Source organism: Coregonus clupeaformis, chromosome 15 (genome assembly GCF_020615455.1).
Source record: "Coregonus clupeaformis isolate EN_2021a chromosome 15, ASM2061545v1, whole genome shotgun sequence".
Lineage (NCBI taxonomy): Eukaryota > Metazoa > Chordata > Actinopteri > Salmoniformes > Salmonidae > Coregonus > Coregonus clupeaformis.
Genome location: NC_059206.1, coordinates 48,695,507 through 48,767,595, shown reverse-complemented (window position 1 = coordinate 48,767,595; position 72,089 = coordinate 48,695,507). Strand labels below are relative to the sequence as shown.

Genomic DNA, 72,089 nt, shown 5'->3' with positions numbered 1-72,089 from the left:
CTCAGAATGCTGTGTCTGGGAAACTGGCCCAAAATGTTTGGTGGATTTTTATAATGTCAATAGCTAGGTTTCCATCCAATTGGAGACAGATCTTCATGCAAATATTCTAAAATATCATAGAGAAAATATGCGCATTTTCCCACCAGTGGTGTTTCCACCAAACGGATTTGTGAATAAAAAAAGTTATTGATGGGTGATGACATAGTGCACACAAAAATGTACTTTTTCGCTTAAGTTTTCAGGTACCGAATAAAAATCTAAAGTTCAATGTGTTTCCATCACATTTTCAAATCTACTGATAGTTTTGTCACAAAAACTGTTGTGTTAAATAGAAAATGTGTCTACTCTGGTCTTGGCATGTGTGCTCTAGCCAACAGCTCGCAGATACAGTGCAGGTCTACATGATGAAAGTATTATGGATAAGAGCGAGAATATATGTATTTGTCAAATGGCAGTCAAGCATCAATATCAGCATAATACCGTTGATATTTATTGGAAAGGAGCATCAAGATCACCCTGCACTTTCACCACCCTGTGAAGTTCATCATCATTTATTTAATCATTGCGTGACTCCAAGTTTACTTCGATATGATGGTTATTATATCAATATTTGTGCATAAAGTCCTTTCCACTTCAATGTCTTGCATAATTAATTTTACTGACACAAAAAGATCCCACCATGTCAAACGAACACATTATATGTTGGCATTTATAAAATTGTACCGAAACTACCTGTTTCCATCACAGCTGTGCTGATTTTGTTTTATATGGTATGACTTTACTCGCAGGACATCTACAGCACCCGGTATCACAGGAAGGCCAAGAACATCATCAAAGAACTCAGCCACCCGAGCCACAACCTCTTCACCCTGCTACCATCTAGAAGGCGGAGACAGTACAGGCGCATCAAAGCTGGGACAGAGAAACTGATAAACAGCTTCCATCTCCAGGCCATAAGACTGTTAAACAGTCACTACTAGCCAGCCTCCGCCCAGTACCCTGCCCTGAACCTTAGTCACTGTTACTTGCCAGTACTCTACCCTGCACCTTAGAGACTGCTGACCTATGTACATAGAGTCATTGAACGCTGGTCACTTGAATAATGTTTACATACTGTTTTACCCACTTTACATGTATATACTGTATTCTAGTCATGGCTCATCCTATATAACTACTGCTGTACACTATTCATGTACTGTACATACTATCTATATATGCCATTTTATACAGTGCCTTCGGAAAAGTAGCGTTGAAGGTCCCCAAGAACACAGTGGCCTCCATCATTCTTAAATGGAAGAAGTTTGGAACCACCAAGACTCTTCCTAGAGCTGGCCGCCTGGCCAAACTGAGCAATCGGGGGAGAAGGGCCTTGGTCAGGGAGGTGACCAAGAACCCAATGGTCACTCTGACAGAGCTCTAGAGTTCCTCTGTGGAGATGGAAGAACCTTCCAGAAGGACAACCATCTCTGCAGAACTCCACCAATTAGGCCTTTATGGTAGAGTTGCCAGACGGAAGCCACTCCTCCGTAAAAGGCACATGACAGCCCGCTTGGAGTTTGCCAAAAGGGACCTAAAGACTCTCAGACCATGAGAAACAAGATTCTCTGGTCTGATGAAACCAAGATTGAACACTTTGACCTGAATGCCAAGAGTCACGTCCGGTGAAGCATGGTGGTGGCAGCATCATGCTGTGGGGATGTTTTTCAGCGGCAGGGACTGGGAGACTAGTCAGGATCGAGGCAAAGATGAACGGAGCAAAGTACAGTGAGATCCTTGATGAAAACCTGCTCCAGAGCGCTCAGGACCTTAGCCTGGGGGCGAAGGTTGACCTTCCAACAGGACAACGACCCTAAGCACACAGCCAAGACAATGCAGGAGTGGCTTCGGGACAAGTCTCTGAATGTCCTTGAACCCGATCGAACATCTCTGGAGAGATCTGAAAATACCTGTGCAGCTACGCTCCCCATCCAACCTGACAGAGCTTGAGAGGATCTGCAGAGAAGAATGGGAGAAACTCCCCAAATACAGGTGTGCCAATCTTGCAGCGTCATACCCAAAAATACTTGACGCTGTAATCGCTGCCAAAGGTGCTTCAACAAAGTATTGAGTAAAGGGTCTGAATACTTATGTAAATGTCATATTATTCTTTTTTTTATTTTTTTTATAAATTAGCAAACATTTCCAAAAAAACTGTTTTTGCTTTGTCATTATGGGGTATTGTGTGTAGATTGATGAGGAACAAAAACAATTTAATCAATTTTGGAATAAGGCTGTAACCTAACAAAATGTGGAAAAAGTCCCTTGGCACGCCCGCCGTGAGTGTTGCAACACATTCTTATTGTCTGTTTGAGTATGTGAATGAAACATATAAACCTAGTGATATTTGTTTGTGAGATCTGATACTGCCATCTGTTGAAGTCTGTCTAATAGAACCGTTGTACGGCGCTCCTGGAGCTGTATGGAAATAATGTAGGCCTATGGTGATTGTACCTGTCTTGTGACGCTGAAAATGAAAATAAATGGTTGTTTCATCCTGATATTGTTGTGATACTCATGCTCCACTCCTTGATGTAAAGAACCTGTTATGTTTAGCTTAGTCCCGAGGACCTCACCTCACGTATAAAAAAAGTGTAATACGGCTATAGGAATAGTATTTTATGTGTATTTTCCCCCACGTTACACACCCACTGCCATGTCTCACTTTAATGCTACACATCAAATGTTATTTGTCACATGCTTTGTAAACAACAGGTGTAGACTAACAGTGAAATGCTTACGGGCCCTTCCCAACAATGCAGAGAGATAATAGAAAAATAATAACACAAGGAAATTCACAATGAGTAATGATAACTTGGCTATATACACCGGGTACCAGTACCGGGTCGATGTGCAGGGGTAAGAGGTAATTGAGGTATATATGTACATATAGGTAGGGATAAAGTGACTAGGCAACAGGATAGATAAAACAGTAGCATCAGCGTATGTGTCAAAATAGTCAATGCAGATAGTCCGGGTAGCTATTTAACTATTAGCAGTCTTATGGCTTGGGGGTAGAAGCTGTTCAGGGTCCTGTTGGTTCTAGACTTGGTGCATCGGTACCGCTTGCCTTGCGGTAGCAGAGAGAACAGTCTATGACTTGGGTGGCTGGAGTCGTTGATAATTTTTAGGGCCTTCCTCTGACACCACCTGGTATAGAGGTCCTGGATGGCAGGGAGCTCGGCCCCAGTGATTTACTGGGCCGTACGCACTACCCTTTGTAGCGCGTTGCGGTCAGATGCTGAGCAGTTGCCATACCAAGCGGTGATGCAGCATGTCAAGATGCTCTCAATGGTTCAACTGTAGAACTTTTGGAGGATCTGAGGGCCCATGCCAAATCTTTTCAGGCTCCTGAGGGGGAAGAGGAGTTGTCGTGCCCTCTTCACGACCATGTTGGTGTGTGTGGACCATGATAATTCCTTAGTGATGTGGACACAGAGGAACGTGAAGCTCTTGACCTGCTCCACTGCAGCTCCGTCGATGTGGCTGGGGGCTTGCTTGGCCGTCTGTTTCCTGTAGTCCACTATCAGCACCTTTGTCTTGCTAATTTTGAGGGAGAGGTTGTTGTCCTGGCACCACATGGCACCACAAACTGTGATGTGCACACTTGCAAAAACATTTAAATACACTCACATAGTCAGGAATCGTGAATTTGCCCCAAGGTGTGAAAATGCTGGATACAAGGATAAAGCGAACAAATTCTATACTTTAAAAAGGTTTAATAGACAGACAGACAGACAGGTGCAACGGGAGACAGATACGATCCTCAGAGTCTTGCAGCAATCTACAAGTGAAGGACAAACCTCTCGTTATATGCTCATTCCTTATCTGTTCGTTCCCTCAGTGCCAGGCCCATACCATAACAACAGTCAGAGCTGGGTCAGAGTGAACCATAGAATAATACATCATTTGGATGGGCCTTTAGCTGAGTTACAGCCACAGGCCTAAGCCTCAGGAGAAGGTCTCTCAGGGTGCTAAGTCTTGATTTATAGTGACCCTTAACCTCAGAGGGAGGTCATCCAGAGGCCACTACACGCGCACACACACACACACACACACAAACACACACACACACACAGCTATGTTTTACTATACTTGTGAGGACTTTTTGGGGACCAACAATTGATTCCCATTAAAAATCCTATTTTCAATAACCCTAATCTTAACCCTAATCCTAAACCTAACCATAACTCCTGACCCTAAACCTAACCCTAATTTGAACGCTAATTCTAACGCTAACCCTAACCCCTAAGCCTAAAATAGCCTTTTTACAAGTGAGGGCTGGCCTCACTTGTCTGAATTTTTGTTGGTTTACTCTTCTTGTGAGGACTTCTGTTACTCACAAGTATAGTAAAACATGCACACACACACCCACACACACATACACAACACCCACCCTCCTTCCTGACTCCAATGGCTCTGTCTCCCCAGATGAGGAGAGCAAGGCATTGGTGGATAAGGTGATGACTGTAGTCAGGGGCGGAAAGTCGAATTGAATTGAACTGAACTGAATGCAACATTAAGTCAGTTTGCTCTCCTCCTGTCTGTCTCCACTGTCAGCCAGAGCCCATCCAGGCCCTGATCCCACTGAGCATGCCCGATGCCAACACCAGGAGGCTTAACGTGCAGAGAGTCACTCAGGAGTACGAGGCTGAGTACAATGTGTGCAAGTGTAAAGGGCTCTACACAGTCTACGCAAACGGAGCGGACGGAGATCCTTCGGCTTCATTTGCGTAGACCCCTTAAGCCACGCCACAACGGGAGCACCCTGGCCCTGCTGGATAGGAAGCCAGGCACAGCCACAGACATGCACATGCATTAACACGTACGCACGCACAAACAGTGTCCTATGTATATAGTTTAAACACTGTTTTCTTCTTCAGATAAGAATACTAAAAACCCTGTGGAGAGTGTTCCTCAGGAGGGGAACTGGTCATGTTGGGCAGCAGTGAAGGAAAACGTACCAGGATCTACAGCTGCAACACACAAGGCTTCACTGGCGCCACCTGCAGGGGAAACACAGTCAGTAAAGACTACTGCTGAACAGACTCATACACATACGTTTTGATGACACAGCATAACAAACTGACACCCTTATCTATATTGACAAAGTCAGAAAGGAGTTAAAATACATATTTTACACACTTGTTCGCACGCACGCACGCACAAGCACTCACACACACACATACACACACACACACACACACAAATGCCTATTTAATTTTGTGATAGGAAGAATTGTATCAACTCCCTTGAGGTAGGCCTAGTTGTGTTCTACAAATAAACATTTTCCAATAAAGTTTGACCTCTTAAGTGCATCAAAACATGATCCAATGACATTACGCATGATACATTCTTCCTAATCTCAACAATGTGTTCCCTATGGTGGACTGTGAACTGGAGTAGCCGTCTTGTGGCTAACAGTGGTTAATACTATTCATACGGTCCTTAGAGACCTTAGGTACAGTATGTTACTAATCATCATGCATATCATTCAAAACCTCATGATCTTGGGAATTTAGGAAAATGCCATATAACATCTTGAAATGCTAATGTATTTTATCCCATTCGACTTAATAAACCAAAACCTATCATTATGGTTTGGCATTCATAATATTATGATCCTAACTTTAGGAAACAAAACAGTATCTAGAACCATAATATTCTCATATTAAAATATATATAAGCAGTTGAATATATTATTGTTAGAGTTTCCATAAAGAAGTTATCCTCTTTTTTCTACTAAGGAAATTTAAATAATGGCACTGGAGGGCCATTTACAGTACATTTAGAGAGGAAAATATGCCATTAAATCTGATCAGCCCCTTGATATCACAAACAGAAAAAGATAACTAACATTTCAAACTAATTTTCCAAAACCGAGGAATCTTTCATGTAACCTACTTTCCAAGTATGCATGAAACCATACTAAACGAAGTAATCCAAAACAGCCATGTTCCTTATCTAAAACACAGTGCTGTACTGCTGTGTGTCTTTCCACTTTGGCCAACTTCAAATTGTGTTGGGTAAAGTATGTATTAATGGCGTAATAACTCATCTTTAAAAACATGGCCACATTCCAAGCAGCTACGCCAGTGGAAATGAGAAACAGATGAGCTGAAGCTTCAGAGAGAGATAGAGAGCGAAAGAGAGAAAGAGAGAGGGGGGGACAGAGAATTGAGATCTGGACAGGACATGGAGACTGATGAATGAAGGTGCTTGAGATTCAAAGATGGTTTATCTTGACATGGACAGGGGGTAAAGAAGATATCTAATGGTGTATAGAGATATCAAGACCCCATAAATTAAGTTTGCAGTAATCTTTGGCTAACATTAAGTATGCATACAAAGAGAGCATTCTTTCTATATGAACATATTTGGGTATTACCTCTCACATAGGCATGTTTCTCATTTGGCACAAGTCTGAACTGGTAACAGCAGGGCTCCTAGAACAAACTAGAACCAGACAGGCCAGGTCGAAAATATTTTCCTGATCCTGATCCTCTCCCGCTGGTCTCTGTGTCCTGCTGGATATAACCTGAATGGCGATTTATCTGTGGTTTCACAACCAAAAGGATTGAAAGTGACAGTGGATGTTGAGGAGGCAGAATGATCTCCCCGTTGTTTTTACCCTCTGGTCATCACAGTACTGATACACAGACTCATGCTGCGAATGGCCTACACACACATATGGTACACACACACGTACGCATACACACAAACACACACACACACAAACACACATCCACGCACAGACACGTTCCTTTAACAACCACAGGGTAATAACCCTGTTACTACATAGCACTTCACTGTCAAGGCCATTTTACCTTTGTTTAAGCCTCTGCTAACAACCACAAATGTCCTGCCCCATTTTGTGACTTAGTGTATCTGCTTCCATCGGAGAGCTGTGAACAAAGCTATTAGCACTGGGCTAATGTTCCTAGATCCTGCTCTCACAATGGGTAGAAGGGGCTTGAGATGAACTGTGATATTTGCCTAGCTCAGCTGGCTTTGATTTGCCTGTTTGCTCTCGGATTTAAATTGAGTCATTTACCGTCAACACTGCAGGCATGACTGAAGATCCCTGCGCCTGAGCCAAGCTTGTTAAACAAACAGTGGTGGAGTGGTGGAGAGCGGAGAGAAAGGGGGAGGAATAGAGAAAGAAGGGGGAGGGAGGGAAAGAGAGAGAGAGAGAGAGAGAGAGAGAGAGAGAGAGAGAGAGAGAGAGAGAGAGAGAGAGAGAGAGAGAGAGAGAGAGAAAATGTGGGGGTGTCAAAGTGTCATTCTGCTTACAAAAGCATGAGAGTGCTGGCTGCCACAGTTGCACAGTAATACATCAAATGAACTGCAGTGCAGCAGCATACCTTAAAAGTATGTGTTTATAACACATTTAAAACACTGGCATGAGATCTTGTAGGCGAGCTTTTCAATGTGATCACTTCTCCATTGCTGTAATGGTTAGGTATGCATGGAACAGTCTTATCACCCTCATATCCTGAGTTGCTTATCTTGTTTCAATAGACTCTCTGACTCTTCTTAAAAGCCACATACACTTTTGGCCTCAGTCTTATATCAACCTTGTCCTCTCTCTCTCTCTCTCTCTCTCTCTCTCTCTCTCTCCACCCAAACTCTATTGTTCTTTCCTCTTATAATTCCATGCCATCTATCTCTTATATCCAGTGTCTCTCCCTTCCTCTCTCTATCACTCCATCTCTTCCCCTCTCAAGGGTCTGACCTGCAGTTTGTTTTTCAAAAATAACACCATCGATCCTCCCTCGCTTTATCGCAAAATGAAAAAGCCACAGAGCATAGAGGAGGGAGAGAGAGAGAGGGAGGAATGTGTGATGGATGAATACCTAGTAGACAGCAGCTAGGGGTGGTGGCCCCTGGCCCTCAGGATGTCAGGATAATGGAGTAAAGCTTTGAGCCCCCATTCAGCCCTATTCACTGCCGACAGCACCCCAGCCTCGAGCCATTATCTTAGGTTAACAACATGGTTAGCACAAAATAATGAACCTCTCGCCATCGATAGACTCTCCCAGTTCTCTGTTTACTCATGTTTTTTTATATTGGTTAATCGTTGAGCACGCAAAAGGGAAAAACGACTTTGAAACGTTATTTGAAAGGAGAGTGTAGTTGTGGGAGTTGTTTTTCTAACGTTCTGTTTTTATGCTAAAACATGTTGGTTATGTTATAATGGGCAATCTGAAAGTGTGAGGTTGGTTTAGTGATTTAGTGACATGAGTTTGAGGGAAAGGAGAAGTTAAAAACCTTTACTACAAAACTTTTCTTGATTCCATAACGACACAAAAAACATGTATAGCAACAGCAAGTGCACAATGTGAAAACAGGTCAAATGACAAGACAAAATGTAACATCTGTATCTCAACGAATGGTAGGGTCATTTACTTCAAAATGAAATAGACAACAATCATTATTTCACAAAAATTATCACACACACAAATCCCATTTAGGTGCCTATGTATCTGCTTGGTTGAAATTATGTGGGTCCTTATAGGCTGTATAAAGCCATATTCCACATCAGAATATATTATTTTAATGTTTGTACATTTTCCAAACAACAATTTGCAACTTACAGAATGGTGACAATATCTAAAAGTAAAATAAAATAAAGGTAATCTAACTTTCCCAAAAATATTTTCCCAAGATCAAAACTCTTGCATATAGGGATATGTGTGATTGTTTCCCAGCTCATTGATCAAACAGCTATAGAACTAAGGCATGAATTCTAAGTTTGCTTTAAAAAATGACCCATTGTTGTCTCCTTGCGTCATTGGACCTAAACACACAGGCCCCCATATTATCAGACGTTCTCCTCTCAGAGAGGTAAAGGGGGGTATATATTTCTTTAAGACAAACCCCTGAATGGTGTGAAAGGGGCTCCACTCCCTGGTCCTCTCCTCTAAACGGCTGGACACAGTTGGAGTCTCCCCCCTGGGGTCAGTGAAGCCATTGATGTTTTAGAGCGCCGCCATGGCAGATTACTGCGCACAGCTGTCCCAGCACCGTGGAAATGAAGTTATGCCCTGTGTCAGCAATGTTTTGTGTTCCTTCCTCCTCCTCTATCCTCTTACTCTACCCCCAGCCCAAACTCAAAACCTACACTTCACTCCCCACTCCCTTGGTCCTTTCAAAACTTTTGCGTACCTCTATTCGTCTTCTCTGGCCCAGGACGCAGGAGGGAGCGGCAGGAACGAGAAATCAATCAGGGCGCCCCGCTGAGCGCCAACATCCAGAGATCCCTTGGTTAGGAGAAGTTATCTGCTTGGCCGGGGTGAATATCCTCCTTCTTTATCTGTGTCCAAAATGGCACCCTATTCCCTATCTAGTGCACTACTTTTGACCAGAGCCCTATCCTATTCCCTATGTAGTGAAAGTAGTGCAGTACACAGGGAATAGGGTGCCATTTGGGACACAGCCTGTGTGTCAGCATCATCATTCAGAGAGGTCTGAACTCAACAACATTCAACCTCCGCCCCCCTCTCCCTCTACACACCCCAGTCCGTCACTCCTCAAACTCCCAACCCTTCCCCCATGCACTTAACAACCATAAATCAGCCCATCCCCCACTGTAACCCCCCTCTCACCTCTCCTAAAGCTCAGGGTGAACCAGGCAGCGCCCTTCCTAACCCCCCTATAGCCTCCACAGACCTCAGTTGGCCGCTGCGGTGGGGTTTACGTACTCAGTTTGTCTGTGGGTGAGTTTGTTTATTCTCTGGTCAGTTCTGAGAGGTTTAAGTAGTCAAGACTACTGGCAGACACCCCGTCCACAAGACGTGGTGTGGTTTAATACAGTCATGACAAGCAAATATGTGTCAATGAAAGAGGAAAAGCAGTGGGAGAAAATGTACTCAATTGTTATACTTGAGTAAAAGTAAAGATACCTTAATAGAAAATTACTCACGTAAAATACCCAGTAAAATACTACTTGATTAAAAGTCTGAAAGTATTTGGTTTTAAATATACTTAAATGTAACTGCTAAAATATACTTAAGTATCAAAAGTAAAAGTATAAATCATTTAAAATTCCCTATATTAAGCAAACCACACGGCACAATTGTCTTGTTTTATTATTTACGGATAGCCAGGGCACACTCCAACACTCAGACATAATTTACAAATGAAGCATTTGTGTTTAGTGAGCCCACCAGATCAGTGGCAGTAGGGACGACCAGGGATGTTCTCTTGATAAGTGCATGAATTGGACAATTTTCCTGTCCTGCTAAGCATTCAAAATGTAATGAGTGCTTTTTGGTGTCAGGGAAAATGTATGGAGTAAAACCTTGGTTTGACTGTAGTGAAGCAAACGTAAAAGTAATCAAAAATATAAATAGTAAAGTACAGACACCAAAAAAAAACGACTTAAGTAGTTCTTTAAAGTATTTTTACACCACTGAGGAAAAGTTAGCCCTAAGTCCTAAGATCTTGCATTTAAACAAATATAATTTACTGTAGCATGTTTATACAGTATATTTAGAAAACCTTACACACTTGCTTTATACTTTAAAGTTCAATTTCAAATCAGCATGGTTTCTAAGATAGGCTGACTGTTTACACATGACTAGGAAACCAACCTTCTCTTTGAGAGCAACTTAAATCTTACCTTTCCCCCTCTTTTTTTACTTTTTCTCCCCATCTCGCTTCACATGAGGCACAAGGAAGTCTAACTGGATTAGAGACAGTTTCCCTTTTTTCAAAAGCCGGTGAACTCAGAAAGGACTTGACGTGACAGAATCAATGTGGCAGCTTGGAATTTTGAAAACTTTTTGGAAGAGTTTCACAGAGGCTTAAAAGAGAAAGAGAGTAATTTCATTACTGACCATTGTGGGCAGTTCATTGAGTAGCCTACACATGCTACGAAAACAACATGGAAAATAGTTCAGGGGCCGCAAATGTTATTCTCATATCACAACTTTATAACACAAATCTAATTTAATATGCTCCTTTTTGCGACACACACAATGCACCTTATTTATCTGATACTTATTTCCTAACTCCAGTTTACATAGATTAAATGTACAGTTTGTATATGTACAGTATGTTTGCCTCACCTACAAATGCTATGTAAACTGAGAGAAAGTTCTAGAAGACTTCACAGGGGAAAATGTGGTCATTATGCTCATGGGAATTTGTTAGTCATGATTGTTCCAAGAAGCATCTCAACCATAAGTCATCTCATCGCCTTAATTGCGTCTAGATTGGAATGTCCACTAATGTAAGACTATTAGTCTGCTTCTGCAGAACACAGAGTAACCCTGAAGGAGAGGGCTTAGTGTGTATGTGTGTGTGTGTGTATGTATGAACATCTGAGTGTATGTGTGTGTGTGTGTGTGTGTGTGTGTGTGTGTGTGTGTGTGTGTAGCGGGGGTACTAGGAGTAGTGGGCTGCAAAAGCAGCACTTTGAGTTATGATGAGGCTACTTTAATGAGGTACTGTGTCCCGCAGCGCCGTACCCCGTCCGGCTCTAGCCTCTCCTCTGTTTCAGCATGATGGGAAAAAAACTACTTGCCTATTTTCCTCTGGTGCCAAAAGTTAATTGAAAACATTTCAGGGGAAAGTATGGTTTTGGGGGCCCCATATGACTCTCATTCCTTCATTATCCCCAGCAATAATAAAGAGGCATTACAATTATTAATGGTTGGAGCCCAGGCCTGCTCTCTTAAAGCAGCAGTACCCTCTTTTGTGACGGCTAACAAAGGCCCATAAATGCATTCGCCACATCACCGTGACAGAGCTGCAGGGTTTCCACAGTTTGCATATTTTTCTTTTTTACATTCAGTGGGAAGGAAACTAATAGCAATTGAAGCACAATACATCATTGGTTCTATTTAGGACTGCAGTCTATTTGAATGTGCACTGCAGTAACAATCAAAATGTTAAGTGAATCGAAGTGTTGAGTGGTTATATAGATCAGCTAATTGTTTATGTTATCTTCAATGGCAAATGATTTTTTAGCTAGGTATCTGCTATGCAGCTTAAAAATGTGTTAGCTTTAATTGGCTATCATATCACATAATTGTAATTCTGATAGTAAACTACTATCTCAAATGTATGCTTCCTAAAACTGTATTTATAAAGAGCTAATAATAAAACATGCATCATGTGCTGTAAAACTGTTCACAGACTCCTTATAAACCAGTATGAAATAGTTTGTTAACCTGATTATATAGCAGATTTAATAATTGAATAATGTATGTTGTACCTAATACATGTCTTATCATAAAGACGTTTACTCATATACATCAGAAACATCAGGCCTTATAAATGTATTACGTTTAATAGCTGACAAACTATTTAATAATCTTCATAAACAGTTCATAAGCACACCTTCAAATAAAGCCAAGTGAGCGTCACCTAATGTTAAGCATGGAGGCATCACACAGAGAAAGAGAGATACAACTTTGACAGAAGTTTCTCAAGTCCTTCCAAGAAGCCCCTATCTGCAGTCTCTGTCTCTCCCCCAACTCCCCCAACCGCCCCTCTCTCCGAGGAGATGCTGTCAGAGAGAAAGAGAGAGAATGAAGTGCCTGCACATTGTGCCGCTCCACCATTGTGTGTTTCACATTTCCATGACAGTTGTGCCACTCGACTTCTCCTCCATTCACTGGGCTGGAGGGCCCTTGTCCTCCTCCAGAGAGAAACAACATGGCTGCCATCATTGCTCTCAAGTCCCTGTTGTGACAAGTGTTGAAGGAGAGGGTGATGTCCCCTCTCTCATTTTCTGGCTCTCAGTGGTGCCAAATGAGAAAACAAATGTGATAGCATATCTCCACACAAATAAAATGGTTTCCTTGGTGGTAGTGGGTTAGGCTACAACTTCTACAAGTAGACCTGGGTCTATAACCAGCCATTTAACTTCTGTTCAGGGTGATAAATAATAATAGTAAAGTTGACGCAAAAGTGTTTAAAAAGAAAAACACTTCTACTTTGTTACACATACATAGCAACAGCCGGTAGCTAACACACACCACACACAGCAACAGCAGTCCAATCAGAGTGCATTTGTAATGGCTACTTAAGTCTCCATTCATCCGGACACAGCTTTCCTTTCCCCGTCTCCTCTCTGTGTGAAGACTTTTAACAAACACATGGGGTGAGGATAAATAAACTAGCCAGGCCCTTCTTGGCTCCATTTGAGCAGCAATCCCCAGGAGATGGAGTCTTTCTTCCTCATGTTTAAACAGTCTTTCAGCATTAACAGTTTATGCCTTCAGCAAACATTGATGTTTACAAGGTCAAGTGTATATCGATCCGACTAAGAACTTTTCTTTTCCTCTTTATTTGCTCCTGGATTTAGGCAACATTCAGTAGCTCAGATCAACTGATGGTTCGTAATGAGGGGTTTTTGTGATGGTAGAAAGGATTGGTACAGCTGTCAAAAGACTTGAGAGACACCATACTGAAATAGCCTGCTGCCCAGTGCTCATATGGCCACTTAAGGTAGAGTTAAGAGTGAAACAATCAAGAGTCAAATAGCACTTTAAAGGGGCAATCCCCAGTTGAAACAATAACAAGCTGAAGGGATGGGGCTGGAGAAATGTAACCACTCTCAAATTGACCATCCATGATATCGAAATTATAGTTCGAACTATGTTTTGAGGCTATAGTGTTTGTTTACATTTACTTTATTTAAAACCATTGGAGTAAAAAAAGCTTATATTGTGGGTGCTGATGGGGTACGACAGTTGAACTAAGCTCATGAGGCATTTATATGCTATATTCTTCAAGAATCAAATGGGTTCATAATTTATAAGTCCAAAAATGGATGTAGCAAAACATGGTTAAAACTATTATTTTGATATCATGGATGGTCAGTCGTTGCATCCATAGCTCTGTCTATGAATTTGAGAGTCTTTACATTTCTCCAGCCCCATCCCTCTGCTTTTTACAGAAACGGGTGAGGAGAACGCGTTATTGTCTCAACAGCTGATTGCCGCTTTAAAGCAAGACTTATATTTTTATATTTCCCTATAGTACTGAAATAGCCTGCTGCCCAGTGCCATACGGCCATATAAGGAAGAGTGGAGTAAAATAATCAAGAGTCATATAGCACTTTAAGCAAGAAGACTTATATTTTCACCTCTGTGGACACAAAGGAATATACAATAGTCACAGTGAAGCATTTCACGTCATTTCTATACAGCGCAAATCTCTTCTTAGCAGTAATAAACACATATCTCTGGAAACAAAATCAATATCATACAATAAACTGTACAATTTAACTTTACAGATTTTGACATATAAAAATAATCTCCCTTAAAACTTTTTCAAAACTTTATATTGATACTGAGCTTAACGAAATGTGTGGGACATGATTAAGGCTAGTAATGTAGGCTAACCAACCAATCAAACTATTGTCAGGTGCTTGCGTCACATGCATTGCCTAGATGATTATCCACTGACTAGAATTTAAATGACATCTTAATGACATGTATGTCTATGTCTATTGTCTAGCTCATAAGAAAATAAGACAACTTGATTAGTCTCTCCACATTACAACCAAGTGACTAAGAAGAGAATGTTTTAAATACTGTTGTTTTCATTATTGTCTCGAAACAGCAGTATAGCAGCGTACTCTTCTAAGTCACTTGTCTATCCACATGAAAGAAAATGTTGTGTCAAACTTCCATAAATTGTAGGCTATTTTGTGATGATACACAAGGTAAGGCAATAGCTGATGAAATAGGCCTATAACATTCTTCAAGGTTTGGTTAAAATATTACATAGCCTAGAGGTGCACAGCTGTCTTGAAATTATTCTATAAACCTTTTAGATTCACCCCAAAAAAGTATACATTTGAAATATAAAATGTTTTTACCTAAATTACTGACCCATAGCATATCAGCACAGAGACAGAGTGAGACAGAGACCAGACGGAATGTTGGGAAGAAGCTCCATGAAGAAGACAGCAGAGCAAAGGCCATAAAATCCTTCATACACAAAAAGTATATGCTAAAGCAGGTGTGCTGGTGTTATAACTCTTTCATGAGCTATTCTGTCTGTGTCAACATTTCACAGGCCTCTCTTTCTCGAACAACTTTCCCAACAGCTGAATCAACTGGGGTAGGCTGCACTATCAGATAAGATTCATTAGAACCAAAATGGTGGCCACAGCAGCAGTCCAAACAACACCATGACAGGCGGATCTGGATGAACCACTATTGTTTTCCACATATATATAATCCTCCATATCATCATAATCATCTTCAGAGTCGTCCTCTGAATCAGAAAACCCGCTGCCCGCGTATCTGTCCATAGAGTCAAAGCAAAAGTTTTTCATACTAACTTTGACATACTCGCATATGGTCCTCTCTGTGCCATCACAAACACAAGTATCAAGTTGTTGTGCTTTGGGTATATTGCGCATGTTGGCAATCACCCTCCTGCAATCGTCCGAACATCTCTCCCCTCCGAAAAGTTTACGGCAGTGAAACAAATAGTCGCGCATTGCCGAGCTGCATTGGGAGTCTCTCTCGCATTGCCGCCGGGCTTCCGTGCAGCCCATGTTGCTTGTCCGAGGCAGGCACGGCTCTATGGCGCGTTTGGTGCTTTGGCAGACGGGGTCCGAGGCGCAGTCACAGTCCTCCAGAGACGGGCCGGTCTCGGTTAGATTCAGCTGGATAAGGGACGAGATGCAGTGGCTGGGACACTTCTTCCTATCCCTGTTGATAACAGGCGCACAGGCGTAAAGATATTGGTCATATGCGTAGTGGCATTCAGACTCTCCATGACACTTCATGATGGCTTGCCAACAGATGAGCCGACGACCATGAGTAGGGGACCCGATGCAGAGACAGGCGAACAGGACAAACGCGCAGCATAAATACAAAGTTGATCTCCCAGTCCACTTTATAAACCCGGCAAAACTTGCCATTTCGATGTAGACTGATCCAAATAAGATTTCAACATATGGATTTGTGTAGCGGTATCTACATTAAATCTGTGTCAAAAAGTAGTAATCCAAATCCATTCCCTCGCATTCAGGACGCTCCAGTGGAGAATGAACGAGGTTCAGCAAATTATTTGCAGTGATACGCCAAAGGTGTGAAAACCGCACATCGCTTGCAATTTGTTAGATTGTCACTTTTCCCCAAAGTTTGATACACTGTCACAATAAAAGTTAAAAGGCACAAATGAACTCTCCACTTGTCTTCACAACAGTAGCGGCTTCACTAGAACTCTTCAACTTCTGCGTTCCATTGCTTTGCCGCACTGACAAATGAAGAAGAAGCAGAAAGAAGAGACACGTTTTCGTCGTTTTACCTTTCAGAAATGCAAACTCCGTTCCAGGTAAAGTGTTAAGATGTATCCACTCATGTAGCATGCCATTCGGTGCCTTCTTCAGCTTTAAAAATATGTAAAGGAATGAGGAATGCGAAGTAAACGATACGCCCCATAGAATAGTTACGACTGTTGAGTGTCTTTCTCGTTCCCCCCACTGGTTCCTCCGCATCCCTTGACTAGAACCTCCGTGCCCTATTGGTCAAATTCGTTTTTGTGATTTTCTACGTGGTTCAGGGGCAGTGACGTGAAGGTTGAAACGTGACCAATGAATGAGCAGGGGAAAATGGATTATACATTTGGATACTATAGATATAACTTTTGAACTGAACTGCTATAACTTCCTATGAGTATTTTCTTTATTTCATCTCCTAATTCTACCTATTGTCAATTATTTCCCAAACATTATTCAAACTTTATATATTACATTAAAAACATAGGAAACATGAATATACTGTATAGGCTGATAAATATTGAAAGAAGACATGAGAGATAGTCCAAGAGAAGTATGCCATCCATCACATTAGGCAAGTAGCCTAACCCATAGTTCAACTACCAGTGAAACAAAACTGTGAATATTGACCTTTAATCACACAGAATAATTACCAGTCCTTCTAAAGGTGGTGAAGCACAGCGTCTTTAGAAACGCTGTGGTCGTGTTGACTAACTATGGGCCCTGGTCAGAAATAGTGCACTACATACAGAATAGGGTGCCAATTGGGACACAGCCTCTGAGGACAGCTGCTATAACACATGCTACTTCTCTTCACCCCTTCCCTTCCACCCTCAATGCAACATAAGTGAGTATTTACACAAGCCTTAAGGGCCTTCCCATGTTTCAGCACACGCGTGAATTCCACAAGGCACCACATGGACATGCCAATAAAGACATGACAGCCAGGGAGGACAGGAGGGTGAAGAAAAGAGAAGAGCTAGCGCTGTAAACAGAGCAGTGAAAAAGAGAAGTATAACCTTCTTTCACTTCATAAAACAAACACCTCAATTATCTTGCTCATATATACTCATCTGTTCACCTCCTAAAGATAGCTCTTCTTTTTGATAACATTATTTCCTAGTTGTTGATGGTTCATCAAAAGACTGTACAGGCCAGGGAGAGTGAAAATTATCAACGGGAGCACAGTATCAAAGCACATAAACAAACATGCTGCCAGTGAGTGACTGAGTGAGTGGTCAAACCCAGAGCCACTGTGTCTGAGTATGAGTGAAATGTGATAATTGAGTGATAGGCTAAATGCATCCATTGGTGTTAGTGAATCATCATAAATCACAGAGGCTGTGTCTGAAATGGCACCATTTGAACAAGTCCCCGAAGAAAAAGAAAGTGTGTGTATGGCCGTCTGTGTTTCCTCTGTCCCCTTCAGCCGTCGCTAGCCGCCTCAGTGCCCCTGTGACCTGTAGGACCCCACCCCTCCGTCCAGACCGGAGGCCAGGCCAGAAGGCCAGCAGTCAGACAGAACCAGACAGAAACCAGAGGGAACCACTCAGTCACTGTGATACCCCTGCCCCTCTGACCCCCTGTCAAATCAATCCGATCTGACCACAAAGATCTGGCAGCTGTCTGGAGACCCCAGGACCCTCTACCCCAATTACTGAGATTAGAGAGTATTCAAGCCGTGCACAGGCAGAGCAGGATAAGAAATCCCACCCCTGACTCCTCAAGTCTCTCCCCCTCTCTCAGACCCCTCAACTCTCTCTCTCCTTCCTCCTCTCTCTCAGTCTCCCTCTCTGTCTCTCTCTCCCTCTCCCTCTCTGTCTCTTTCTCCCTCTCTCTCCCTCCCTCTCTGTCTCCCCTCTCTCCCTCTCTGTCTCCCCTCTCTCCCTCTCTGTCTCCCTCTCTCCTCTCTCTCTCCCTGTCTCTCTTTCCCTTTATCTTCTATAAATTACCGCCATATCACCCTAGCAGCCCAAGCCACACCAGCTGGCATACCAGAGCAACAGGCCTGCAGGAGAGTCATCTTACAGCCACATCAAAGACGAGGTCATCTGAAAAACGTGACATCCTCCAACTGGCGAATCACTCAAGGGTGTCCACTATACCCTCCAAGAGGGTGACGTCATGCCATATTAGCAGAGAACGATTTTACTGCATGTTAGTATATTGTTGTTGTTTGTAGGAGTGAGGATGAGAGGTATGGTTTTGTACACTTCAATGAGATGATTCAATTTGTTTTCTATTTTAGAAAATAGCTACAACGACATACCATATCACTTTTTTCTCAAACCAATCATTCTCTCCTCTAATCTAAAGCTGCATGCCTTAAAACACAGCAGTCATGTTATACTCTACATATTCCCAGTTGGTGTGAAAGTGTTGTTTTGGCTGTTTGAGGTCTTGTGTGGCTTCCCCCCATCCTGCTGATCAAAGGCACAAGGCTATAGCATGCTGGGAGGGACCCCATTGTATGCTGCAGTTTAATATGAGCTGGTCTGTTCAAGCAAAACAGATGGATGGATCCAAATGAATGCACATGTTTATACACACTTCAATATGAGTGTTATACATGTTTCACACCACCTCTGAATCAATCACTTTCTTCTACGTGGCCTCTGGTTAAATGTAGTGCACTATGTAAGAGAATAAGTGCCATTTCAAACGCAGCCTTTGTGATTTCCAATGATTCACTCCCAAATGGCTACATTTTCCACATTACTGAAATATTACATTGCAGTCATACACTATCTTCCTTGAATGAGTTGAATTTTCTAAAAACACTAAAGTAAGAAGTCTTCACATGCAGTGTTCCTGAACGCGTTTCACTTTTACGGGAAGAGAGCATAACACATAGCAGAAATCCCATCAGCGTTGGACTGAGGCCAGGCACGAACAAGGCCCGGATTCACTTAAGCCAGTGTGTCTGTGTGTGTGATAGAGCAGGCAGCTGCTTTCCCCCCTCTATGGACCCCTCAATTACTAACTCCAATATTTTACTGTCTGACATTCTTTACTCTTATACCTTACTCTATTTTCAGACTGTTTCATTGGGAGAAACCCTAGGATATTGAGGATAATGTAGTTTCAAGATAATGTATCCCAGGTTTCTTCCTTCAACTGTTAAAAGTTCACTATCCTTCATATTTATACCTTACTATATTTTCTGCTCGTTTCTTTGGAAAAACATTAGAGATTGAGGATAATGTGTGATAATATATGTATCCCTTGTGAACATTATGTATCCCAGGTTTCTCCTTCAACTGTTAAAAGTTCACTGACTGACTATCCTATCCTTCCATATTTGTTTGGAAGGCGTTTTTGTCCTGTTAGTTCAGCGTTCTGTACATGCGGTTGCTCGTGGCGACTCGTGTATAATAACGATTCCAGAATTGGAATGTGGTTCTCAAGAATAGATGCAGAAATACTCATGCAAAGACAGACATGCTCTTCACTGTGTCTCCACTGCTGTCAGAAGTCATTACATACAAGCCGCCGTGCCAGAATCCCTCACTGAGCTCTGCATTCAAGTTCTTCCAACCCTGGAGAGAGAGGGAGAGAGAGAGAGGAGGATGAGGGAGAGAGAGAGAGAGAGGGGGGAGAGAGAGAGAGAGAGCGAGAGGGAGAGAGAGAGAGGGAGAGAGAGAGAGAAAGGGGGAGGGTGAGAGAGAGAGAGAGAGGGGTGAGAGAGATAGAGAGGGGGAGGGGGAGAGAGCGAGTGGAAGGTAGGGAGAGGGGGAGAGGGGGAAGAGGGCCAATATGAAAAAGTTGCCAAATGTTTTTCTTCCCTGCTTTTATTTAAGCTCTCCCCTTCGTTGCTAATGGAAACGGCAATAAAAAAAGATTTCTATCTGGCTGATTTCAATTTCCTCCTTTAAAAAAATTGATGGCATTAGTATAAGGGTGTCTTTGTAAAATCAGAACATTTGAATTAATCAATTACTTCAGATTTCTTGTTCAGACATGTGGCTTTGATTGTACTTTAGGGGGAGAGAGAATAAGAGAGGGAGACAGAAAGAGAGAGAGAGAGAGAGAGAGAGAGAGAGAGAGAGAGAGAGAGAGAGAGAGAGAGAGAGAGAGAGAGAGAGAGAGAGAGAGAGAGAGAGAGAAAGGGGGGTAAATAGGGAGACAGAGACAAAGAGGGCGAAAGAGAGCAGATAGCAAAAGGTAGAGAGAGAACGAGAGCTGTAGTGTATAGGGTAGAGAGGGAGTGAGATGGTAACTGACATTTCAAGTCAGAGAGAGTTACAGCTCTTCTCCTGGCTCAAGGTGCAGGCCAGGTATGATGTCATCTCTCCTCTCCACAGGCCCAGGAGGGACCAGGGTCCTAGACATTATCCTTTGCTTCTCTCCACACACTCACACACACACACACACACACACACACACACACACACACACACACACACACACACACACACACACACACACACACACACACACACACACACACACACACACACACATGTGCACACACACACACGTGTACACACACACCACACAACAAACAACACACACAACAAACAACACACACACACAACACACCGTTCGCTCCCGAACTCCTCCAGCAGCATGAATTTGCTTCGTGCTCTTATCGTTGGGCTCAGGAAATTGTTCCGGGCCAGGCCGGCACCACATGTTCACACACTGAGTGGATCCCTCAGGCGAGTGAGGAGAGGAAGCACCGGTCTGGGAGAGAGAGAGTGAGTCAGGCTTTGAACCTCAAAACAGAACAGAGTTAGCTGCTATGTAAGTTCACACACCGGTCAGAGCCAACAACAGCTCTATAGCCAGGAGCATCAACATGTGGAACTACCACAACTTCTTCAGAGAAGTGTCACTATGGTAGCAACCATGAGTGTGTTTGATGTTTCCGAACCAGGGGGGTATCCTTACATGGAGTACTCTGAGGCAAAACAGTTAACAAAGTAGCTCATTTTATTGTATTGTATTGTATTGTATTGTATTCTGATGGTGCATTCTGAGGTGAAACAGATTATAAAATACCTCAGCCCAACTAGTTATTTATTTTCAACCCCACTCATCTTGGTTTCCTGTAAACAAAGCGTACATGGGCCAAGGTCTCATTGTCTCTAAAGGAATTAACCAGAAGAGATCAACATGCATATGTAAGTACCCCTGGAGACAGAGGCACTGAGAGGGAGATGGAAGAGCTTTTGGAAAAACAATAACTATGAAAATCATCACATTATCATTCTGGAAGGACCCTGCCCAGCAGGAAACCAGGGGGGCTGTGGAACAGGTTGGAGAGAGAGGAAAGTTGAGCTCCAAAGCCAGACATTCAGAGAGAGCCAGGCAGCCAGGCCCTGCTTTAGCCATTACCTAGCGCCTCGACAGGAGGAGACGGGGGAAGGGATGGGAGACGGGGAGAGATGGGGGAGGTTGAAGGTTGGAGACTTATGGCATGTGCAGTGAATTGTGCTTTTAACCTTTTACTGCAGTGGGCTAAATCAGGGTCACACAGAGTGATTCTTGGTAGTCTTAAACAAATCTAATTTGAAACAAAAGTATACACCTCACACACATGGTTATGGGCTTAAAAAAGAAGACACCTGTACCATGTCAGATATAGAGTTGAAATGTATTCAATTTTGAGTTTGCATTCCAATATTACACTTTATATACATCACAGAAGACTGACATATAACAAAACTGTTTGACATAGAAACACTGGATTCAAAAAAAAGAAGAAGAAAAGAAACATTATTATGAAATTATGAAAATTATTAATGACATTCCCCCCATGAGGCCATAGAGGGCACTTTTGGTCATTGACTGCAGGAAAGTGCTACAGCAACAGTGAAAACACACAGAGGTAGACTCGGATGACATGACAATCACCTGCTTGATAATGTAAGCGTCTGTCTGTCAGCTCACTTTACATTTACATTTTACAGCGTTTCAACTGAGACCAGGAGGACATGACATGCTTATGACAGGCTATAACCTGCCATGCTGATAAAGTACACCAGGTCAGCTATAGTACCACTGTATATCAGTCTGACAATGCATCAAAAGCAAGTAAACCACGAAGACGTACTCTGTAACTGCATCTGTCTACTCTCTGTCTCTGTGAGGCCCTGTTAGAGGCTAGAGGCCTTTCCTTTTCAACACACAACAACCAAACAGAATACCCCGGAGGCTAGACCTAGTTCTTAGAGTATTAATTCACAGGAAGGTCTCCATTTCAAGAGAAAAATACATGGGGGGGTTTAAGAGAAAGAAATGAGGGAGAGAGAGAGGGAGGAAGGGAGAGGGGCTTTAGAGAAAGACATGAGAGAGAGAAAGAGTGAGGAAGAGGGAAGGGAGGCTTAAGGTTTTTTGGAAACGTGACCTTCCCTCCCTCTCCTTGTCTGAGATCTCGTATCTCACTGTCAGGAAATACCTGTCCAGGACGAGATAGGCCGACAGGACTCTGACACAGAGGGACCATTGTTCCTCCTGTGAGTGCCATCGAGGGCAATGTGAAAGGGGGAAAGTCACAGCACACGACACAGGACCAAACAGTACCCTACTGACCAAACCTGAGCCAGAGAAGAAGAAGAAGGAGACACGCACTCACACCCACACTGTACATTAAATGACTGTGGCTCATTCAGTCATTGAGGACAATAAAGAAAAAGTCTAAAAACGAAAGTGCCTGGTAAGGGTTATTGTGTGGACTGAGGAGACGATAGCAGCCAAAAGTGCTCTATAAAGAAAGATCTGAGATCCCCAAACATCACAGGAGTCATTTGTAACAGCACAGAGCTTTGATCAGCGCTACTGTATTCTCAACGAGCATAAATACAGTCAGTCCTCCTGATCACACACTCTCCTTTTCACTGTGGCACACTGGCTCTTCAGATGAGGGTGTAATGACTGTTTATGCTAACCACATAGTTTAGACTTAGGGAGCGCCGAGGATGCTGCCAGAGGAAATGGGTTTGGATGTCAAAGACCACTGCACCGCATACCCCGCTGTGTGTTTGAGTAGCTAGCTAGCCATCCTATGGATACTTTGGTTCACACAAATGACAGACACATGAGAAGCACCTCCACTAAAATGGTGGTTAAGATGGAGATGGGAGGTAAATCACTATCAAAGTGGGGGAGTTGTTCTATCAGCCATTAATGAGAAGCTGTTTCTCTACATAGGTCCTTGGAAACTGTATATGGGCGTAAAATAATGTTTAAATCTGTTATTTGACATTGGTTTAGTTCCTTTCATTCTGAATGACCATAGAGACTTTCTTAGCCTGCTCATTTGTTAAGATATATTCTGTCAGGCCTTGGTAGTGGAGGCCAGGGTGTGACTCTATTGAGGGTGTGACCATTAGTCTATCTGGCTATGTTTGTGAGAGGTTATACACACACAAACATACACACACACACTAATGATGCGCGGGTTGACTCATAACCCACAGTCCCTGCGGTTAAATCTGTAGGGCGGTGGGTTTAGGGTCATCAAATATTGTGTGGATGAAGGGCGGGTGAGTGGCAGACAGGTTGGATAAAAAGAAAACAATACCTTAAAAAAATCCATAAATGTATCATTCTTGTGCAATTTATATCTATACGGTACATTGAGGTTTTTCTTTCATTCTTTTAGGCTATCTGGCATTAGTGCATAAGCCTAAGCTTTAGGGCCTAACTGTACACACGCCAAATAGCCTACATGCCAATCGCTAAGTTAATGTCCACGGAGGCAAAAAGGACTATGTCGGAGTTTCATTCAATAAGAGAAAAGCTGCAGAATGGAGAGTTGAAAATAAAGAGTTTGGCTTGGATGCATAGTAGGCCACAGTTCCCTTGACGTGTCATAGGCCTATTTGAAGTCCCGTCTTGTGACTGTCTTGTATAGCACCTGACAATCATCACACATTACATTTACATTTTACATTTTACATAACACTGCTATCTTCCTCTTTTATCACTTCACCGAATCTTTCCCAAACATTACTTTTTGTAAGGGTTGGTGTGAGGTGTGACCCAGGTGCGGTGCAGGATAGACAGTAGGCAGTAGGCAGAGATGGTGAAACAAGGATCTTTACCGGTGGTCCCGAAGCCAGGATACAAAATAACGGACTTAACACGATAAAAGAAAGGCGGAGCAAGTAAGTCTCCAAAAACAGGCTGACAGCCAAAATACGAAATAGTAACTATGACTGAAATAATAAAGAAACAGGGAGAACACTTCTCGAGTACCTGTACATACTTCTCCGATCAGACACTGATTAGTACTGCTGAGCATAGAGAAACTAGCAGAAAAAACTGAGCAAGGGAACACTGGGAAGTGAGGGCATAAATACACAGGTGACAGGTAGACACAGGTGACACCAATAGGACCACGATTAGTACAGACTGTGAGTGAGGAGGTGCCTAAGGTTGTCGGAGGAAGACACCTAGGGGATTGCTCCGGAACTGCGACCCCTCCTCTAACAGTGCCCGACAGAATGTTGTTATCAGCCCTAGGTCCAGAATGTCCCTCCTGGACAACCAGGACCGCACCTCCGGCCCATAACCCTCCCAGTTCACCAGAAATTGGAGACCCCTCCCCACCCACCGGCAGTCCATGATCTGGTCCACAGTCAAAGCTGGCAGCCATCCAACGAGGCGCAGCGGGGGAACAGGACGAGGAGGGGGAGCCAGGGGATAGGTGGCGACAGGCTTGAGGAGGGACACATGGAACGTGGGATGCACCCGCATGGTGGGGGGAAGTTACAGGCGGTAGGCCACTGGGTTGACTCGCCGGACCACTCTGAATGGCCCGACGAACCGGGGGGACAGCTTCCTGGACTCTATGCGGAGTGGAAGATCCCGCGTGGAGAGCCACACCCTCTGTCTCGGGCGAAAAACCGGGGCCAGGTGACGCCTGCGGTTGGCCTGATGTTGAGACCTGACCGAGGCCCGCTTAAGCGCCCACCCGTACCTGTCTCCAGGGCCGACGGGAGTTTGAGAAGGGGAATGAAGTGGGCAGCCTTCGAAAACCGGTCCACAACGACCAGGATGACTGTGTATCCATCAGAGGGGGGTAGGGCGGAAATGAAATCCAGCGAGATGTGGGACCAGGGGTGCTTGGGGATAGGCAGGGGTCGGAGCAGCCCTGCCGCGGGCTGATGTGAGCTCTTTGTGCGTGCGCACACCAGGCAAGCAGAAATTGGAGACCCCTCCCCACCCACCGGCAGTCCATGATCTGGTCCACAGTCAAAGCTGGCTGCCATCCAAAGAGGCGCAGCGGGGGAACAGGACGAGGAGGGGGAGCCAGGGGATAGGTGGCGACAGGCTTGAGGAGGGACACATGGAACGTGGGATGCACCCGCATGGTGGGGGGAAGTTACAGGCGGTAGGCCACTGCGTTGACTCGCCGGACCACTCTGAATGGCCCGACGAACCGGGGGGACAGCTTCCTGGACTCTATGCGGAGGGGAAGATCCCGCATGGAGAGCCACGCCCTCTGTCTCGGGCGAAAAACCGGGGCCAGGCGACGCCTGCGGTTGGCCTGATGTTGAGACCTGACGAGGCCCGCTTAAACGCCCACCCGTACCTGTCTCCAGGGCCGACGGGAGTTTGAGAAGGGGAATGAAGTGGGCAGCCTTCGAAAACCGGTCCACAACGACCAGGATGACTGTGTATCCATCAGAGGGGGGTAGGGCGGAAATGAAATCCAGCGAGATGTGGGACCAGGGGTGCTTGGGGATAGGCAGGGGTCGGAGCAGCCCTGCCGCGGGCTGACGTGAGCTCTTTGTGCGCGCGCACACCAGGCAAGCAGAAATTGGAGACCCCTCCCCACCCACCGGCAGTCCATGATCTGGTCCACAGTCAAAGCTGGCTGCCATCCAAAGAGGCGCAGCGGGGGAACAGGATGAGGAGGGGGAGCCAGAGGATAGGTGGCGACAGGCTTGAGGAGGGACACATGGAACGTGGGATGCACCCGCATGGTGGGGGGAAGTTACAGGCGGTAGGCCACTGGGTTGACTCGCCGGACCACTCTGAATGGCCCAAACGAACCGGGGGGACAGCTTCCTGGACTCTATGCAGAGGGGAAGCCACACCCTCTGTCTCGGGCGAAAAACCGGGGCCAGGCGACGCCTGCGGTTGGCCTGATGTTGAGACCTGACCGAGGCCCGCTTAAACGCCCACCCGTACCTGTCTCCAGGGCCGACGGGAGTTTGAGAAGGGGAATGAAGTGGGCAGCCTTCGAAAACCGGTCCACAACGACCAGGATGACTGTGTATCCATCAGAGGGGGGTAGGGCGGAAATGAAATCCAGCGAGATGTGGGACCAGGGGTGCTTGGGGATAGGCAGGGGTCGGAGCAGCCCTGCCGCGGGCTGACGTGAGCTCTTTGTAAGCGCGCACACCAGGCAAGCAGCCATGAAGGCGCGCGTATCCCCCTCAGCTGATGGCCACCAGAACCTCCTACGCAGGAACTCCAACGTCCTGGCGCCCCCCGGATGGCTGGCGATGTCCGACACGTGGGCCTTGTGTACGTACATCCTCCCCGATGGACCTCCGCCCGGATCGGGCTCCCACCGTAGCGCTGCTCTGACCAGGCTATCGATTCCCCACGTAACTGGGGAAACAATCAGGGCGTTGGGGACAATGGGTTCATCCCTCTCAACCAGGTCCATGGGGTCGAACTGCTGGGAGAGCGCGTCTAGCTTGGTGTTCTTCGACCCCGGACGGTATGAGATGGTGAACCAGAACCAGGTGAAAATCAACGCCTACCAGGCCTGGCGCGAGTTGAGCCTCTTGGCCCCCTGAATGTAGGCTAAGTTCTTATGGGCAGTCCTATACGACAAATGGATGGGCGGCCCCCTCTAGCCAGTGCCTCCACTCCCCCAGGGCGAGCTTGACTGCTAGCAGCTCAACGTTCCCCACATCGTAATTCCGCTCTGCCGGAGACAGCCGACAGGAGAAAAACGCGCAGGGGTGAGACTTACCGTCCGTGAGGAACCGCTGGGACAGGATTGCTCCCACCGCAACGTCTGAAGCATCCACCTCCACAATGAACGGCAGGGACGGATCAGGATGCCCTAGGACCGGGGCCAATGTAAAGCGCTACTTAAGCGCATCAAATGCGTTCCCCGCTTCCGGGGTCCAGGCGAAGGAGCGCACGCTCGTCTGGGTGAAGGCTGTCAGGGGAGCGGCAAGGGAGCTAAAATTGCGAATAAATCGCCTACATAATTTGCGAACCCTAAAAACCATTGTAGTTGCTTGAGGGAGGAGGGTTGGGGCCAATCCAGTACCGCGCTGACCTTGGCTGGGGCCTTCCGTAGGTCCCCCTGGGTGACGATGAACCCCAGGAAGGAGACTGTCTCCGTGTGGAACACGCACTTCTCAGCCTTGACGTAGAGCTGGTGACGGAGAAGGCGCTGGAGGACCTGCCGAACGTGCTGCTGGTGTTCACTCATGTCCTTTGAAAATATTAGGATGTCATCCAAATACACAAAGACGCTGTAGTCGAGGAGGCCCCAGAGCACGTCATTGACCAATGCCTGGAACACCGCCGGCGCGTTTGGATGACCGAACGGCATGACTTTGAACTCATAATGCCCACTGGGTGTGTTAAAAGCTGTATTCCACTCGTCCCCCTCCCGAATCCTCACCAGGTTGTAGGTATTTTGTAAGTCCAGCTCCCTGCAATGACTCAAATGCCGACGTCATCAGGGGGAGTGGGTAGCGGTTCTTAACCGTGATGTCGTTGAGCGCCCGGTAATCAATGCAAGGCCGCTGCCCACCGTCCTTTTTCCCCTCGAAGAAGAAGCCCGCGCCCGCGGATGAGGTAGAGGGGTGGATGTGACCCTCGATGAGTGCCTCATCGATATACTCCCTCATGGCCAGCTTCTCCGGCCGGGACAAGGAAAACAATCGCCCTCGTGTGGGCATGGTGCCCGGCAGGAGATTGATAGCGCAGTCGTATGGCTTGTGAGGAGGTAGGCCATTGGCACACCTCTTAATAAACACCTCCCCCAGATCCCAATACTCCTGGGGAACGCCTGCCAGGTCTGGGCCGGTGACGGAGTCTGTAGCCGCCATCCTCCCGGTGGCAACTGCCGCTAGGGCGGTAGGCGGTTCGGAGTGCGGGACCTGGGGAAGAGGTGAGGACTGGTAGGTGTTCTGGGACAGTGGTTTGGGCTGATGAGTGGTTGGTGGAGACTGGAACAGGATGGGGGCAGAGCCTCCCTCCAGGAAGAGCCGCCCCGTGGACCAGTATATCTGGGGTTTGTGGGCGACCAGCCAGGGGGGCCCGAGGACGAGGGGACACTCCGGAGAGTCCACAATGAAAAACTGGATATCCTCCCATAGCCCCCCTGCCACCCGGACATGCACGGGGACAGTTTGCTGGGTGATGAAGCCCACCCCCAACGACCAGCCGTCCAGGCCCATGACCGGAACCGGCTCGGAGAGGGAGAGTAACGGAACGCTCCACCCTTGGGCCAGCCCCGCGTCCATCAGGTTTCCCACAGCCCCAGAATCCACCAGTGCATGCGCCCGACGCGCAGCGTGGGCCCACTGAACCCTGACGGGGAGAAAAGTCCGGGAGTCTCTGGAGTTGGGGTTTCAGTTCCGGCTCGCTAGCACCCTTCCCGATATTAGCGAGCCCTCCCGTTTCCCGGCTTCTCCGGGCATGAGTCGCAGTGGTGACCTGCCTGGCCACAGTACAGGCAACATCCCTTGCTGCATAGCCTTCTCCTGTGGCGTCTTCTCCCTGAATCGGCGGAAAGCCTCCAGGCTGATAGGGGGACGCGGAGTCGTGCCTTGCGTCATCCCTCTCTTGTGCGCCCTCTCACAACGCCGATTGTCTACCAGCACCGAGAGGTCGACGAGGCTGTCCAGTCGCTCAGGCAGCTCCCTGAAGGAGAGTTCGTCCTTCATCCCCTCCGATAGCCCCTGCGCGTAAAGGACGACCAGGGCGGTCTCCTCCCATCCTGCCTCTCGAGCCCGGGTCCGGAACTCAACGGAGTAGGCTGCCACTGAACGGTCACCCTGCCGACAGGCCGTGAGCCGTCTCCCGGCCTTGTGCCCCCACACCACCCGAGAGGTGTCGAACACCTTGCGTAGCACCCGGGTGAATTGGTAGGAGTCGGAGTACGCCAGAGTTTGGCTCTCCCACTCCACGGTAGCCCAGGAAAGGGACCGACCCGTCAACAGAGTGATGATGTAGGCCACCTGGCCCTGCTCCGTCGGAAAGAAGGAGGGTTGTAGGCTGAATACCAGGACGTCCGTCATACCTCTCCGGAGGTGGTAGGCGGGGTTCCCACGATGTCGCAGGCGAGACTGGCGACGCCGCTGCCGCTGCCACGGCTTCCGCTCCGCCGGCTGCCGGCTGCCGGGGCTGGTCAGGTGTCCACCCGGCTCTGCACGGCGATCGTCAGCTGGCGGAGATTCTCTGTGATCTGCTGCAAGTTGTGGTCATGATGGTTCAGCATAGCTCCCTGCATTGCCAATGTGCTCCGATACTGTGCTGCCTCCGCTGGGTCCATATTGGTTCAGTTTTCTGTAAGGGTTGGTGTGGTGCAGGATAGACAGTAGGCAGTAGGCAGAGATGGTGAAACAAGGATCTTTACTGGTGGTCCCGAAGCCAGGATACAAAATAACGGACTTAACACAATAAAAGAAAGGTGGAGCAAGTAAGTCTCCAAAAACAGGCTGACAGCCAAAATACGAAATAGTGACTACAACTGAAATAATAAAGAAACAGGGAGAACACTTCTTGAGTACCTGTACATACTTCTCAGATCAGACACTGATTAGTACTGCTGAGTATAGAGAAACTAGCAGAGAAAATTGAGCAAGGGAAGTGAGGGCATGAATAAACAGGTGAACAGGTAGACACAGGTGACACCAATAGGATCATGATTTTAGTCCAGACTGTGAGTGAGGAGGTGCCTAAGGTTGTCGTCGGAGGACACCTAGTGGATCGCTCCGGAACTGCGACCCCCTCCTGAAACAACTTTTCTGGCCCTCCCTTCTCTTTATTTTCAACTCTCCATTTCGCAGCTTTTCTCTTATTGAATTAAACTATATATATAAATTGCACAATAATGATACGTTTATGGATTTTTTAAGGTATTGTTTTTCTCTTTATTCAACCGCCCTTCATCCACACAATATTTCATGACCCTAAACCCACCCGCCCCGAGGATATAACTGCGGGGACTGCGGGTTATGAGTCAACCCGCACATCACTAACACACAGTCAGACACACACACACACCTGATTGCTCAGTGCACCCAGGGTAGGGTAGAGAGCAGGACGTTAGCATCTGGGACCTCAATTCCAGGGTGCGTAGCGTAGTGTAACCCTATCCCCCCTGCTCTCACACACACACACACACACACACACACACATGCACGTATGCACACCCACTTATACACACTGGAGTGAGCAGGTCCTGAGGGCCTGGCCGTCCGCCAGCCTTGTGTGGGCCTCATGCTAAGCCATGTCTTTAAGGCGTAGCCATTGTTTCAGAGAAAGACAGAGAGAGAGAGAGAGAGAGAGAGAGAGAGAGAGGGGGAGAGAGGGATAGAGAGAGAGAGAGAGAAAGAGAGAGAAAGAGAGAGAGAGAGAACACAGTGAAAAATTAGATGTGACCCAAGGCTTTCCTGACATCCGCCTTAGTAATCGGAGTGCCGAGAGAAAGCACTGGGACGCTGCTGTTGGAATAACAGACACAGGACAGACCGTTGTTCCCTCCCATATCATCATCATGAAGCCAGCCAGCCCCCGCTATAACCCAGCACACACACACGGGCACATACACATACAGGCACACATGAACCGCGGGCACGCATGCATGCATACACATGCACGCACGAGGGCATAGACAGACAGACAGACAGACAGACAGACAGACAGACAGACAGACAGACAGAGCACCAAAAGTATGCCGTTCTGGTGTCCTCCCTGTCTCAGTATGTTTGGAGTCAATGCTCTTTATGTGCAGTATAAGTCCTGTAATGTTGTGGACGCTCAAGTACGTCTTTCCCTTATCTGGAAATACCCTACTGTCTGTAGTACAATGCTTGGCTTGTTAAACCAGACAGTTGTCAAAAGTGTGAAGGTCAGTCAAGTGTCATGGGTAGCTACTGTCTTTCTGTACTGTCCTGACAACATACAGTCGTGTAAGCAGTGTGCCCCTAAGCCCCTACTTTATCCCGACAACTGTCTATCATATAGGTTAGCAAGCAGGGCATTGTCAAAGCAGTAAGTTATTGGATGCTGTGAGTTTTACGAACACTGCCTGAGGAAGAGGAACACTTCTGGCCGGGTGGTGATGTGTTGCAGCCTGTTTAACAATGTAGTATCATTGTTATGGCCATTTATGGTGCATGTATCTTACATAATACTGCATAGTAATATGTAGTATTTCGAAACACACTAGACCACCTTGCTTTGTTTTTGTTTGTACTCATATGGGTCCATCCATACAGTATGATGATACAAAGCTAATAATAACCAAGCTTTTTTGTGACTGAAAAACCCTGGTGATGAGCCATACACAATGCTGCTAGCAGAAAAACATGGAGGGATTGGAGGCTTACAGCGACTTTAGTGGATGTCATACAGATGAGTCTGTCTCCCGAGACAGTAACCACACACTTTTAGTCTAAACACACTCCCCTACTCCAGGCCCTGCAGCCGGGGTGGTCCTAGGGAACTGTCCTCACTCCTGACACCATCTCATAAGTCTAAATAATGCCCACACAGACCCAAATGTCTCATTTGTGCACGGGCGCACACACACAGACATGTAGGCATCTGCACAGACACACATACACACACTGTGTTCACACACAGACACACTATCACACACGCACGTTTTTACACACACATTGTCTCTCACTTTCGATTTACAGACAAAGATAAACACTAGGAAAATCAACCTTTTTGCAACTAGGGGGGTTAACAACTCTCAAGTTCAAACTACTTCTCCCTGGCCCAGCCTGTTCTCCCCTGGGCTGTTCCAATCTCTCTCTCTGCAGCTGACTGTGTTTGATGATCAGAGGGAACATCATCAGGGTGGTCCGACTCAGGGAGGGGTCTCTTTCTCTCTCTACCTCCCTCACTGTTTCTCCCTCCCTCTCTCTCTCTCTCCCTCTTTATCTCTGTCTTTTGCTCTCTCTTTCTCTCCTTCTCCCTCTCTGTCTCTCCCTCTGTACTTTGGAAGCAGGAGGCAAGCAGCAGTCAGGGGAGGCACCAAGTGGTATTTTATGACCTATATATGACCTGCAGAAAGCACAGACACATGCTCTTGCTCCTTGTATTGCATGTGATGTGATTACAAAGAACCCGCTTGAAAATGAGATGGGATTTTTGTAAACGTAACATTGACATAGCTAGCAGCAGACTGATTCAGTGTGTTGGAAATCTAAAGGTATTGTTGTCTCCTTCACTGTATGATTCAAATCTGATACTTCCATGTAGAATAAAGAAAATTGTATGATTTTGTTCCTGTGTGCTTAACAACTTTAATATTGCGAAGCCAACTAGGCACGGTCCACAGCGGTTCATAGATTTTCCTCAGCAGAACAGATGACACATTTGTATGCATCCCAAATGGCACCTTATTCCCTATATAGTACATTACTTTTGACCAGGGCCCATAGGGCTGTGGTCAAAGGTAGTGCACCATGTAGGGAATATGGTGCCATATGGGACACAGATTTTATTAAAGATCCAGATGGATATCTCATGATGAAGGATCCTTCCTATCAGAGGTAGACAGGAGGAGAGAAGGGAGACCTAAGTTGTTCCGGGAGCAATTGCCGCTAGCGTTGCCTAGCTACCAGCACAACTTTGGACAAAACATTTCACTAGAAAATGTACTTTCAAATGATTTTCTACTGGAGCTGGATGAATAAATACCCTATGCCCTTATAACAGCCGAGTGGACTGTAGCTAGACTTTCTCCATCCAACTTAAATTGGCTCGCAAAGCCGGGTCGGGGCACATTTGTTTCATTCCAGATTCCAGACCTTAGCTAGCTCTACTGATTTATAGGGTAGTGTTTTCCCCTGAGCAACCCAAAAGTTTCCAGATTGAGGTAACCGGAGCGTTGAGGGAACTTTATTAAAGCGCATGGCATGATGGGACTAATTTTGGGCCCTGTTCAAAAGTAGTGCGCTATATAGGGTATAGGGTGGGATTTGGGAAGCGGGCAGTGAAAATCTCAAAGCTGACTATTAAGGAGTGGGGTAGTCGAGGTGACTACACTTAAATATAGTGTTGTGTCACTTCCTGAAGGAGGAAGTATTTGTCCGTACGGGAGAATAAAGTACATTTTGTGTTGAATGTTGAACCAACTGCACAGTGTGGCTTTGTATGCGTTTACTGTATTTCTGCGTCCGTTGGGCCCCGTGTAGATCTCTATATCCAGTTACATATATTATGGCTGCATCCCAAACTGCACCCGATTCTCTACATAGTGCACTACATTTGGCCAGACCCCTCTGGGCACTGGTCAAAAGTAGTGCACTTTATAGGGAATAGGGTGCAATTTGGGTGTCAACCAATATCATTCCATGCTACAGAGGTGGAGGCAGGCAGGCTGGAATGTTAAAGAGAGAGAATCTGGGCGGTCAGGGTGGTCTGGTCCGTGACGACACTTGGTTTATGTTGTGTGTTTTTTTAAACATGACTACCTACCCATCTGCAGATCATCCCGCTCTGTTTACTAGTAGGAGAAGAGAAAGGCCACATTACCCATTTACAGGAAAGATGAGATCATTGGCCAGACCAGTGCCCTCACATAGTGTGTGAAACAGCTTTAAGTAGAACTGAGTGTACAACACATTAGGAACACCTGCTCTTTCCATGACATAGACTGACCAGGTGAATCCAGATGAAAGCTCTGATCCATTTTGATGTCACTTGTTAAACCCACTTCAATCAGTGTAGATGAAGGGGAGGAGACATGGATTGTGTATTTGTGCCATTCAGAGGGTGAATGGGCAAGACAAGTGCCTTTGGACGGGGTATGGTAGTAGGTGCCAGGCGCACCGGTTTGTGTGTCAACAACTGTATCACTGCTGGGTTTTCCACGCTCAACAGTTTGGACATCCAGCCAACTTGACACAACTGTGGGACACATTAGAGTCAGCATGGGCCAGCATCCCTGTGGAACGCTTTCGACACCTTGTACAGTCCATGCCCCGACGAATTGAGGCTGTTCTGAGTGCAAAAGGTGGGGGGGTGCAACTCAATATTAGTTAGGTTTTGTAGATTCTTCACTGAACGAAAGGTGAGGGGAATGATAAAGTGTGCTTGAGTTTCATTGATCATGGAGAACATACAGTATTGGAAGCGCTACAGATTACAGTGGGCTCTAAATTACTACCAAAGGAGAAATTCAATGTACCTGATCGTAATGTTTTTTGGGGGAATAGGCTTTTCCAAGAGCATCATAGCCTTTGTGACAGAGTTACATAAATGTATCTTCTGGTAGAATCTTTAAGCTAAACTGACTGCCTACCCTACTGTAGCTATTCTCAAATGACCAGCAGAGTAGAAAGCACAGCATCGCCACTGTGATTGAACAAAACACACGATCTGAAAACAATGCATGGTGAGCCAACCCTAATGTTGTAACGCTGTGTAACAGGAAGATGGATTTGGGTCGCTTCATGAGAACCAATGTGTTCATCTCTCTACCAGCAGATAGCAGCGCCGACGGCCATCACTGCCCTGTTTTGTTTGTGTTACCAGTTTTTTTTGCTCTCTCTCTCTCTTTTTTCTGGACAGGAATAAATGAGGGGCTCGTTGTCTTCTGTGGACCCGGTAATCATTTGTGCCGGGATGTTCCCACGCAGCCAGGGCCCTAGCCACCTCCCTGCCAATCACCAATGACAAAGCTGAGCCGTGTCTGAATGACCTATTGTCCCCCCCACCGAGGGAGGGGAGCAGGGAGGGGATAGGAAGGGGGTTGCGATCGGTTTCGCAGACTCAGTGAGCCCGACAACCAGCACCACCAGCACCACCACAACAGGAGTTCTAAATGGGAGGGAGCTAGAGGTAAACAGTGCCAGAAAGAACATAATCGAGGCCATGGACTTGAGGGAGGTTCTTACGGTTCTCCGTTCTGGTTGCAAACTGGTTGTAATGATATCATCAAGGGGAAATGCCTTCCCCAGTGTATAAGGCTATGTCTCTAACACATGTACTGCAGACACGGGTAGCTATTGTAGGCAGCTACATGATATGAAAATTAGAAGGGATTTGTGAATAGATAAAAAAACTAATTTGATATTAACTGGTAATAGGCCTACTCTGTTGAGCTGAAAACCAAGAATACTTTAGTTCCTTCACTTTAGATACGTTCACAAAGTTTCATACATATTATCATGCAGTGCCTTTGGCTTTTTTTTATGATATGTGGCGCAGTTTGTAGATGTATTGTACACATTTGTGTACATTCCCCAGAGCAGTTAAACCTTAATAATAGGCATGGAATTCCTACAGAGATGTAGACAACACTTCACCAGCTCCTTGGAGCAGCAGTGGAATACAATTATGGCGAGAAAAGTCAAACAGTCCTTCCGTGCTCTCCCTCCACTCGCATTGTTTCATCTGCCATTATGCTGTTTTTACTGGAATATAAAACAACATTAAATTCAATTTAATCACCAGTCAATGTGAGCCAAGTGAGATGTAACATATATCCCCACAGCTATGGGAAAATGGAGGCAGAGCCCATCTAGATACTCTGAGATGAACGACAAAGACCTGCATGGCAGCCAACTGGAAAAACATAACTGTACCCCTTAAAGCTGTAGCTCTTCATACAGAGGCCATGCAGGGCAACAACTCCTGTGACTAAGTAAACATGGGTGAAATGGGGCCAGACTGTAACGAGTCCAAGCCAGGTTAACTTCTTCACCAAATAGAGAGATGTCACGCCCTGGCTCTGGGGACTTTTATATGTTGAGCCAGGGTGTTAGTTTCTATGTGTTAGTATCTGGGTGTTAGGTTCTATGTTTCGTTTTCTATGTTCTTGTTCTAGTTTATGTGTTTCTATGTTGGCCGGGGTGGTTCCCAATTAGAGACAGCTGTGGCTCGTTGTCTCTGATTGGGAACCATACTTAGGCAGCCTGTTGAGCACTTGTCTTTTGGTGGGATCTTATTCTGTGTAGGTTTGTGTTTATGACCGAGGACTTTTGTTATTGTTATAGTACTCAATAAAAGATGTACGCATATCACGCTGCGCCTTGGTCTGCCTCTTATGACGATCGTGACAGAAGATCCCACCATAACAGGACCAAGCAGCGTGTCCAGGAGCAGACAGCCTGGACTTGGGAGGAGATCTTGGACGGGCAGGGATCCTGGACTTGGGAGGAAATCCAGGCCGGAATGGATCGCCGTCCGTGGGAGGAGACGGTGGAGGCGCGCCATAGAGTGGCGCAGCGGCGCCAACCGTGCCGACGTCGGGCACGCAAGAGGCAACCCCAATAAAAAAAATTGGGGGGGCACACGGCATGGACGACGGGACTGCTGGAGGCAGCTACAGGGCGAGATTGTGGACTAGGAGAAAAGGCCACCAGGTTACGGGGGCCATTGGTCATTAGAGGGAAGGAGAGTGTAGAGGCACGGCGAGAGGTACTGGGGTGTGTTACCAGTCCGGTCCGGCCCGTTCCTGATCCCCGCACAAGGCCAGTGGTGTGTGTTCCCAGTACGGTCCGGCCTGTTCCTGTCCCTCGCACCAAGCCTGTGATGCGCGTCGCCAGCCCGGCCCGGCCTGTTCCTGCCCCTCGCACCAAGCCTGTGGTGCGCGTCGCCAGCCCAGCCCGGCCTGTTCCTGCCACTCGCACCAAGCCTGTGGTGCGCGTCGCCAGCCCGGCCCGGCCTGTTCCTGCCCCTCGCACCAAGCCTGGGGTGCGCATCGCCAGCCCGGCCCGGCCCGGCCTGTTCCTGCCCCTCGCACCAAGCCTGGGGTGCGCGTCGCCAGCCCGGCCCGGCCTGTTCCTGCCCCTCGCACCAAGCCTGTGATGCGCGTCGCCTGCCCGGCCCAGCCTGTTCCTGCCCCTCGCACCAAGCCTGTGGTGCACGTCGCCAGCCCGGTCCGGCCTGTTCCTGCTCCCCGCACCAAGCCAGTGGTGCGCGTCGCCAGCCCAGTCCGGCCTGTTCCTGCTCCCCGCACCAAGCCAGTGGTGCGCGTCGCCAGCCCGGTCCGGCCTGTTCCTGCTTCCCGCACCAAGCAAGTGGTGCGCGTCGCCAGCCCGGTCCGGCCTGTTCCTGCTTCCCGCACCAAGCAAGTGGTGCGCGCGTCGCCAGCCCGGTCCGGCCTGTTCCTGCTCCCCGCACCAGCCAGTGGTGCGCGTTCGTCAGCCCGGTCCGGCCCGTTCCTGCTCCCCGCACCAAGCCAGTGGTGCGCATCGCCAGCCCGGTCCGGCCTGTTCCTGCTCCCCGCACCAAGCCAGTGGTGCGCGTCGTCAGCCCGGTCCGGCCCGTTCCTGCTCCCCGCACCAAGCCAGTGGTGCGCGTCGTCAGCCCGGTCCGGCCCATTCCTGCTCCCCGCACCAAGCCTGTGGTGCGCGTCGTCAGTCCGGCACAGCCCGTGCCTGTTTCACCGGTGCCTGGTCAGTTCCTGATCCCCGCACAAGGCCAGTGGTGTGTGTTCCCAGTACGGTCCGGCCTGTTCCTGTCCCTCGCACCAAGCCTGTGATGCGCGTCGCCAGCCCGGCCCGGCCTGTTCCTGCCCCTCGCACCAAGCCTGTGGTGCGCGTCGCCAGCCCGGCCCGGCCTGTTCCTGCCCCTCGCACCAAGCCTGTGGTGCGCGTCGCCAGCCCGGCCCGGCCTGTTCCTGCCCCTCGCACCAAGCCTGGGGTGCGCATCGCCAGCCCGGCCCGGCCCGGCCTGTTCCTGCCCCTCGCACCAAGCTTGGGGTGCGCGTCGCCAGCCCGGCCAGGCCTGTTCCTGCCCCTCGCACCAAGCCTGGGGTGCGCATCGCCAGCCCGGCCCGGCCCGGCCTGTTCCTGCCCCTCGCACCAAGCCTGTGGTGCGCGTCGCCTGCCCGGCCCAGCCTGTTCCTGCTCCCCGCACCAAGCCTGTGGTGCGCGTCGTCAGTCCGGCACAGCCCGTGCCTGTTTCACCGGTGCCTGGTCAGGTACCGGTCAGCTGCTCCACACCGGAGCCTAAGCAATCCGCTCCACCGATGTCCAGTCCAGCTCCAGCCAGCGGGACCAGACCAGGGGCGCTACAGGGGGTTAGTTAGAGGGTGGTGGTCACGCCCGGAGCCGGATCCGCCTCTGAGGCGGAATGCCCACCCGGCCCCTCCCCTGTTGGGTTTAGTTGGCGCGGTCGCAGTCCGCGCCTTTGGGGGGGGGGTACTGTCACGCCCTGGCTCTGGGGACTTTTATATGTTGAGCCAGGGTGTTAGTTTCTATGTGTTAGTTTTTGGGTGTTAGGTTCTATGTTTCGTTTTCTATGTTCTTGTTCTAGTTTATGTGTTTCTATGTTGGCCGGGGTGGTTCCCAATTAGAGACAGCTGTGGCTCGTTGTCTCTGATTGGGAACCATACTTAGGCAGCCTGTTGTGCACTTGTCTTTTGGTGGGATCTTGTTCCGTGTAGGTTTGTGTTTATGACCGAGGACTTCACGTTTCGTTTTGTTGTTTTGTTATTGTTATAGTACTCAATAAAAGATGTACGCATATCACGCTGCGCCTTGGTCTGCCTCTTATGACGATCGTGACAAGAGATTTATCCAACAGTCTATAATTCTGTAGTTACCATAAGGTAGGTTACATTCACACAGCAGCACTCAGCCTAGCAGCATGACTCTGACCTTACGGTACATGAGGTTCAGCTACCAGGTCACAGATGTATAAGGATACAAAGGACACAAGGAGATAATGTAAGGTCATAGATATAGGACACATTCTACCACTCCTGCAGCTGTAGCTTGTCAGGAGCAAATACTAAACATCTGATTTTCGGTGAATCTGAATCAAAGGAATCCTCAAAAAAATGCTTAAAACCATTGCGTTAAAGAATCCTAATCAGTCTTTAGCTGATGACTCAAACTATCTACAGACGTAAATTTGAGGCTGTGTCCCCTTCTCTCTTCCATCCCTCTATCCCTCCCTCCCTCTATATGTTTACAGCAGGCAGTACGTCAGACCCTGGCCTGTTTCAATAGTTTACTCTTAGACACGAGCCCACCTCTGAGTACTAACACTAAACCCTAAACCCTCTGTGTCTTTGTGGTTGAAACAACAGGACCACCTCATACTAATGATAAAACATACAGGACAATATACAGTGCATTCGGAAAGTATTCAGACCCCTTGACTTTTTCCACATTTTGTTACGTTACAGCCTTATTCTAAAATTGATTAAAAAATTTAAGAATCTCATCAATCTACACACAATACTCCATAATGACAAAGTGAAAACAGGTTTTTAGAAATGTTTGCAAATGTATTACAAATAAAAAACAGAAATACCATATTTACATAAGTATTCAGACCCTTTGCTATGAGACTCGGAATTTAGCTCAGGTGCATCCTGTTTCCATTGATCATCCTTGAGATATTTCTACAACTTGATTGGAGTCAACCTGTGGTAAATTCAGTTGATTGGACATGATTTGGAAAGGCACATACCTTTCTATATAAGGTCCCACAGTTGACAGTGCATGTCAGAAAAAACCCAAACCATGAGATCAAAGGAATTGTCCGTAAAGCTCCGAGACAGGATTGTATTGATCTGGTGAAGGGTACCAAAAAAATTCTGCAGCATTGAAAGTCCCTTGGTCAGGGAAGGGACCAAAAACGCGATGATCACTCTGACAGAGCTCCAGAGTTCCTCTGTGGAGATGGGAGAACATTCCAGAAGGACAAACATCTCTGCAGCACTCCACCAATCAGGCCTTTATGGTAGAGTGGCCAGACGGAAGCCACTCCTCAGTAAAAAGCACATGACAGCCCGATTGGAGTTTGCCAAAAGGCACCTGAAGGACTCTCAGACCACGAGAAACAAGATTATCTGGTCTGATGAAACCAAGATTGAACTCTTTGATCTGAAGGCCAAGCGTCACGTCTGGAGGAAACCTGGCACCATCCCTACAGTGAAGCATGGTGGTGGCGGCATCATGCTATGGGGATATCTTTCAGCAGCAGGGACTGGGTGACTAGTCAGGATTGAGGGTAAGATGAACGGAGCAAAGTACAGAGAGATCCATGATGAAAACCTACTCCAGAGCACTCAGGACCTCAGACTGGGGTGAAGGTTCACCTTTCAACAGGACAACAACCCTAAGCACACAGCCAAGACCACGCAGGAATGGCTTCGGGACAAGTCTCTGAATGTCCTTGAGTGTCCCAGCCAGAGCCCGGACTTGAACCTGATCTAACATCTCTGGAGAGACCTGAAAATAGCTGTGCAGCAATGCTCCCCATCCAACCTGACAGAGCTTTAGAGGATCTGCAGAGAAGAATGGGAGAATCTCCCCAAATACAGGTATGCCAAGCTTGTAGAGTCATACCCAAGAAGACTCAAGGCTGTAATCGCTGCCAAAGGTGCTTCAACAAAATACTGAGTAAAGGGTCTGAATACTTACGTAAATGTGATATTTCAGTTTTTTATGTTTAATCAATTTGCTAAAATGTCTAAAAACCTGTTTTTGCTTTGTCATAATGGGATATTGTGTGTAGATTGATGAGGAAAAAATAACAATTTAATCAATTTGAGAATAAGACTTTAATGTAACAAAATGTGGAAAAAGTCAAGCGGTCTGAATGCTTTACGAATGCACTGTACATCAAGCAAGCATATTGTGAAATTATGCTAACAGTAACCTCCCCATCTATATGGATGATAACAGTTATCTAAAATAAACTACAATAGTTTATACTACAGGGTGTGATTTGTGAGACCATTGACATGACATTACATCCCACTTTGTCCGCAGCTCTGTAAGTCAACACACACACACAGTAGCAAGAGGAAAATAAACAGGCTAGGCTGTGCTCTTCTCCACAAAATCTAAATATTGACTCTGCAACCTGTAATCATACACAGTCTGGACAGAATAGCAATAAACATGTGTGTGTGTGTGTGTGTGTGTGTGTGTGTGTGTGTGTGTGTGTGTGTGTGTGTGTGTGTGTGTGTGTGTGTGTGTGTGTGTGTGTGTGTGCCAGTGCCACACAATTAAGATTTATTTAATTGGGATTATTATTAAAGCACTATGGCTTCTTTATCCGTGACTATTTGAAGTCAAGTTGAAATATCTCTTCTTTCCTTTAGTCTTTCGACACAAAGGGTTTCTACAGATGGGTATTGTGAGCTCAAGTCCTGCTGCACACACAGGCATCTGCTGTTAATTCTCATCCTTTTCATTTCATATGAATCACATACCAACATCTGACATCAAGGGACTTTTATCAATGGCCAGGAATAAAATAAAGGGAGCAATAAAAAATCCAATAGGTTCTCAGAGGAGCATTTATCCTGAAATGCCAAGTTTCCACTGAACTGAACTCATACATGACATCATAATAACAGCCATCAATCATCGCAATTACATGTGCGTGCATGTGTGGCTCTGTGTGTGTGTGTCTAAGTACGTCTGTGAAACTGGTCTGTGAAAAACACAAACTCACAAACCGGAAATTCGCACTAAAGCTCCCAAGCCCTGCAGTCTCATATCAGGCTGTGAATCTAGATGATTTTGGGGCTGAAATGGACCTCTCTGCTCTGTTGGTCCTAAGTTGTTTCCCTCCCTACAGTTTAGACATAAGAGCATTGTCTTTCAAAGCCCTGTTGTTCTACGGACTATAATGACGGCTTGCCCAAATAAACTGCCATTGAATGAGACTGTTGAGCTAGCATTGGATTTTTTCCTTTCTTTCTGGGTGAGTCTTTATGGCCCATTAGCGCCGTGGCAATGCTAAAACACTTCTGGCTCCGTTACACAGAGCCTGTATGAAACGTGTGTATCTGTGTGTGTAAGGGTGTAAGGGTGTGTGTGTGTAAGGGTGTGTAAGGGTGTGCTGCCGGTGCCAGAGGCAACCAGGGGAGTACAGAGAGCGCCGCGCCTGGCTAAGGACCTGAGCGTCAGCGGAGAGAGAGGGGCGAGAGAGAGAAAGGGGGAAAACCTTTGATTCAGGAGAGAATAGATGAACAGACAGACAGACTCCTCTTTCACTTGACTGCATGACCTCTCAGTCCGAACTGAAGGATGTTCCATCGAAGGGCTGATCCTTGGACAAACCCAAAACAAACACATCTGACACAACAGATGTCTTCCATTAATATATGTCATACACTACATTAAGCTACTACTATGAGCAAGGCCATTTTGATATTTGCTTTCATATTGAGAACATTAAACACAGAAGTAAACAAAGTAGCCAAGAGTTACTGTCTGTAGTGTGTTAGATGTACATCAAATGAGCAGGTAGCCTTTGGCTGCCTATACACTTTCTGCTTCTCTCTCTCTCTATTTCTCTCTCTAAAGTCACTGCTGAAAGATTGTCTCGAGACAGTAACCCTTTATGCATTAAAAGGAGAGAATGAATAAAGAGAGCTCTGAGTCTGAGGGCTTGCACAGTGCAGCAAGTCATTAAAACAGAAAGCCCCTTTGCCAACAGAAATATCGTTTCTCATTAATTGAGCTCGCATCTCAAGTTGTGCTTGTATTGTTTGTCTCTAGTTTCAGTACTGTGTCAATAGACTGCAGGCACTCAGAGCAGTGCAATGTAATGGATGTGTAGGCCTACGTTTGTGGACTCGTGTGTGTATGTGTGTGTGTGTGCATGTGTGTGTTCGTGGAGCAGTGTGTTTCAGCTCATGTTAATTTGAGAAGACTGGGCGGGCAGAGAGAAGCTGTGAAACTCGGCCTTCTTCAAAACAAACTTATAAAGTCTTTCACCCAGGAACATTGTGGTCAATATGAGAACTGTTTGAAAGTTCATTAGAGGAATATTATCCCTGTGTTTTTATTTTTACGTAGAGTGCATTTTGTTGAAACTGACAGAGAGAGGTGTAAGGTTAACATAGGGTTTTATACCATACACAAGTTTACCTCCCTTTAGTTTTCTTTCATTAAGTCACAGCCTGGTCTCATAGACTAGATGTAACAGAGTAAAAGTAAATCCAGGACACTCAAATTAGTATGTTAAGTTACGTTTGGTATGGTTACATAAGACAAAAGGTTACTTAAGGCAAAAACTTGAATCTCATCACGGACAACTTTAACATTTTAGATAATTAGCTACTTTGCATTAGCCACCTAGCCACCTAGCCACCTAGCTAATGTTAGCAACAACAAATTGGAATTCGTAACATATCATATGTTTTTCAAATTCGTAACATATTTCACGTTTAGCAAATTTCTAACATATTGTACGAATTGCAATTGTCACGATCGTCTTGAAGCGAAGTAGACCAATGCGCAGCGTGTTGAGCGAACATGATACTTTATTATATTAAAGCACAAAATAAAACAAAAAACGACTCGTGAAGTCCACGGTGACAAAGACCGACAAGGAACAAAAACCCACAAACACAAAGTGAAACACAGACAGTTAAATATGGCTCCCAATCAGAGACAACCAGCCGACAGCTGACACTCGTTGCCTCTGATTGGGAGTCACTCAGGCAAAACAAAGAAACAGACGAACTAGAACCCCCAACATAGATATACACCACATAGAACAAACACACTCTGGCTCAACAACTAGAGTCCATTAGCCAGGGTGTGACAGTACCCCCCCCTAAAGGCGCGGACTGCGACCGCGCCTCAAATAAACAGGGGAGGGCTGGGTGGGCATACCTCCTCGGCGGCGGTTCTGGCTCCGGGCTTGCCCACCACCCTCCAATAAACCCCCCATAGCGCCCCTGGTCCGGTCTGGTCCCGCTGGCTGGAGCTGACCTGGACCTAGCAGGAGCGGCTAGCTTCAGCTCCGTTATGAAGCCGTTGACCGGTACCTGGTTAGGCACCGGTGACCCTGGCATGGGTTGTGCCGGACAGACGACGCGCACCCCTGGCTTGGTGCGTGAGGCAGGAAAGGACCGGACCTGGCTGACGATGCGCACCCCTGGCCTGGTGCGTGGAGCAGCGACGGGCCGGACCGGGCTGACGATGCGCACCCCTGGCTTGGTGCGTGGAGCCGGAACGGGCCTCACCGGACTGACGACTCGCACCCCTGGCTTGGTGCGTGGAGCAGCGACGGGCCGGACCGGGCTGACGATGCACACCCCTGGCTTGGTGCGTGGAGCCGGAACGGGCCTCACCGGACTGACGACTCGCACCCCTGGCTTGGTGCGAGTGGCAGGAACGGGCCTCACCAGACTGACGACTCGCACCCCTGGCTTGGTACGTGGAGCAGCAACGGGCCTCACCGGACTGACGACTCGCACCCCTGGCTTGGTGCGAGTGGCTGGAACGGGCTGGACCAGGCTGACGACTCGCACCCCTGGCTTGGTGCGAGTAGCAGGGACGGGCTGGACCAGGCTGACGACTCGCACCCCTGGCTTGGTGCGAGTAGCAGGGACGGGCTGGACCAGGCTGACGACTCGCACCCCTGGCTTGGTGCGAGTGGCAGGAACAGGCCGGGCCGGGCTGGCGACGCGCACCGTAGGCTTGGTGCGTGGAGCAGGGACAGGCCGGACAGGGCTGGCGACGCACACCGTAGGCTTGGTGCGTGGAGCAGGGACAGGCCGGACAGGGCTGGCGACGCACACCGTAGGCTTGGTGCGTGGAGCAGGGACAGGCCGGGCTGGGCTGGCGACGCACACCGTAGGCTTGGTGCGTGGAGCAGGGACAGGCCGGGCCGGGCTGGCGACGCACACCGTAGGCTTGGTGCGTGGAGCAGGGACAGGCCGGGCTGGGCTGGCGACGCACACCGTAGGCTTGGTGCGAGGGGCAGGAACGGGTTGGACCAGGCTGACGACTCGCACCGTAGGCTTGGTGCGAGGGGCAGGAACATGCCGGGCTGGGCTGACGGCGTGCACCTTACACTTAGTGCGGGAAGCAGGAACGGGCCGGACCGGACTGGTGACGTACACCACTTGCTTGGTGTGAGGGGCAGGAACATGCCGGGCTGGGCTGGCGGCGTGCACCTTACACTTAGTGTGGGAAACAGGAACGGGCCGGACCGGACTGGTGACGCACACCACTTGCTTGGTGTGAGGAGCGGGACTGGGTTTCGTCATAACCCCCCGCTCCCTCAGCTGCCTACCGAGTTCCTCTCGTCGTGCCTCCTTTCTCACCCTTTCCCTTATCGCCTCCAAATGCTCCATCCTCTGCAACACTACCTCCTGCTCCCTCGTCGTCCCTGCCGTGTGCCCCCCCCTAAAAAATTTTTGGGGTTGCCTCTCGCCTGTCCGACGTTGACCCTGCTGACGCCGCTGCTCCTCTCTCCGTCGCCTCTCCACCGTCTCACTCCATGGCCGGCGATCCATCCCGGCCAGGATTTCCTCCCAGGTCCAGGACCCTTTCCCGTCTAATATCTCCTCCCATGACCAGGCTGCCTGCTCCTGGACACGCTGCTTGGTCCTGTGTTGGTGGGTTTTTCTGTCACGATCGTCTTGAAGCGAAGTAGACCAATGCGCAGCGTGTTGAGCGAACATGATACTTTATTATATTAAAGCACAAAATAAAACAAAAAACGACTCGTGAAGTCCACGGTGACAAAGACCGACAAGGAACAAAAACCCACAAACACAAAGTGAAACACAGACAGTTAAATATGGCTCCCAATCAGAGACAACCAGCCGACAGCTGACACTCGTTGCCTCTGATTGGAAGTCACTCAGGCAAAACAAAGAAACAGACGAACTAGAACCCCCAACATAGATATACACCACATAGAACAAACACACTCTGGCTCAACAACTAGAGTCCATTAGCCAGGGTGTGACAGCAATTCGTAACATATTGTACGAATTGCAATTCGTAACATATCATACTAAATGGAGTGTCTTGGATTTACGTACAGGATAATACTAAATGCTCTGAGACCAGGTTGCAAGTCAAGTTATAATTTGTCAGAGTAGGCTAAACTTGCATCTAGTGTGTGAATGTACAGTGTTTCTGTTCATGGTAGGCCTGGGTTATACTTCTGAGCTGACTACTGTTAGAGGTCGCCCTCTAGTGGGAAAGAAGAGGAGAAGCTGAAAATGAAAGTTGAGAGTTAAAAAAATAAGTGCATCAAACACTGAAATGCTAAGATTATTGGAAAAATAACACCTAAAATGTTTATGTTGCTTTCTGACCCTATCATTTTTAGGTCCTGTTTAGAGAAGCAAACACAAGTCAATGATAGGCTAGATACTGTATATTACGGATTACAAAGGAAGACCCAGTCGTGATCTGCCCAACAATGCCTCTCTACCAGACGAAATCAATGCATTTTATGCACGCTTCGACAATAACAACATTGTGCTGGATGTGAGTGCTGTCACGGACCCAGAGGACTGGGTGATCTCACTCTCCAAAGCCAGCAAGACCGCAGGGCCAGACGGTATTCCAAGGTGCGTTCTCAGAGCATGCGCAGAACAGCTGGCAGGCATATTCACTGTAATTTTCAACCTCTCCTTGTCCCAGTCTGTAATGCCCACAGGTTTTAAGATGACCAACATCATTCCTGTTCCCAAGAAGGCCTCATGCCACAATGACTATTGCCCCGTTAGCACCCACATCTGTAATCATGAAGTGCATTGAGAGGCTGGTTATGGCACACATCAACTCCATCATCCCAGACACTCTAGACCCTCTCCAATTTGCATACTGCCCCAACAGATCCATAGACAACGCAATCTCAATTGCACTCCACAAAGCCCTCACCCACCTAGATAAGACGAATACCTGTGTGAGAATGCTTTTTATTGACTACAGCTCAGCGTTCAACACCATTGTCCCCTCCAAGCTTGTCACCAAGCTTAGGACCCTGGGACTGAACCCCTCCCACTGCAACTGGATCCTGGACTTCCTGACGGGCTGACTCCAGGTGGTGAGGGTAGGCAACATCACCTCCGCCAAGCTGACCTTCAACACAGGGGTCCCACAGGGGTGTGTGTTTAGTCCCCTCCTGTACTCCCTGTTCACCCATGACTGCGTGGCCATGCATGACTCCAACACTATAATCAAGTTTGCTGACGACTCAACGGTGGTAGGCCTTATCACCCGCGATGATGAGACAGCCAACAGGAAGGATGTCGTTGACCTGGAAATGTGTGTGTGTGTGTGTGGGGGGGGGGGTCCCAAATCATTAAGGACTTAAATTGGTCCACACACAAACGCACAGTCGTGAAGAAGGCGAGACAGCACCTCTTCCCCCTCAGGAGGTTGAAAAGGTTTGGCATGGGCCCTCAAATCCTCAAAAAGTTCTACAGCTGTACCATTGAGAGAATCTTGACTGGCTGCATCACTGCTTGGTATGGCAATAGCACCGCCCTCGATCGCACGCCGCTACAGAGGGTGTTGCGGACAGCCCAGTACATTATTGGGGCCGACCTCCCTGCCAATGTACAAAACATTAGGAACACCTTCCTAATATTGAGTTGCACCCCCTTTTGCACTCAGAACAGCCTCAATTCATTGGGCATGGACTCTAGAAAGTGTCAAAAGCGATCCACAGGGATGCTGGCCCATGTTGACTCCAATGCTTCCCACAGTTGTGTCAAGTTGCTTGGATGTCCTTTGGGTGGTGGACCATTCTTGATACACACGGGAAACTGTTCAGCGTGAAAGACCCAGCAGCGTTGCAGTTCTTGACACACTCAAACCGGTACGCCTGGCACCTACTACCATACCCCGTTCAAAGGCACTTAAATACACTGCTCAAAAAAATAAAGGGAACACTTAAACAACACATCCTAGATCTGAATGAATGAAATAATCTTATTAAATACTTTTTTCTTTACATAGTTGAATGTGCTGACAACAAAATCACACAAAAATTATCAATGGAAATCAAATTTATCAACCCATGGAGGTCTGGATTTGGAGTCACCCTCAAAATTAAAGTGGAAAACCACACTACAGGCTGATCCAACTTTGATGTAATGTCCTTAAAACAAGTCAAAATTAGGCTCAGTAGTGTGTGTGACCTCCACGTGCCTGTATGACCTCCCTACAACGCCTGGGCATGCTCCTGATGAGGTGGCGGATGGTCTCCTGAGGGATCTCCTCCCAGACCTGGACTAAAGCATCCGCCAACTCCTGGACAGTCTGTGGTGCAACATGGCGTTGGTGGATGGAGCGAGACATGATGTCCCAGATGTGCTCAATTGGATTCAGGTCTGGGGAACGGGCGGTCCATAGCATCAATGCCTTCCTCTTGCAGGAACTGCTGACACACTCCAGCCACATGAGGTCTAGCATTGTCTTGCATTAGGAGGAACCCAGGGCCAACCGCACCAGCATATGGTCTCACAAGGGGTCTGAGGATCTCATCTCGGTACCTAATGGCAGTCAGGCTACCTCTGGCGAGCACATGGAGGGCTGTGCGGCCCCCCAAATAAATGCCACCCCACACCATGACTGACCCACCGCCAAACCGGTCATGCTGGAGGATGTTGCAGGCAGCAGAACGTTCTCCACGGTGTCTCCAGACTCTGTCACGTCTGTCACATGTGCTCAGTGTGAACCTGCTTCCATCTGTGAAGAGCACAGGGCGCCAGTGGCGAATTTACCAATCTTGGTGTTCTCTGGCAAATGCCAAATGTCCTGCACGGTGTTGGGCTGTAAGCACAACCCCCACCTGTGGACGTCGGGCCCTCATACCACCCTCATGGAGTCTGTTTCTGACCGTTTGAGCAGACACATGCACATTTGTGGACTGCTGGAGGTCATTTTGCAGGGCTCTGGCAGTGCTCCTCCTGCTCCTCCTTGCACAAAGGCGGAGGTAGCGGTCCTGCTGCTGGGTTGTTGTCCTCCTATGGCCTCCTCCAAGTCTCCTGATGTACTGGCCTGTCTCCTGGTAGCGCCTCCATGCTCTGGACACTACGCTGACAGACACAGCAAACCTTCTTGCCACAGCTCGCATTGATGTGCCATCCTGGACGAGCTGCACTACCTGAGCCACTTGTGTGGGTTGTAGACTCCGTCTCATGCTACCACTAGAGTGAAAGCACCGCCAGCATTCAAAAGTGACCAAAACATCAGCCAGGAAGCATAGCAACTGAGAAGTGGTCTGTGGTCACCACCTGCAGAACCACTTCTTTATTGGGGGTGTCTTGCAAATTGCCTATAATTTCCTCCTGTTGTCTATTCCATTTGCACAACAGCATGTGAAATGTATTGTCAATCAGTGTTGCTTCCTAAGTGGACAGTTTGATTTCACAGAAGTGTGATTGACTTGGAGTTACATTGTGTTGTTTAAGTGTTCCCTTTATTTTTTTGAGCAGTGTATTTTGTCTTGGCAATTCACCCTCTGAACGCCACACAAAATCCTTCTTTAACCTGTCTCCTCCCCTTCATCTACACTGATTGAAGTGGATTTAACAAGTGACATCAATAAGGGATCATAGCTTTCACCTGGATTCACCTGGTCAGTCTGTGACGGAAAGAGCAGGTGTTCCTAATGTTTTGTACACTCAGTGTTGAACGCTTACTTACTTTCTTGTGTTCTTCTTATTTCTATTTCTTGTGTGTTTTTGTTCTACCTTATGTTATTTTTAGTATTGCGTTGTTATTGATTACTGCATTATTGGGTTTAGAGCTTGCAAGAAAGGCATTTCACTGTACTTGTGCATGTGACATTAAAACTTGAAACTTGACTCTATGGTCATGACCATGTTACATTGCCTGCAGTACACTTCATTGCTGACAGGTGGAGTAAGTGCATCTGTTTCTGTTAGACTGTGTCAGCAAAAAGTTTGAAGATGCATGGATGAGGTAATGGTCAGTACTGCATTGTTATCAAAACATACTTTTTCCACCACTGCCTATTACCACATATCTACAGGTAGATTCAGCAGCTACCCAAGAAGATAATCTATCCCTCTCCTGTGTGATTTTGTTTGTCCAGTTGGATCAGCGACTGTAGTGTCCTATCCAATGTCAGAGACAAACAATCCTTTTGAATGAATCAATTCATATAAAATGTGCTTCTAATCCGACTGTAACTATTAGAGTGTTTTGATAACAATTATCTATTTCACTCCATTAATCGTTGATGATGTAGACTTTATTTTCTTACCGGTAACTTACTGTATCATTATTATTCCTTCAGGCTATATTTTGCTGCAATTGCAAACACCCATTTACAAAGTATTTGTTGTTGTTTTGTCTCGTTCAGAATACTATAGTCAAGTTCATTAGGTTCACAGGCAGTATTTCCTAAAGCTGACAAGGCAAAGGTGACATGACACAATAGGCGTTGATCAGAAACAAGGTCTTGATCAGTGTGTTTCTGCGAGTTTCTTTAAAAATAGATGCATAAATGCTTTATCATTTCATCTGTATGTGGTCAAATGCACTGTGTGGAGGGCAGGAGAGGCCTACCTATATCAATTCAAAGTTTATTAGTCGCGTAAACAGTTTAGCAGTTCTTATAACGGGTGCAGCGAAATGCTTACGTTACTAGCCATTGCGCACTATTCAACGTCAATTCAACGTCTATTCCACGTTCCTTCAACGTAATTTCATTGAAATGACATGGAAACAATGTTGAGTCAACCAGTGTGTGCCCAGTGGGTAGCTCCTAACAGTGCAGTACAATGTCAAACAAGTAGACTATACAAATAATAAAACAATTAAATAAAAAACAAGAAATCAAGAAATGTCAGCAGGAATCCAATTAACAACCCAAATAGCACTGTAACAGTAATCCAAATGCAATCTATACGTGTATATAAACTGGATGAATTTACACAAGATATACTAAGAATGATATGTACAACAGTAGATATAGCCTATTTGAATTAGCTATGTCAAGAATCCAGTATATAAATAAACACGCGGTGTATCCTCTTTCCAATGTTAACTACGTAGATCGATGGCAACAGCTTCTTGATGACTGCTTGATGTAGATGAGGAGGCCTCCCCACCTGAAACGCATACTTTTACACAGGTCAGTTGTCAGAGTAAATATAGAAATAGGTAAACAGTGACTAGGGTTTCTTGGTGGATGAGAGAAACTTGACTTGAACATCCCACTACAGGTAATTCCACAATTGTCAGTGTGATAATTTGTTGTAGTGATGATGGGTAGGAAGAAGCTAGGCCGAGTGTTTCTGTATTGGCTAACGAAGGCCACGTTTGACGTGTTGGTCCACCAGACTTTTCGCGCATTTGGGCGTAAGTGTCTGGGAATGAGATTAGTTCGACTGTAATCAGTGTCAGCAAAAAGTTTGAAGCTGCATGGATGAGGTAATGGATTATTATCAAAACATTCTCATTGGTATGATCGCGATCAATACTAGGAGCTAACGGTTATCATAAATAATTATCATAATTATAAACCTAATGAAATATTCAGTACCCATTCATTCATTTTTTTCTTCAGTTATCAGTTTCAATCAACACTACTTCTCGACTGCATTATACTGCGAAGCACTGTAATTGTGATAATGAATGCTACACTGTAATTGTGATAATGAAATCTACTCTGATTGTATTTAGAGAGAGAAACTCCTTAGGAATGTGTGTGATTTCCCTGTGTTTCTGTAGACACACCAATACCAATCAAGAGTCCTATCAGTAACCAGATATCTACAGGTAGATTCAGTAGCTGCGCAAGAAGAGAAGATAATCCATCCCTCCCGTTCTTCCTGTGTGATTGTGTTTGGTTGACAGGCATTATTTCATATCACTGACAAGGAAGGCAAAAGCGACATTACACAATAGGTAATGATCAGAAACGATGTATTGATTATTGTGTTTCTGTGGGTTTTGATCTAGTGGGTTTAATCAGTGATATAGGTACATAAATGCTTTGTCATTTAATCTGTATGCGCTCCAAAAATGGTAAAACAATATGATCGAAGTTTAAAAGGAAAACGAAAAGAGAATATGCAGATGAGGTAGAAAAACCCTGAACAGCTTGTAAGACACCTCCCCCTTTCAAATTAAATTGGAATGATTATTTACAAGCCCATTAGAACTTGACACAGCAGACACACACAATAATTAATCAGTATAAAGAATGCATAAATTCGCATTTATTTTAGCATGAACTTTTTTATGTTAAAAACATATGCCTAGGGCCCTGAATCAAATACAATTGATTTATAAAGCCATTTTTACATTAGCAGATGTCACAAAGTGCTTATACAGAAACACAGCCTAAAACCCCAAACTAACATGATGGTGTGTATCAGGTAAGTAACCTACTGCTGAGTCAAAGAATGATGGCACGTTATTTATCACTTTGTTCCTAAATTCATGTCATCCTTGTGCAGTGAACATGCCTTGCCTTTTTATGCTGACAATTTCTTTGTCATTGCTGTATGAATTGCAGCGTGCCATGCTATCATGTCCTCGGCGCTGGCACAGATAAGAGAACTGTTACAAAGTAACAGAAAATGAAAGAATGTTAAGGGAAACTGATTCGATGTTACAATGTATCATTTTACTCTTTGTTTCCCAGTAATCTAATCAACTCCTAAGGTTTCATCAAATTCCGCTGAGGGATAAAACGGTCACGTGTGCAGGAATCACATGCTGGGATATTTACTCGGGGGCCGGACCTGAGATTTTTAAAGTCCTCTTTCAGCCAATCCCAGGCTATGCTGTGTGATAGCGAGTCCCCTTTCAGCCAATCACAAGCCCCCCTACTATTACGACATATAGCTGGCTGTATAAAGTGTTGTTTCTAGACGATACTTGCTACACAACAACAGCAGAAATCATCACACTGCTACTGCAAATTGTCGTTAAAGTAAGTATCGCTCTAGATCTATTATGTTGTTTCTACAGCGTTAGGTTTGTCTCCTTATGGACGTTTACCAGGGGCATTTGCTCTTCGATTGATACAACGTAGACCTAACAACATTAGGCTACAGTTTCTGATGTTATTGCTGTCGGCTGTTACCAAACATTCCCTAGAATATCTCCGTGGATATCAACATTACTTGATATAATTTGGAATACCGGTAGGATAGTAACCTAGTAAAACGTTCCATATAACATTTGATATTTTTTCTTTAGTTGAATGGGCTTTGTCGAGCTAGAAATTTAGAGGGCTTTGTTTTGTTCTCACACAAATGGCTCAAGTGTTATCGTTTTATACGTTGCTACAATATAGCGAACCGTTACATTTTTGGAACTAGATTTTTGGGAGGCTCGATCTGAACTTTTCCTCAGCCACAACACGTCATTTCAACGTGGAAATGTGGCTAATATTTGGGTGAGATGTTAATGAATGAGATTTCAACCCATCTTAACCCACTCAAAAATACAGAAGTTTGTTGACTTTCAAATGTTATCACTGCTTTCAACCATCTAAAAGCACAACCAAAATCATATGGAAAAACCATGTAAGATTTTTGGTTTAGTTGTCATCTAAATGTGGTTACACTGCGCTTTCAACCGTTTATTTTAATTTTTTTAAGCACAACCAAGTTCAAATGGGAATACAATGTCAGCTGTTTTGTATTTATACAACAATTGACAGTCACTGTACTTCATCTAATAGCACAACCTCATGGCCTGGATTGCATTTGAGATTACATTAAAAGTACGTAGTGCCAGTGATCAATGCCATTTTGAGTCTATGTAGATTATAGCAATTGTGAATATCCCCAGACCTGCGATCTTGGCATGCTATCTTGAATTTGCATGATTAAATAAGACATTTTATAATAACAGTAACCTCAAATGTGGCACTGGATGTATTACTTATTTTACAGTTGAATAAATACTGTTACATTAGTTTAAGAGCCTTAACTTTAGGCTATTTACTGTTTTGCACAAACATATTTGTCAATGCAAAAAAAAAATCAACATTTGAAGGAGTTGTTTATTTTGTGCCACTGACAGTCTGGCTTTAATTCTAGTTTGTCTACACATTAATTATTGAAATGTTGGATTCACATCTCCATCTCAACCAAAAGTTAAAGAAAAAGTTTGATTTAGTCCTATTCTTTAACCTAGATTTTTTGTTGAGGGAGATGTGAATCCAACATGACTTAATTTAAGATTACATTTGACATCAACCAAAGCTTGAAACTCTGGGTTTTAGGTGAACCCTGGGTTGAATGGAAACAATAGCTGCTGATGACTTCGCAAATCCTATATACACCTGAATAGTGTCATTGATGATATTACTTGTAAAATATGGTTACATTTGTTCTGTTAAACCTATCCTTTGGAATGACTATGATAGCAACAGTGAATCTTAAGTTATTAAGAGATTTCTCTCAATCATTCTCACATACCACATTGGTAGTAGTCAGTGACATATCAAAGCTAGGCAGGGCTTGGTTAACCCTGGATGGGAGACCAAATGGATAGCTGTAGATAGCTCAACTCTCCAGTAGGAAGTACTGCCCAGCCTATTTATAAAAAAATATTCTGTTAATGGGTATGACGTTGAAGTTCTGACATTGTTTCAATGGTACAAATTCAACATTTCATCTATCTTCACACGGAAATACTAGGCTGACTGATGGCTCTGCTCTCTCCCTTCACAGCTGTTTTACCATGATGTCCCTGTACTTGGCAGTGTTGGTGCTCTGTATGAGTGCAGTGTATGCGGCCCCTAGGTTTGACTCTCAGTTGGAGGGCCACTGGCACTTGTGGAAGAATTGGCACAGCAAGAACTACCATGAGGTGGGTGTTTAAGCACAAGTAAGGGTGCACTTCCTAATAGGAATCCCATCAGTAGCTCCCAACAAGTGCCTCAAATTCAATTTGTAAGTCGCTCTGAATAAAAGCGTCTGCTAAATTACAAATGTAAATTGGTGCATTGGCATACATGTAGCTGTAAATTAATTAACTCAGTATATCATTAATTATTGCATGGATTGTGCCCATAGATCTGGGACAGTATATGATTGTGTATATTTTCTGACAGTTTTTTTCACTCATTGTTACAGAGAGAGGAGGGCTGGAGGAGGATGGTTTGGGAGAAGAACCTGAAGACTATTGAGATTCACAACCTGGACCACTCTATGGGAAAACACTCCTACCGTATGGGCATGAACCACTTCGGTGACATGGTATGAAGAACCACCTTGCTAAGCAGTGCTTGAAATGGATGCCGGTACTCATTCTGGGTGCAAGTATTGTTTATATGTAGGTGCAGGAACTCCGCAGTACTTTTGCGCTAATATTCTATATGAGGTGCAGGAACTCACGCAGTAGAAAGTTTGAAGTGCCGGTATCAGTTCTGGTGAGCTCCTGCCTAAGTCAAGCACTGTTGCTGAGACATTTTACTGTGGAGCAGGAGGTACAGTTCAGCAGTCTTGTCCCATGCTGTAGCTGAATCTTTTTGTCATGACATACATTGGCTACAGCACTTACAGTATGAAATATTTCACAGGCATTGACAACTAAAGCAGGAATGTATTCACTCACTGGTTAGGGTTCTTCCACTATCAGGTTCTTAAGGAAGATGATAATGATCCTGAGAAGGGAATGGAAATTGACTCCAAATTTTTTTTAAAGACTCATCTTTCTGGTTCAGTGCGTAACTTTGTGTTTATTTTATTTTTTACCGTCCTAAGACATAAAAAAAATAACTAAATGTTCCATTCAGATACTAACTTGCGAAACACCTCTGGCCAGGTAGACATTACATTTCAACATGTTTATCTGATTTCTTCCTCCCTAGACCAACGAAGAGTTCAGGCAGCTGATGAACGGCTACAAGCAGACGACTGAGAGGAAGTACAAAGGCTCTCTGTTTATGGAACCCAACTACCTGCAGGTCCCTAAAGCTGTGGATTGGCGAGAGAAGGGCTATGTCACTCCCGTCAAGGACCAGGTGAGTCCTGAATCATAAACTGCTGTGTCACTAAATAAATGTGGACTTTTCAGAGGTTTTACTTCTAGGGAACTGTCTGGTTTGGTTGTGTGCTTGTTACCCATGACTGTAATTTACAGTCTACAGAGGATAAGGTGGCAAATTGTGTATACAGATGGTTTATTATGTAGTTAATACTAATACATATTTATTACTTACATACACTGGCATAATATGCACATGTCAGTGAGTTCTCTGACATGAAATACTAAGATGTTTAACCATCTTTCCCCCTCAGGGCTCATGTGGGTCTTGCTGGTCGTTCAGTTCCACCGGCGCCTTAGAGGGCCAGCATTTCAGGAAGACTGGCATGCTGGTGTCTCTGAGTGAACAGAACCTGGTGGATTGCTCCAGACCCCAGGGCAACGAGGGCTGTAATGGAGGTCTCATGGACCAGGCGTTCCAGTATGTAAAGGACAACACCGGCCTGGACACAGAGAAGTCTTACCCCTATGTGGCCAAGGTAAGGCCCTGTGTTCTATTAGTCTGAATTCAAATATAATAGCATATAAAGATTCATTTATTCAAAGTAAGGCCCTGTTCTTTTAGCCTGGTCCCAGATTGTACAGTTTTAGCTGTATAACCAACTCCTGTGGTTGTAATTTTTGCATGACAATGACTAACAGAATCCCCATTGCTGTGGGATTTATGTCTCCAAGAATGACTGAATTGCTTGAATAATTGGAATATGTTATTTTTTACTAATCATGGCCACTGGCCTTTTCTGGTTACTCAGGATGATGATCCTTGCCACTACCAACCAGAATTCAGTGCTGCCAATGACACCGGCTTTGTGGACATCCCCAGTGGCAAGGAGCATGCTCTGATGAAGGCTGTGGCGACTGTCGGCCCCGTCTCTGTCGCCATCGACGCAAGCCACGAATCCTTCCAGTTCTACCAGTCTGGTGAGTAACAATTAGCGGTGGAACTTAACTTTATTCCCTACCTCATATTTTTGAGTAGCAGTGAGCTGTACTGGTCTGTCCTTTTCACACTAGCTAAGATTTACAAATGGTATTGTCTTTCAGAACTGCTGTCTTTCACGTAAATTGTTTGTTACCAATTTCTGCAAGCTAACTAGCTACATAACTAACTTTAGTTTTGAGATCCGGTGGTTTTACATACTCTGCGGTAAACCTAGCATCTTAGTCACTAATGTACCTGTCCTCTCTATAGGGATCTACAATGAGAAGGAGTGCAGCAGTGAGCAGCTGGACCATGGAGTTCTGGTGGTGGGATACGGTTTCGAAGGAGAGGATGTGGATGGCAAGAAATTCTGGATCGTCAAGAACAGGTACAGTACAGAGTATCTTCCTAGGATGTCTTTTTGGTTTGTTACACGTCACTACTACGGGAATGGTTAATTTCCTCATCAGGGAATATGCCTCTCTACAATACCATTGCCTTTATTTGAATACAGTGTTGGTGTTGTCCTGATACTATGGTCTAAGTCATTAATTTCTCTAAAGCAGCTGTACATCTCATTGTATAATTTCCTAATAACTTGGACTGCGGGACTAACCTATTTGTTTTTTCCTCAGCTGGAGCGAGAAGTGGGGAGACAAAGGCTACATCTACATTGCCAAAGACAAGAAGAACCACTGTGGCATTGCCACGGCAGCCAGCTACCCACTGGTCTAGTGTTCTAGAACCTGGAGGTTCTAGAACACTAGACCCAGAGTTTTAGAAACGCTTGATAAACGTTCTGAAAGGGCCATGATGACTACAGTGCTGCCTTAACTAAATCTGTGAAAGCTGCGTGAGAACCTGTTGCTTGGGTTTTAAACAAACACTGTTAGGGAATTTATGAAATTCTACCCATTTTGTTTTATACTCTATTTTATGTGTGTGTATGCATTTTGAGTCGCGTGAATGTTACAGGTGTAAGATCTGTGTACATTCGTAGTTTTCTGCTTTTACACCTGTTCTGTAAAGTTTTGTACATATGAGCAAAATAAACCTTTTAAAATTGATTTGTGTGGCTACTTTGTGGTACTAATCAACTACATGGGGAAACTACATTTCCTACAGATGTAGCTAACTTTTGAATATTGGCACTGTCTAGCAGCTATTATGACTCATCAATGAAGGCTATGACTCTCAGGAACTCAAACATGTATTGTTTCTTTCTCTGAAGCTCCCAGGCCATGCAGGTGTCGTTAGAAAGGACCGTGACACAACTGCAATTGAAAGCAATGCAGATTTATTTTTTAAAAATTCTACACATTCCCTACCTGAACTTTCCAAATCATTTTGAATGCTTTTCAGTTACTTTGATGCACATTTTCAAAAAAGATCTTCATTTCACACCTTATGGTTGCAGTTATCTGTACTAGAATGGCCATAATGGAAAGGAAAATAGGATATTAGTCACTGCCCGCAATATCCACATTGGTGCATCCCTTTCTGGTTTTTGACATTCAGTGTGTAGAAATGATAACTGACCTACAGTAGGAGTCGGAAGTTTACATACACCTTAGCCAAATACATTTAAACCCAGTTTTTCACAATTCCTGACATTTCATCCTAGTAAAGATTCCCTGTCTTAGGTCAGTTAGGATCACCACTTTATTTTAAGAATGTGAAATGTCAGAATAATAGAGCTTTATTTCTTTCATTACATTCCCAGTGGGTCAGAAGTTTACACTCAATCAGTATTTGGTAGTGTTGCCTTTAAATTTAACTTGGGTCAAACATTTCAGGTAGCCTTCCATAAGCTTCCCACAATAAGTTGGGTGAATTTTGGCCCATTCCTCCTGACAGAGCTGTTGTAACTGAGTCAGGTTTGTAGGCCTCCTTGCTCGTGCACACTTTTTCAGTTCTGCCCACACATTTTCTATAGGATTGAGGTCAGGGCTTTGTGATGGCCACTCCAATACCTTGACTTTCTTGTCCTTAAGCCACTTTGCCACAACTTTGGAAGTATGCTTGGGGTCATTGTCCATTTGCAACCAAGCTTTAACTTCCTGACTGTCTTGAGATGTTGCTTCAATATATCCACATTTTCCTTCGTCATGATGCCATCTATTTTGTGAAGTGCACCAGTCCCTCCTGCAGCAAAGCACACCCACAGCATGATGCTTCCACCCCCGAGCTTCACGGTTGGGATGGTGTTCTTCGGCTTGCAAGCCATCCCCTTTTTCCTCCAAACATAACGATGGTCATTATGGCCAAACAGTTCTATTTTTGCTTCATCAGACCAGAGGACATTTCTCCAAAATGTACAATCTTTGTCCCCATGTGAGTTGCAAACCGTAGTCTGGCTTTTTTATGGCGGTTTTGGAGCAGTGGCTTCTTCCTTGCTGAGCGGCCTTTCAGGTTATGTTGATATAGGACTTTTGCTGTGGATATAGATACTTTTGTACCTGTTTCCTCCAGCATCTTCACAAGGTCCTTTGCTGTTGTTCTGGGATTGATTTGATAACTGCGTGGTCCCATGGTGTTTATAGATTGTGCGATAAACCTTCGGGTAGACGCTGTCATGTGTATCCCCTGTCACAGGCTGAAACGGAGGCTATGGAAACATACGTCTCCGAGTCCCTGGGCCAGGGGTATATACGTCCCTCCACTTCACCCGCCTCCTCGAGTTTCTTCTTTGTGAAGAAGAAAGACTGCGGTCTGCGCCCGTGCATTGATTATCGATCACTGAACAAGGAGACGATTAGATTTAGTTATCCTCTCCCCCTCATTTCTTCAGTGATTGAGTCAATGCATGGGGTGCGCTTCTTCACTAAGCTAGATCTCAGGAGTGCATACAACCTGGTGCGTGTTCGGGAAGGGGATGAGTGGAAGACAGCATTCAGCACAACCACGGGGCATTATGAATACCTGGTGATGCCCTACGGTTTGATGAATGCTCCATCCGTCTTCCAGTCCTTTGTGAACGAGGTGTTTCAGGACATGCTTGGTTGCGGTGTGGTGGTCTACATCGATGACATCCTGGTGTATTCCGCTACTCGCGCCGAGCATGTGTCCCTGGTTCGCAAAGTGCTGGCCCGACTGTTGGAAAATGACCTTTATGCCAAGGCAGAGAAGTGTATGTTTTTCCAGCAGTCCGTCTCCTTCCTCGGATACCACATTACCACCTCAGGTGTGGAGATGGAGGGAGATCGCATTTCAGCCGTGAGTAATTGGCCGACTCCAACCATGGTTAAGGAGGAGCAGCGCTTCCTTGGCATTGCCAACTACTATCGGAGGTTTATCCGGGGCTTTGGCAAGGTTGCAGCTCCCATTACATCCCTGTTGAGAGGTGGGCCGTCCCGGCTCTGCTGGTCTGCTGAGGCTGACCTGGCCTTCAGTAGACTGCAGAGTCTGTTCACCCCAGGTGGGCCCTATCCTTCACCCGGTTTGATTTTACACTGTCATACATTCCGGGTACGAAGAACGTGAAGGCAGATGCACTGTCCTGGCTGTATGACACAGAGGAGAGGCCCAGAGACAACACCCCCATACTCCCGGACTCCTGCATGGTGGCGCCGGTAGTATGGGCGATGGACACGGATATAGAGCAGGCATTACGCACAGATCCATCTCCACCGCAGTGTCCAGCTGGGCAGCGGTACGTGCCTGCTCTTATCCGTGATCGTCTGAACTTCTGGGCACACACATCACCCTCCTCTGGTCACCCAGGTATCGGTCGTACAGTGCGCTGCTTGATCGGAAAGTACTGGTGGCCAACCTTGGCTAAGGACGTGAAGGTGTACGTCTCCTCCTGCTCAGTGTGCGCCCAGAGTAAGGCACCTAGGCACCTCCCAGCGGGTAAGCTACAACCTTTACCAGTTCCACAACGACCATGGTCTCACAGCGCCGGAGAAGATGGCTGCCGTTTTACAGCCCTCTAACCAATTGTACTATTATGTGTGTTTTTCCGCATTATTTGTAATTTATTTTGTACATAATGTTTCTGCCATCGTCTCTTATAACCAAAAAGAGCTTCTGGATATCAGGACAGCGATTACTCACCTCGCATTGGACGAATATTTTTTCTTCAACGAGGCGGCCGCGAAGGATATCATACAGACACCCGACAAGGCCCAAATCCCCGTCATTCGCGTGAGGAAGAGACGGAGATATCGCGGACGCAGATCCGGATGCCTTGTAAGGATCCGACGGCGAGCGAGTAAACTGCCTCTTCCATCAATCCTATTAGCCAACGTTCAATCTTTTGAGAATAAAATGGACGATTTAAGATTACGGTTATCCTACCAACGGGACATTAAAAACTGTAATATCTTATGTTTCACGGAGTCGTGGCTGAACGACAACAATGATAACATTCAGCTAGCAGGCTATACGCTACATCGGCAGGACAGAACGGCTGACTCTGGTAAGACAAGGGGTGGCGGTCTGTGTATATTTGTAAACAACAGCTGGTGCACAAAATCAAATACTAAGGAAGTCTCGAGGTTTTGCTCGCCTGAGGTAGAGTATCTTATGATAAGCTGTAGACCACACTATTTACCAAGAGAGTTTTCATCTATATTTTTCATAGCTGTCTATTTACCACCACAAACCAATGCTGGCATTAAGATTGCACTGAATGAGTTGTACAAGGCCATTAATCAACAGGAAAACGCTCATCCAGATGCAGCGCTCCTAGTGGCCGGGGACTTTAATGCAGGGAAACTTAAATCCGTTCTACCTAATTTCTACCAGCATGTTAAATGTGCAACCAGAGGGGAAAAAACTCTAGACCACCTTTACTCCACACACAGAGACGCATACAAAGCTCTCCCTCACCCTCCATTTGGCAAATCTGACCATAACTCTATCCTCCTGATTCCTGCTTATAAGCAAAAACTGAAGCAGGAAGCACCAGTGATTCGGTTAATAAAAAAGTGGTCAGATGACGCAGATGCTAAGCTACAGGACTGTTTTGCTAGCACAGACTGGAACATGTTCCGGGATTCTTCAGACAGCATTGAGGAGTACACCACATCAGTCACTGGCTTCATCAATAAGTGCATCGATGATGTCGTCCCCACAGTGACCGTACGTACATACCCCAACCAGAAGCCATGGATTACAGGAAACATCCGCACTGAGCTAAAGGGTAGAGCTGCCGCTTTCAAGGAACGGGACTCTAACCCGGACGCTTATAAGAAATCCCGCTATGACCTCCGACGAACCATCAAACAGGCAAAGAGTCAATACAGGTCTAAGATTGAATCATACTACACTGGCTCTGACGCTCGTCGGATGTGGCAGGGCTTGAAAACTATTACAGACTACAAAGGGAAGCACAGCCGCGAGCTGCCCAGTGACACAAGCCTACCAGACGAGCTAAACCACTTCTATGCTCGCTTCGAGGCAAGCAACACTGAAGCATGCATGAGAGCACCAGCTGTTCCGGATGACTATGTGATCACGCTCTCCGTAGCCGATGTGAGTAAGACTTTTAAGCAGGTCAACATTCACAAGGCCGCAGGGCCAGACGGATTACCAGGACGTGTACTCCGAGCATGTGCTGACCAACTGGCAAGTGTCTTCACTGACATTTTCAACATGTCCCTGACTGAGTCTGTAATACCAACATGTTTCAAGCAGACCACCATAGTCCCCATGCCCAAGAACTCTAAGATAACCTGCCTAAATGACTACCGACCCGTAGCACTGACGTCTGTAGCCATGAAGTGCTATGAAAGACTGGTCATGGCTCACATCAACAGCATAATCCCAGAAACCCTAGACCCACTCCAATTTGCATACCGCCCCAACAGATCCACAGATGATGCAATCTCTATCGCACTCCACACTGCCCTTTCCCACCTGGACAAGAGGAACACCTACGTGAGAATGCTATTCATTGACTACAGCTCAGCATTCAACACCATAGTGCCCTCTAAGCTCATCACTAAGCTAAGGATCCTGGGACTAAACACCTCCCTCTGCAACTGGATCCTGGACTTCCTGACGGGCCGCCCCCAGGTGGTAAGGGTAGGTAACAACACATCTGCCACGCTGATCCTCAACACGGGGGCCCCTCAGGGGTGCGTGCTCAGTCCCCTCCTGTACTCCCTGTTCACCCATGACTGCATGGCCAGGCACGACTCCAACACCATCATTAAGTTTGCCGACGACACAACAGTGGTAGGCCTGATCACCGACAATGATGAGACAGCCTATAGGGAGGAGGTCAGAGACCTGGCCGTGTGGTGCCAGGATAACAACCTCTCCCTCAACGTGACCAAGACAAAGGAGATGATTGTGGACTACAGGAAAAGAAAGAGGACTGAGCACGCCCCCATTCTCATCGACGGGGCAATTTTATAAATTGATTTGCATTTTAATGAGGGAAATAAGTATTTGACCCCCTCTCAATCAGAAAGATTTCTGGCTCCCAGGTGTCTTTTATACAGGTAACGAGCTGAGATTAGGAGCACACTCTTAAAGGGAGTGCTCCTAATCTCAGCTTGTTACCTGTATGAAAGACACCTGTCCACAGAAGCAATCAATCAATCAGATTCCAAACTATCCACCATGGCCAAGACCAAAGAGCTCTCCAAGGATGTCAGGGACAAGATTGTAGACCTACACAAGGCTGGAATGGGCTACAAGACCATCGCCAAGCAGCTTGGTGAGAAGGTGACAACAGTTGGTGTGATTATTCGCAAATGGAAGAAACACAAAAGACTGTCAATCTCCCTCGGCCTGGGGCTCCATGCAAGATCTCACCTCGTGGAGTTGCAATGATCATGAGAACGGTGAGGAATCAGCCCAGAACTACACAGGATGATCTTGTCAATGATCTCAAGGCAGCTGGGACCATAGTCACCAAGAAAACAATTGGTAACACACTATGCCATGAAGGACTGAAATCCTGCAGCACCCGCAAGGTCCCCCTGCTCAAGAAAGCACATGTACAGGGCTGTCTGAACTTTGCCAATGAACATCTGAATGATTCAGAGGAGAACTAGGTGAAAGTGTTGTGGTCAGATGAGACCAAAATCGAGCTCTTTGGCATCAACTCAACTCGCCGTGTTTGGAGGAGAAGGAATGCTGCCTATGACCTCAAGAACACCATCCCCACCGGCAAACATGGAGGTGGAAACATTATGCTTTGGGGGTGTTTTTCTGCTAAGGGGACAGGACAACTTCACCGCATCAAAGGGACGATGGACAGGGCCATGTACCATCAAATCTTGGGTGAGAACCTCCTTCCCTCAGCCAGGGCATTGAAAATGGGTCGTGGATGGGTATTCCAGCATGACAATGACCCAAAACACACGGCCAAGGCAACAAAGGAGTGGCTCAAGAAGAAGCACATTATGGTCCTGGAGTGGCCTAGGCAGTCTCCAGACCTTAATCCCATAGAAAATCTGTGGAGGGAGCTGAAGGTTTGAGTTGCCAAACGTCAGCCTCGAAACCTTAATGACTTGGAGAAGATCTGCAAAGAGGAGTGGAACAAAATCCCTCCTGAGATGTGTGCACACCTGGTGGCCAACTACAAGAAACGTCTGACCTCTGTGATTGCCAACAAGGGTTTTGCCACCAAGTACTAAGTCATGTTTTGCAGAGGGGTCAAATATTTATTTCCCTCATTAAAATGCAAATCAATTTATAACATTTTTGACATGCGTTTTTCTGGATTTTTCTGTTTTTATTCTGTCTCTCACTGTTCAAATAATCCTACCATTAAAATTATAGACTGATCATATCTTTGTCAGTGGGCAAACGTACAAAATCAGCAGGGGATCAAATACTTTTTTCCCTCACTGTAGGTGTTCGTCTTGTCCAGGTGGGAAAGGGCAGTGTGGAGTGCAATAGAGATTGCATCATCTGTGGATCTGTTGGGGCGGTATGCAAATTGGAGTGGTTCTAGGGTTTCTGGGATAATGGTGTTGATGTGAGCCATGACCAGCCTTTCAAAGCACTTCATGGCTACAGACGTCAGTACTACTGGTCGGTAGTCATTTAGGCAGGTTATCTTAGTGCCCTTGGGCACGGGGACTATGGTGGTCTGCTTGAAACATGTTGGTATTACAGATTCAGTCAGGGACATGTTGAAAATGTAGGTGAAGACACTTACCAGTTGGTCAGCACATGCTCGGAGTACCAATGTGTTTTAGGTTACCAACCGGTTCTGGCACCGTGGCACCAGAGCCAGACCGAGGCTCCTGCGGTTGATGACTGGTTTCGGTGCTGCCCACGTTCACCTCCAGTGCGCCGTGCATCGTCAGAAGGCCAACGCTGACCGTCACCGCACTGAGGCCCCGGTCTTCGTACCGGGGGATCAGGTCTGGCTCTCGACCTGGAATCTGCCCCTCCGCCTGCCCTGCCGGAAGCTGAGCCCGCGGTTTGTGGGGCCGTTCAAAGTCCTGAGGAGAATCAACGAGGTCACGTATAGGTTATTACTTCCCCCTGATTACCGTATTAACCCCTCGTTTCATGTGTCTCCTCGATGTCCGGTGGTGGTTGGTCCGCTCCAGGAGTCTGAGGTGCGGGAGGTTCCTCCACCTCCTCTGGACATCGAGGGGGCCCCGGCGTACTCTGTCTGCACCATCCTAGATTCGAGGCGTCGGTTGGGGGGGCCTTCAGTACCTCGTGGAGTGGGAGGGGTACGGTCCGGAGGAACGGTGCTGGGTCCCGGTGAGGGATATCGTCGATCCCTCCCTATTGCGGGATTTCCACCGTCGCCATCCGGCTCGCCCTGCTCCGCGTCCTCCTGGCCGTCCCCGAGGCCGGGGTCGGCCAAGGCTGCCTCCCCTCCTTGTTCGGGCAGGCTTCGGCGTTCGTCGTCACTGGCTTACTAACCACTGCCGCCCCAATCATCATCACATTTGTCTTGTCTTGTCAATCACACACACCTGGTTCTAATCCCCTCATTAGTCTGTGTATAAGTGTTCCCTCTGCCCCCTTATCCTTGTGGGTGATTGTTAGTTGTTAGAGTAGTATAGCTCGGTGGAGCTACTTGTACATTTTGTTACCAGGGTAGATTATTCCCTGTGCCTGTTTTGTTGATCGCTATTTGAGCGCATTTGTGTGTCAACGAAGGAATAAACTTTGTATTCGGTGATTACCCTCCTGCGCCTGACTCCTTTCATCACACTCATCACAATTTGTGGAATTTCTTTCCTTCTTGCGTTTGAGCCAATCAGTTGTGTTGTGACAAGGTAAGGGTGGTATACAGAAGATAGCCCTATTTGGTAAAAGACCAAGTCCATATTATGGCAAGAACAGCTCAAATAAGCAAAGACAAATGACAGTCCATCATTACTTTAAGACATGAAGGTCAGTCAATACGGAACATTTCAAAAACGTTGAAAGTTTATTCAAGTGCAGTCGCATAAACCATCAAGCGCTATGATGAAATTGGCTCTCACGAGGACCGCCACAGGAATGGAAGACCCAGAGTTACCTCTGACGCAGAGGATAAGTTCATTAGATTTACCAGCCTCAGAAATTGCAGCCCAAATATATGCTTCACGGAGTTCAAGTAACAGACACATGTCAACATCAACTGTTCAGAGGAGACTGTGTGAATCAGGCCTTCATGGTCGAATAGCTGCAAAGAAACCACCACTAAAGGACACCAATAAGAAGAAGAGACTTGCATGGTCCAAGAAACACAAGCAATGGACATTAGACTGGTGGAAATTGGTCCTTTGGTCTGGAGTCCAAATTTGAGATGTTTGGTTCCAACCGCCGTGTCTTTGTGAGACACAGTGTGGGTGAACGGATGATCTCCGCATGTATATTTCCCACCATAAAGCATGGAGGAGGAGGTGTTATTGTGTGGGGGTGCTTTGCTGGTGACACTGTCTGTGATTTATTTTGAATTCAAGGCACACTTTACCAACATGGCTACCACAGCTTTCGGCAGCGATACGCCATCCCATCTGGTTTGGGCTTAGTGGGACTATCATTTGTTTTTCAACAGGACAATGACTCAACACACCTCCAGGCTGTGTAAGGGCTATTTGACCAAGAAGGAGAGTGATGGAGTGCTGCATCAGATGACCTGGCCTCCACAATCCCCCAACCTCAACCAAATTGAGATGGTTTGGGATGAGTCGGACCGCAGAGTGAAGGAAAAGCATCCAGCAATGCTCAGCAAATGTGGGAACTCTTTCAAGACTGTTGTTAAAGCATTCCAGGTGAAGCTGGTTGAAAGAATGCTAAGAGTGTGCAAAGCTGTCATCAAGGCAAAGGGTGGCTATTTGAAAAATCTCTAATATAAAATATATTTTGATTTGTTTAACACTTTTCTGGTTACTACATGATTCCATATGTGTTATTTCATAGTTTTGATGTAGTTACAATGTAGAAAATAGTTTTAAAAAATAAAGAAAAACCCTTGAATTAGTAGGTTTTCTGAAACTTTTGACCGGTAGTGTACATTTTGCATGAGTGGAGTTGCAGTAGAAGTTAACAGACCAGTTCCAAACCTCTCTTCCAATAACAGCTAGTTTTCAGGTTAGGCTACATTTCCCTCCCATTAGGCCCTTAATCTCTGGTGGATTGAACCACACTGTGGTTAATGCACCACTTTGGTGCCTTTCCCCTCCCCACTCAGACCACTCCAAGACAGTCCTAGCGACATTCTTGCTTGACAAATAGTTTTTTGCTAAACTATTGTTTCTCTATGACCACTTTAATGGAAAACTATTACAGTAAGGTACCTAAAGCTGCAATATGTAACTTTCTGGGCGACCGTACCAATTTCACATAGAAATGTGTGTCATTCTCGTTGAAAGCAAGTCTAAGAAGTGGTAGCTCTGTTCTATGTGCGCTATTTCTATGCTTCCCGTTCTTAAGTTTAGTTTTTGCGTCTTTTAATTTCGGTTTTGAACACCAGCTTCAAACAGCTGAAAATACAATAATTTTGGTTATGGAAAATATATTTCACAGCGCTTTAGTATGAAAAAACAAAACAAATGTGTGCACTAACTGTAAAGTCGCTCTGGATAAGAGCGTCTGCTAAATGACTAAAATGTAAATGTAAACAATGATTCTCTACGCTATACTTGCTTGTTTTACATTTACATTTTAGTCATTTAGCAGACGCTCTTATCCAGAGCGACTTACAGGAGCAATTAGGGTTAAGTGCCTTGCTCAAGGGCACATCGGCAGATTTTTCACCTAGTCGACTCGGGGATTAGAACCAGCGACCTTTCGTTACTGGCACAACGCTCTTAACCACTAAGCTACATAAACTGAAATTAGGCGAACTGTTCGAATTTTAGCAACCAGGAAATGGACAGAGTGATTTCTGCATAGTGCATCTTTAATTATTACAGAGAAATTATTTGATTTTGAGATTTTAAAAACAGCTGCATTGAGCCTTTAAAATGCAGGAAAATTCTGGTGGTGGTTGTTGTTGTTGTTAGTGACGTTTCTGTGTACGGTATTTGGTATGTCTAGCTGGTCCTAATTTAAACACATGCCAGGCTGGAGTGAAGCACAGACCGTGCAGTAATTTAAAACCTTAACCTTGTACAGCCTACATACTTACTACAGGAGCTTCTGTAACTTTGCTAACACGATCAACATTATGTGAAGAGATATTTGTCCCTCAGCGTTCAGTTTACTTTAAGCTTTACTTGATGAGACCAATCAGACTACATTCTCTAGCACATAACAAGTCAGTTTGTGTTTACTGTTTGTATGTGTTTACAACACTGTTATAGACACAGGATATATATACCCCTAGTCAGCTACCTGCTCCCCCCCGCTACCCCTGGTCACCTGATACTTACCGCTTCACACGTACAAAGTAAGCATCAACCACTCCCCTAAGATCAACTTTTGTTACCTAAAACAGCTCCCCATTCAAGAATCACCCACAAAGTCTCCCATTCACTGCAATATGTGGCTCCATGGGACACCAAGTCCATTCACATGAATGATAGATTATGTTCCACTATATTTGAATAATTGGTGTAGCACACAGTTGAAACAAGAACAAACAAAAGAGGGGACAAGAGACAAATATTATATTAAGGCCCATTTCAAGTGGTATGACAATGGTTATGTCATCAAGTAGTAGTGATATATTGATTACAATGACATCACCTGATCAATACCCCTATAGTGTTATTATGGGTGTGTTTGTAATGGCAGAACTGGTCTGAACTGGTATTTTCTGGTTGTTCTTCATGATATCAGTAGAATTGACAATGTCTTGTCTAAAGCGAAATGACTTACGGGGAAAAGCAGGCTTTGCTATTGTGATGGAAAATGTTATGTTGGTGCTTTTCTATTTACCAATTTCAATGTTCTATGTTTGTGCTTTTCTATAAACCAATTTCTGTGTTCATGCAAGTGACTGCTTGAACGAATCCTCACTATCAGTAGCTGCAATTTGGCAGTACGCCCAGACCTTTGTTTTGAGAACGAAAGATCTCAGTTTCAAGGTTTCAAGCTTAGAGAGACCTTGTGCCTAGTGAGTTATTGGTCTGTCACATGTTATGAACCAGTATTGGTCGGTCACATGAATGAAGCAAACGTTAATGATTAATTCATTATGAATAAGATAAATCATGCAAAAATGACTTGTCTGCAGTATATAAGATAACTAACGGGACTGCCCCGTTAAGGCTTCTGACAGAAGTTCAATATGGTGCATTAAGTTTGTTGGAACCTCTCCAGCGCGCTGACAATAAACAATGATTCATTTAAGATTGACTTTGTCCCTGTATAAGAATTTCCACGACACTATGCTATTTTGATTGTATTGTTCTTACCCAATACTGTTCCCCCTCCCCATCTACAGACCCTGATACCGTTGACATTTTAAAGAAATATATTAAGACACCCTTTTAGCCATGCTTTTACTTAGGGTGCTTTTAGTCATACTATCTGTTTTATATATTTTATCCCATTCTATATATCTTATTTATTTTCTATTTTAATGCATTAGTCTCTCATGTCCACTGTTATTTTATTATTGTTTTACAATCTTCAGAATGTATTGTGTTTTAAATTTTCTCACCTATTATTTTATTTGTTAAGCACTTTGAAATGCATCCCCTGTAAGAAATGTGTTCTATAAATAAAGTTTGATTTTGATTTGAAACAGGCATGCATTGCAATGCTGTAAAATCATTAAGATAAGATGTGGTCTTATCACCAAGTAGAGTAACTAAGTAACTCAAACCTAATTTGCATGGCAAGATCACCAACAACACATTGATAACAGGGCCCCTATTTGAATACTTTGTCATCATCACACATTTATGATACATGCTGATGACTACATAAGACAGGCCTACTTTCTGCTGGTCTGGCTTTTCAAAAGCATTGTGACTCCTCTTTGCTTGTCACAGGATATTGTTTCTGCTATTTCAGCTTCAAACACATAGAGATCCTATTAAATTACTATTCAAATTCCTAATTCTATGTTCAAACATGTCAATCAGATGACTAATAATCACACTAAAGAGAACACAAGAGTGCACACGCTGTCCTGAATGCTATCTTTCTGCTCTTCTACCGTGTCATGGTTCCACTTCCCTGATTATGCCACTCCCTGCCTGTGCCATTAAACCCCTACAACTCATCCAGAAAGCCGCAGCCCGTCTGTTGTTCAACCTTCCCAAATTCTCTCACGTCACCCCGCTCCTCCGCACACTCCACTGGCTTCCAGTTGAAACTCGCATCTGCTACAAGACCATGGTGCTTGCCAACGGAGCTGTGAGGGGAACGGCACCTCTGGCCTGCTGGCCCCCCTACCTCTGCGGAAGCACAGTTCCCACTCAGCCCAGTCAAAACTGTTCGCTACTCTGGCACCCCAATGGTGGAACAAGCTCCCTCACGACGCCAGGACAGCGGAGTCACTCACCACCTTCCGGAGACACTTGAAACCCCACCTCTTTAAGGAATACCTGGGATAGGATAAAGTAATCCTTCTACCCCCCCTTACCCCACCCCAAAGAAAGAGAAAAAAAAAACATATTGTAAAGTGGTTATCCCACTGGCTATAAGGTGAATGCACCAATTTGTAAGTCGCTCTGGATAAGAGCGTCTGCTAAATGACGTAAATGTAAATGTAAATGTAAAAATTACTTTTACTTTCCCAGACTCAGAGCTGTATGACCACAGCCCCATCACCTAGGCCCCAGGATGACACGGCTTGGCTTGGGTCAGATGATGGAGCTTGTAGCATATAGTGTGATGTGTGTGTGTTTGTGTATTGTGTAGTCTAGAATCATGTGCCAAGCCTCGACACGGCAAGCGACTTCCACTTGTAGTTTTTGTGAGTTTTACTTAGCTATTTTTCTATTTTTTGAGATTGGTCGGTGATCCCAAACAAAATGTTATAATGTGCAACATATAGCAATTATGCACAATTATAAACAAATTAACATGATTGACAACAATGTACATGCTGTAGCTTTGGCAGGGTGGTTACCAGAGTACTCTACAAAATGTTTACTAAAAGTACTCTACAAAAAGTTTACATGTCGTCTGGGAGACAAACATGAGCATAAGTGTTACCAAAAATAACAGAAGAACAGTGAAACAGCCTAACTACAATAGAAACTGTCACTCTAGAGTGACTGAGACTGAAACAAAGTGTCTGAGAATGAAACAGAATGTCTGGGACTGTTAAGGAATTTCTGGGGCTGAAACAGAATGTCTGAGACAGAGTATGGAATGTATGTTTGGGCCATAGAGGAATCATAGAAAAAACACCAAAAACAAAACACCAACCTTTCTGTAGAAGGCAAAAATCGTTCCAATTGATAAAGTCAGTCAGACGAGCCATCCAGTGGGTCAAAGCAGACAATATATTTTCCCTGTGAAATAAGAAAACAGGACATTGTCACATTGATGTCACAAGACATACCCAGCCTTGTGGTTATCCCACTGGCTATAGGGTGAACGCACCAATTGGTGAGTCGCTCTGGATAAGAGCGTCTGCTAAATGACGTAAATG

General features: G+C 45.9%; 2 protein-coding genes across 2 annotated transcripts; one reads left to right on the top strand and one right to left on the bottom strand.

Annotated features, from left to right (window-relative positions):
- Positions 1-14,101: 14,101 nt before the first annotated feature.
- On the bottom strand, positions 14,102-16,504 carry LOC121582822 (growth arrest-specific protein 1-like). The gene has a single exon (XM_041898938.2). It carries the CDS (start codon positions 15,929-15,931, stop codon positions 15,134-15,136), a length of 798 nt encoding a protein of 265 aa, XP_041754872.1. The 5' UTR covers positions 15,932-16,504; the 3' UTR covers positions 14,102-15,133.
- Positions 16,505-53,017: 36,513 nt separating this feature from the next.
- Positions 53,018-58,182, top strand: LOC121582821 (procathepsin L-like). Its single transcript, XM_041898937.1, has 8 exons — positions 53,018-53,122; positions 54,876-55,014; positions 55,281-55,403; positions 56,018-56,170; positions 56,448-56,672; positions 56,946-57,114; positions 57,386-57,503; positions 57,751-58,182. The coding sequence occupies exons 2-8, from the start codon at positions 54,886-54,888 to the stop codon at positions 57,848-57,850; spliced, it is 1,017 nt and encodes a 338-aa protein (XP_041754871.1). The 5' UTR covers positions 53,018-53,122; positions 54,876-54,885; the 3' UTR covers positions 57,851-58,182.
- The last annotated feature ends 13,907 nt before the right edge of the window (positions 58,183-72,089 follow it).

Excerpts from the sequence above, each read along its gene's own strand:
- LOC121582822 (XM_041898938.2), bottom strand. The coding sequence starts at position 15,931 with ATGGCAAGTTTTGCCGGGTTTATAAAGTGGACTGGGAGATCAACTTTG.
- LOC121582821 (XM_041898937.1), top strand. The coding sequence starts at position 54,886 with ATGATGTCCCTGTACTTGGCAGTGTTGGTGCTCTGTATGAGTGCAGTG. Across the intron at positions 56,673-56,945 it reads CTTACCCCTATGTGGCCAAG|GATGATGATCCTTGCCACTA; the intron begins GTAAGGCCCTGT and ends CTGGTTACTCAG. Across the intron at positions 57,504-57,750 it reads TTCTGGATCGTCAAGAACAG|CTGGAGCGAGAAGTGGGGAG; the intron begins GTACAGTACAGA and ends TTTTTTCCTCAG.